Source organism: Amphiura filiformis, chromosome 16, assembly GCF_039555335.1.
Source record: "Amphiura filiformis chromosome 16, Afil_fr2py, whole genome shotgun sequence".
NCBI lineage: Eukaryota > Metazoa > Echinodermata > Ophiuroidea > Amphilepidida > Amphiuridae > Amphiura > Amphiura filiformis.
Window position 1 is genome coordinate 27,099,597 of NC_092643.1, and position 70,460 is coordinate 27,170,056.

Sequence of the window (70,460 nt, forward strand, 5' to 3'; positions counted from 1 at the left end):
TAGCTTTCTCATAATTCATTGTTAAGTTATTTTACCCATTTATTTTATACTATATACTGGGCACATAAAGTATCCGTGCACTTAAAACAAAAGCGATTTCTTAAAGACTCTAAACCTAAATTACCAAATTATCAAATAAAGTAATCAATAAACGGAGAATTTTGTTTTGTGTATTTTTATACCACATTCGTCGCGATGCGACTTTATCCACCAAGTTATACGAATTTAAGATGAATATAAAAGAGCATTGGATAAATTCGCGCTGGATTCCTGCCGGCTATTGTAACGGGTTCATTACAGGCCCCTGTGCTCATAAATAGCGTGTTCTTGAGAGAGAGAGAGAGAGAGAGAGAGAGAGAGAGAGAAAATCCCGATGTTAATTATGCCACGGTGTGAAATGCTCTCTTTGTTTCATTCAAAATAGGTAATTATTTGGAGAAATATAGTCGCATCGTGCCGAATATTGTATCAAAATATACGCAGCACATTATAGTTCTCAAACTGTTGACCTTTTTTTTTGTTTGGATTAGGTTAAGTGTCTTGAAGATATATTACTTTTAAGTGTACGGATAATTTTTGTGCACAGTACATTTTTAATTTATTTTTGAATTATTTCTGTTATTATATCCTTACTGAAATTGACATATACGATTATAAATTATTGCATGGCTCTTGTTTGTAAATCTACCTTTGTATCAAATAGCCATGTTTTATAACTCTTTGCTTTGTTGTGTGTCGGTGTTAATTTGGCAATAAACTTGAACTGAACTTAATATGAACTTCTCTTGTCCTGTGAATGCAGCCTTTTGTCACACTTTCACGATATCCGACGGGTACCCGAACAAACGCTACGAAGCGTGCCTCTTCACACCTTACGAAATGCTTACTAACGTTGCGTTGCGTTGCGTTGCGTTCCGTTAGAGTTACTTAGGCTACTATTATTTCCTCTTACTTAATAAAAAGAAACGAAACTAGTTAGATTTAAAATTCTACCAAGGATCGACCGGGGTTCGAACCAGCAACCTATCGATACATAGTCGAGGCACTATGCTACAAGTGGTTGTGCTAGAAAGCCGTCTATTTATGGAATAAAGCGCGCACACGGTATACTATTACTATTACTATTACTAGTATATTACCAATGAATAACCCTAACCCTAACCCTAATCCTAATCCAAACCCTAATCCTAGTCCTAATGCTCCTAATGGTACGCCGGCCAAAACAGGCACCTGCTAAACGTTTGCAAGCGGCTCATGATGCAGTCATGTCTACAGTAGCATTCACCACGACCTTTGCACTTAAACCCCATTAAAAGCTATTAAACCAAGATAACACTCATTGAAAACAGCTATGTTAAACCAGATCTTCTCTGGTTAAATCCACACAACACATGTTTCTGATTTACCTGTGCAATGAGCAATGAGCTGGTATTATAGTTTCAGTTGGGTGAACGATTATAAAGCGAACGCTAGGTTACAATTCTGTGTGGGCTTGTGTTTACGAAATGAGACAATGGTCTGCTTATTGTTAACCAGCGTTCTTGAAAATGAGAAGCATAGTGGTTTGCAGACTTAATACGGTTTGGAAATAATTTCTTCATATTTTTGGGTGTTATCTATCGTTTACATAACACAAAAGTGCGAATATTTCCAAACACCTAAATTAGCTAAAAATTAAGGACATGTTACAAAACTATATTTTCTAGAATTTCAGAGAATACTTTAAATATTGGCCTGTTATTTTTCACACAGTGACGTTAACTAGGCAATGTCCTATTACCTATAGCATACACTAAAACACCAGCGTTCTTGAAAATGAGAAGCATAGTGGTTTGCAGACTTAATACGGTTTGGAAATAATTTCTTCATATTTTTTGGTGTTATCTATCGTTTACATAACACAAAAGTGCGAATATTTCCAAACACCTAAATTAGCTAAACATTTAGGACATGTTACAAAACTATATTTTCTAGAATTTCAGAGAATACTTTAAATATTGGCCGGTTATTTTTCACACAGTGACGTTAACTAGGCAATGTCCTATTACCTATAACATACACTAAAACACCAAAGTGCGAATATTTCCAAACACCTAAATTAGCTAAAAATTTAGGACATGTTACAAAACTATATTTTCTAGAATTTCACAGAATACTTTAAATATTGGACCACTTGACATGTGACGTCATTGCCCGGCAGTATGCGCACGCATTATAGTACTTTCCATTGTTCTTTGCCCTGCAGTGTGCGTGCGCATCGTAGTCTGCTCAGGACATGTGTATTTTAATTTTTAATCTCCCACCACATTTCATATAGTACAAGAAAGCCATTGAACAGTGAAGCAGTTCGTTCGGACATATCGACAGACCAATCCCTCGCCTTTGTTGATAAACAATGATGTAAAGTGGTCTATATAATGAGCGTTTATATTACTAGTATATCGTTATGGATTCGGCAAATTCATGTTACGCATTGCAGAACATACTGCGATGCACCACTAGCTAACCCTATATACATATGCCGCCCTGTTTGATTAATTATTACGCTGTTATCACCAGATTGCTATCAAAATTGATATGCTGCCCTCTACTATGTACAGTATACGCGTATTGATCCATTGTTCTCTAATTAAAAAATATTCGTAACGTGAATTTACCAAAAGCCGAATCCGGATTCGGCTGTCTGCCGAATTCATGACGATATTATAAGGGGGGGCTTCAATGTAAGGCATTAAAATGTATCAAGCAAGAACTGTCTTTAAAAAGACAACGCAGTTAATAAATTATTAGGAGGATGGAAGTCATAAGTATAGAGCCGATGATTACAAATAGCTATACAGGGTGTCCCAGAAAATATTACCGGTCGAATGAATTTGGACGTAAGTCGAGAATTAGACATTAAAAGCCAACAATCTAAAAATGAGCGTGTAGCCCATCTTATCTTTTACAGGAATCGGTTGACTGATTGCGAAGAAATGAGCGATTACATAACGCATGCGTCAATTCACTTCATTCCAAGTTGAAAGAAAGATCATAAACACAATGCGCACTAGTTCTTTTTAAACAATCTGTTTCTTGCATGCAAAACATATAATGAAGTTTTGTTCAAATTTGAAAACCTGCACGATATTGAAAATGAAAGTTTGCATGTAAGATGATGCTCGGTACTTGTAAATATCTATTTTTCGGCAAATTCATGTTACGCATTGCAGAACATACTGCGATGCACCACTAGCTAACCCTATATACATATGCCGCCCTGTTTGATTAATTATTACGCTGTTATCACCAGATTGCTATCAAAATTGATATGCTGCCCTCTACTATGTACAGTATACGCGTATTGATCCATTGTTCTCTAATTAAAAATATTCGTAACGTGAATTTACCAAAAGTTGAATCCGGATTCGGCTGTCTGCCGAATTCATGACGATATTATAAGGGGGGGGGGGGCTTCAATGTAAGGCATTAAAATGTATCAAGCAAGAACTGTCTTTAAAAAGACAACGCAGTTAATAAATTATTAGGAGGATGGAAGTCATAAGTATAGAGCCGATGATTACAAATAGCTATACAGGGTGTCCCAGAAAATATTACCGGTCGAATGAATTTGGACGTAAGTCGAGAATTAGACATTAAAAGCCAACAATCTAAAAATGAGCGTGTAGCCCATCTTATCTTTTACAGGAATCGGTTGACTGATTGCGAAGAAATGAGCGATTACATAACGCATGCGTCAATTCACTTCATTCCAAGTTGAAAGAAAGATCATAAACACAATGCGCACTAGTTCTTTTTAAACAATCTGTTTCTTGCATGCAAAACATTTAATTAAGTTTTGTTCAAATTTGAAAACCTGCACGATATTGAAAATGAAAGTTTGCATGTAAGATGATGCTCGGTACTTGTAAATATCTATTTTTCGCTAATGTTGATATAAATGTTGCATACAGAATTATTGCATAAAGAATTCCAGTTGTCTTACAAATTTCTCACACACATTAATGTTTTTGGAATATTTCCAAAATTGTAATGCAAAGTTAAAATCTTTTAAAGCTTTAACATTACAAAATTCACACGTAAAGCTGTAAGCTCTTGATCATTGTCATTCTTGGCTCAAAATGTTCTTTGGAAAGTTAAAATTTAACATATTTGCACAACCTAAAGAATTAAAGTTGGGAAGCTTCAAATTCCAGAAATCAAAGTTTTCTCGGACAAATTGTTATTCATCTTCAGTGAAGCATGAATAACCTAACACCGTCGGATTATAAAATAGATAATATGGACTAAATTTAATGAGATACATAGACTTTAGGAAGCGGGTGAGCGAGTATGTGAAAAGCACCTGTTGATCAAACTTGGAATGAAATGCATTGATGCGCGCATTATATAATCGTTAATTTCTTCGCAACCAATTTTATTCACTCGGTAATTTTTTATGGGACACCCTGTATAGTACTTGGGGTACTTGGATTCATCAAAACATAATAATGTGAAAAATTGAGCGATTTTAATGAATTACATATCAATTTGTACTAAAATTAATTAAAACACACGATGAATGGAAAAGACATTGGTCTACAAACATTTAAGAATATTAAGATTATTATCAAAGTATGATCAAAGTGCTACCAATAAGGTATCAAAGACTCAAAGAAACTATATATAAATACAGCTAACGTTGGAAACGGAGTTGGCAAGCAAATCACACATGACGGCTTTAATTAATGATAAAGGCAGGACAAGCAACGTAAGCTGTAAAGGACACTTAATCAGAAAACATATTAACAGAAGAATCCACAAGGAGAACAAGATGGCACCGCAAACATTTTGACGACATCTAAACAGACCATGCAAGCAACCCAGTTTCATAGGATTTAAATGACAATAATGACCAAGTACCGATAATTGTGGACATCAGTGATAACAAGATCTCAAAAGCAGAACAACAATAAATTAGAAAGATGAAAAATCTGGTGGCAAAGATGAAATTACAGCAGAATTATTAAAGACACAACTGTACACGAAGGATTACATTGACTTCAGTCCCAAGCAAAGAATTTGGAACTTCGGAAGAGTGCTTATTGATAGAATTAGAGTTGGAGTAAACAACAAGTTGAGAGATGAACAGCTGGATTTAGAAGTGGAAGAAGTACCGTACAGTAGAGCAGATTTTTGTTTTGCGGAATACTATTGAGCAAGTCGTAGAGTGGCAGTCAACCTTATACATTACGTTTGTGGACTTTGAAAAAGCGTTTGACTCCGTACCCGGACTCCGTACACCGAGAAAGCCTGTCGAGAATTATGGCTAGCTATGGAATCCCATCAAAGATAACAAGAATGGGCCAGACCTTGTATGAAGATAGCGAGTGGGCAGTATAAGATGAAGGGGAGGAGTCAGAATGGTTCAAGGTGATAACCGGTGTAAAACAAGGAGATATAATGTCTGGCCTTATTTTCTTGATTGTGGTAGACTGGATAATGAAACATGCAACAGATGGAAATTTATGACAAAATTAGAGGATTTGAACTTTGCAGTTAATATAGCCCTTGTATCATCTACCATCCAACTCATGCAGGATAAGGCAACAAAACTAAGTGAATTTGCAGCAAGAACTGGTCTAAAAATTAATACCAAGAAAACTGAAGTGCTTAGAATAAACAGCAAATTCAACACCAGGATATTCTTAGCAGGAAAGCAGTTAAACGAGAAAGTATACATACCTAGGTGCCAATGTCAGCAACCAACGAGAAGGGGGGGTGAAGACACGAAGAACAGGATTTGCAAGGGAACCAAACTGAAACTGTTTCAATATATCTCTGGATGTCTGGTAATGTCAGTATTATTATACGGCTGTGAAACTTGGAAAATCAATGATAGTGATAACAGGACACTAGTTGGACACTATCCAATTCAAATGTCTCAGGAAAATATTGAAGATTAGATGGCCATATGTCATATGAAACAATCGAAAACCAAAAAGAACAGGATAAGTGAAGAAATAAAAAGAAGGAGGTGGAAATGGATTGACCATGTACTATGGATGGAGGACAAAAGCTATTGCATAACATCACTTTCCTGGGCTCCAGAAGGCAGAAGTAAAGTTGGTCACCCTAAGACAACTTGGAGGTGGACAGTGGAAAAAGATTGGAAGAAACTAGGGTGGAGGAGGAGGTCATGGACCGAATCCAAGCCAATAGCAAGAGACAGGGAAAGCTGGAAGAGGCGACTTGCGGCCTTATGGGCCACAGGGCCCGAAGAGGATAGGTCAGGTACGGTAACCAATAAGGTAAGCCATGAGGGAGTATAATAAGGCCAGCTGCTTTGATGAGGTTTTCTAGGGTTTTTGTTTACAATCACTACCAGTCTACTGTCCACTACTGGGTCAAAGTTTTGTTTTCCCCAAATATCCAAATCGCTCGCAGCTAGGCCCAGTGGTGAAAACATCCTTGTAACGTATTATATTGTGGTTTAGTATCGTACTGCAAATATTAAACCAGCAAATAGTTTATATGGTTATCAGCACTTTCTTGGGCTAGGTATACCCATAGTTCTTCTTGCAGACGTTGGTATACATAAATTGTGTTTTTGTCTAATTACACCTCTGGGTACAATGGCCATTATTAAATCAATGCAATTTGCTTCAAAGTGCATACACAGTAAATAGCGAAATATTGTACCACCAGCTAGTAGTAGTAAAGACAGGGGTCCCTAGATATGAGTTTGAAAAAATGTGTGACTTAAAGCAATATTATAACATTTTCAAACAAAATAGATTAGCATTTCTTTGCCATAAAATGTTAGCTTTTACTGTCAGATATATCCCTTTTATTTTTGAGCCGAACAACTACTTCAAAGCAAAGAAAATTGAATTTACTACCAGCGCACATGTCGCCAATACGTACCACTCCTTCGGTCATGTTGTGGTACGACCCTTTGTTGTGTATATCACCGTCGCGCACGCCGCGTAGTACTGTGTGTTATGAACATCGTGTATGCGTTCGACTAACAATTCCATCGTAATAATAAAGGGCTGAATACGCCTTTTATTCAAAATCTCCGATTTTAACAAAACTACAGCACCTAGAGTCTTGATTTTTGCAGGCTATATTGGTTTAATAAAGTACAATTTAATCGTGTAAAAAAATGAATTAAAAAAATTCAGCGAGGGCGTCCTCCTCAGCAAATGTTATAATATGGCTTTAAATACGCATGAGTGATAACTAAATATTTGACATGTATTGTTTTAGTGTTTTGGTTGCGTACTGACCTTATCGCAAACTTTAATAGCAACTTAGGGAGTGTTCATGAATACTTTGGTGGGTGGAGGGGGGTGTTGACAAAAGTTGGAACCTCGCCCATATCAAAAAACGAGACATTTCCGGATAACTTCCCGATAGTCACCGGGTAGACACCGGCAAATTTCACATGCAAATTAGATAGGTACCGGTAGTGGTAGTGGATTCCTTTCAGGTAATAGGTACCGGATGACTACCCGATGACTTTTTTGGGAAACTAGCGGGTAACTACCCGATGACTTTTTTGGGGCACTAGCGGATAACTACCCGATAACTTTTCGGGGACCCAGCGGATAACTTTTGGTGACGATATACCTGGTGACCTCTTTGGAGACTTCCTGTTGACCTTTTGGGGAATGCAGAACTACAAATTCATGAGTATATGCACAAATTTATATTTAGCTTATTATTTGAATTGTATTTTTTGGAGAAATACAACTCTGCAGTCATGGCAGTTGAGCTAGTGCTATCTTGCTATAAGAAACTTGAAAGTGTGCAGTTGTAATAGTATAATATTGTACAAAAATATTCTTCTGATTTGGTTCACACCTTTATAAGGTGCATACCTTTCAATTAATGTACAATCAAATTGATATGATGTACATGTAGTACACCATATACAGTACTTAAATGTGATCACATCACTGACACAGCCTATAATTTTTATATCAAATATTATAATTTATTTACAACAAATAGCTTAACATAAAGCTTATAATCAGTTAATTGACACATTTAGCTGATGATTAGTAATTTAATTGCCATTAATTAATTACTGTCAAAATCATGTATGATTTACTAGAAAAGATATACTAAAACATTCAAATGTGTCATATATTAGGTACATGTATAAAGACTGCATCAATATACAAATCATTTCATACAAATTTTCCTACCTGCATTGTTATATGAAATCAAGCATTCAATGCTTTATCATTCCTACAGCATGTTCCAGAATAATTAGTAAACATCTTGTAATGTCTTACATGTAAATCCATACATTTTGGACCACAAATAACTGGAATATTCTACACAAAATATTCCAACTGCCATTAACAGCTAGCTACTCCATTTTGAAATCATTCAGCGACCTTTGACCATACATCCACCCACAATGCATTCTTAAGATGCTTTAGACTATTTTCAAGGTCAAATTAAAAGCGGATAACTACCGGGTAACTCCTGCAAAGAATTAAAGTTTCTGGGAACCTTCTGGGTAACTCATTTGAAATATTTGAGTTTTTGGGAGACTTCCGGATGTCTACCCGAAAACTTTTGGATAACTTAATTAGGTATCCGCAAGGTATCCGCTAGCGGGTACTTTCGGATAACTCTGGAAAAGGTACCCGAAAGGTTTCTGATGACCACCGAATGGTCATCGGGTGGTCACCGGGAAACTTTTCTTTTGCTATGGGCGGACATCATAATTTTCTGATCCGCCCTAAAAGGGGTGGATTTTTGTATCCCCTTTTTATGGTCTAAAATCTTTTTGATCCCCCTTCATGTCCTAAAAAGAAACCAAAAATATATGTTATTAACTCATTAGCTAAAAATGACCGTTTGGAGATATTACTCATTAGAGTCATCGTGTTACACCCAAATTGTAAAGTGCGCAAATTATGTTTATTTGAAGCTTGAGAGTACACAACTGAATACTAAACATTCATCTGTTCATGCGCGCGGCGCGAGCAAAAATTTTGGAATGCCTTGTACTACTCCGGAATTTACCCTCGGTTTTGTTTTTATCCCCCTATTAAGGACTGAATTTTCTTTGATATAAAAACCCCTTTTGACCCCCAATATTTTCCAACCCCCACCAGTATTTATGAACACTCCCTTATCATTCGGCCATGCGTACGAATTGTTAGAAAGTAATTGTAATGTAAATAGTTAAAGTTGTTCATTTAGGGAACCATAAAAACTACATCTTGACTTGGCTGTCTCATTTATTTATAATCGTGTACGGAGAATCTCCAACATGTCAAGCGATGAGACCCTACAACGAGTAGGCCTATATCGTATTTGGTCCCTACCACGCACAATGGGAACAGCTCTTGTGAAATGCCTGAGTTACATCGATGACATCCAAATCGTCTATGGGCCACCAACAAGCAGAGTAAACACAGGGAGCCCTAGAAATGAGTTTGAAACAAACTTAATATGCATGAGTGACTGATCTAATTATAACTAAAGTATTGTTATAGTGTTTGCTTTTCGGGTTCGTCCTGACCTTGGAACAAACTTGAGCAAATTATTTTCCGGTCGAAAACTGTAGTACACGCACCCGATGAGTAGGAATTGTTGCAAATTATTTTAATGTAAAACTGAAAGTTATTCGGGAACTTTCTTTTCGAAAATTGAACCATAAAAACTGCATCTTGACTTGGCTGACTCAACTTTATAACCGTGAGCTGCTGTACAAAGGAGGCCTCCAAAATGTCAAGCAATGAAACCTTACGACGAGTATATATTTGGTCCCTACCACGCACAATGGGAACAGCTCTTGTGAAATGCCTGAGTTACGTCGATGACATCCAAATCGTCTATGAGCCATGTGTTAGTGCATATCATTATGGTCCTGAAGCCGACATAGCGCAAAAAGCTATGATCAACAAGTTCACGGAAAATGCTAGCGCCAACCATATGTACTCGGAGAACGCTTTCGATGATAGTACATGCACATATGGATGGGTGAAACAACAACTAGAAGCAGAGTATCCCGGAAAAATATTCTTTTGGCTAAAGACCCAGTGCAATGTTTAAACACCAAATATGACATGCTCCCATCTGGATTTCGATATGCATTTTTAATTCGGCATCCGTACAGAGTCTGGCGATCATGGAAAACTGTGGTCACGCGAATCATGAACATTGATACCAATGCCGCATCTTTGGCAGACCTGCAGAAAGCCACCAATCAACCCGATTGGTTTGAAATGCAATACGATCTCCTCAAATATGTCAAAGAAAACCTGGATCCGAATGTCGTTGTGATAGACGCTGAAGACCTTCAAAGCAACCCTTCGTCGATCTTGCGTAAGTTCTGCCAAGGTGTTGGAATACCGTACAATGACAGTCTGCTGAAATGGCCTGGTGATCGCGACATCATGAAAGCATGGAAAATGTCTCGTATAAGTCTGCAAGGTAATTACCTTGAAAATGAAGGTGGTTTCTACGAAGTCGCATTGAAGAGCACAGAATTTTTGCCGCCGAAACCTCTACCAAAGCGCAGTGAATTGCCGAAAGACATTCAAGACGTTGCTGATCAATCTATGCAGTTTTATAAACAAATGCGAGAAATGTGTCCGAAGCCGTAAATTTGAAATTATGAAAGATGCAGTTCACGTCTTTGTTGAAATAAACCGCAGATTAAGACAGACACAAATGTTATAAGCAAATAAACTGAACACTATTTCGCGCAAGGAATTATTATACAGCTATTATTATTAACCATCGACTAAAATATTATGAAAGATGTCATCATGGTCATCTGAAATATGAATATTACTCATGGACGCTAAATTGTCAGCACCGGGCGGAGTTGTTGACATCAGTCAATTGTAAACTTTCCTGAAAATCACAATCTGTTAAATGTACAATAATATAAATTGTTAATTACGTATAATTAAGTTTTTTTTTCAAGTGAGGCTGGAAAGTCTAAAAAGAATTTTGTTTATTTAGTAATGTTAGCATAAAATTTCGTTTTTAAAAGAGCCAATTTCGCTGTTTGATTGCGTCCATAATGGAAATCAAACCGCAGATTAAGACATAAATGTTATAAGCAAATAAACTGAACACTATTTCGCGCAAGGAATTATTATATAGCTATTATTATTTACCATCGAATAAAATAGGATCTAAAATATGAATATTACTCATGGACGCTATATATTGTGGGCACCGGGCTGAGTTGTTGACATCGGTAAATTGTAAATTTGCCTGATAATCATAATCCGTTAATGTAAAATGATATAAATCATTAAGTACGTATAATTAAGTTTTGTTTTGTTTTTAAGTGTGGCTGAAAAGTCTAGAAAGAATTTTGTTTCTTTAGTAATGTTACCATACAATTTCGTTATTAAAAGAGCCAATTTCGCTGTTTGATTGCGTCCATAATGGAAATCAAACACACACAAGGCCCATAGTATAGTATTTGCTCATTTCTTTGGCCCGATTTCGTCCAAATTCCACATGACAATGTATCAGCCAGTTTGTTTATGACAACAGTGTAGGCCAAAATGTATTGGAAATTAATGTTATACGCGACCGGCCTGCCACGAAATGAGCAGTAAGTCGCAAGTTGGTAGAGATGCCCTTGCTACTGCGTTGATGATCTTTGTTTCACACACACCTGTTCCAGCCAGTAGTATGTCTGTATGTCCTTTGTGAATGTGGGCACAATGGGCCAGTACGATGGACATACATACTAATGTCTTGTGCAGATGCGCGGCAAACAAAGAACATCAACTCATTCAGCCAGGATGCCTCAAAACTTGAACTTGCGACTTTACGCTCATTTTGTGGTAGCAGGTCACATATTATTATGTGTGACTCGCTGAAACCAACAAAACCAAACGTTCGTATAAATTGGTTTTTGAATGTGTCTTTGACCGTGTTCAATCTGCATGATCTGCTTGCGCCTATGAAACAATACCGGTAAGTCACAAAAGACACATTGTTTAAATAAACATTTTGATCAGGACCCAAGCGTGTCTCCATACGGAGCGACGGTTTAAACAAACAAACAAACAAACATAACCAAATGACCTAAATGTTTGGTCATGTGTCACCACATGTGACATGAGTGAATGGATACTAGTATCATGTCCCTCAATAATTATCGGATATCTACCGGGATTAAGTACATGCATATACGCTGGCGAAGTTACGTAATTAATCGGATTAATTACCATAGCAATAGGTGAAAACAATTTTGAACATATCGCGCTGCACTACAAGCAGGTTACACTCATCACCTGTGTATGTCTGCAATCATAGATTGAATACAATACTGGTCTTTTCAAAGATACTAATCTTACAGGTGCAAGTAATCAGCATGATATGGTTCAATGAAGAGGTACCGCGTGAACGTATCAGTGCAGCGCGGTATATTCAAAAATTGTTTTCACCTATTGCTATGGTAGTTAATCCGATTATTACGTAACTTCGCCAGCGTATAGAAATAGCTTTCTAAGTATTAGCATAAAATTATATATATATTGCACACTTTATTTTATTCTCATTATTAAGATTTGTATTTTGACGTAAAATTAGTCAAAGAGTTATTTCTTGGCAGTATGAGTATAAACATTGTGTTCATTACTAGTAACATGGTAACTTTGTTACTTCTTTTACTGAAAATATTAATTTTTTAATGATGGGTAGATTCCACCTCGATGTATTATATTCTAAGAAAAATAATAGAGTTACCAATCTACTCGAATTTTTGAGAGCATACCAGACCGAGTAAGCTATGGTAATTTACGTTTAGTGTCTTGAAGATATTAGTTTTAAGTGTACGGATAATTTTTGTGCAAAGTATATTTTGCATTTAATCAATGTAATAACTCATGTAAGTTATTACTTTATTATTTCAATAATATCTATTATCCATACTATTATTGGCAGTTGAGATTGGCATTGGATTACGCACTTCCTTTCTCTGGCCTTTATTTATAAATTTACCTTGGTATCAACAAGGCATGTTTTATTTTCCTGTTTACTTTTTATCTATTGTTTTTGCGCGTTAGTTTGGCAATAAATATGAACTGAACTTGAACTTCTCTTGTCCTGTGAATGGTGTGATATACCACATAATGAGCACGTTTATATAATTATATTATGGTTAGGGTCTTCCATGTAAGGCAGTACATAAAAAAATCGAGTACCACCAACTCTGAGACTAGTATACCTGAACAGTGGCGGTGCCAGAAATTTTGTCGGGGGTGGGGGCATGGGGAAGCGAAATTTAGGGGGGGATTGACCAATTTTTCGCAAACTTGCCGCAAAAATGGACAAATTACGTGATTTTGCCTCAAAAGTGTGTATGGGTACCGGGTGGGGGTGTGTGTGTGGGGGGGGGGGGGCAAACTGGGGGGGTATTTGGGGATACCTCCCTTGCCCCCGCCCGTAACGCCGCCACTGTACCTGAATACTAATCTTAGCACCAACAAGTAAAGTAAACACAGGGGTACTATAGAAATGAGTTTGAAACAAACTTAATATGCATGAGTGACTGATAAATAATTATAACTACATTTAAATTACTTTATGTGCTTATATGAATCCGTTCATATCATCAGTCACTAGGAGCCACAACACGCTCATCCATTCATATTCATATTCAATTTATTTCCATCAAAAATCACATACACAATAACACCAACAACTTTATATAAAAACAGGATGGAGGAGGTGCAACTAAAAGTAAAGGCCTGAGAAAACGTTGCACCACCTGACAATTAAATTAAACACTCAAAAACCAAACAGACATATACAAACTAGACATGACAAGGGCGGTGGCTGAGAACACACACAAACAAAGCAAAAAAATAAATATATGAGAAAAGAATCATTTACATTACAGACATTTGATCAATTAACTCATTCAAATCCAAACTCAAGGAACGCCAGTGGAATCAGACGGGTAGGCCATGTACTTCACAAGAAGACAAATGGCATCAGAGGCCACCAGCGTCAAAGAGCCCAAATTAGAAGAGGAAAAAACCCTACAAAATATTGAAGTGACAAAGTAATAAAAATAAACGAAATACTAATTAGATTTAATTAGATTACATTTAAACTGGTATTATTGATGAAATACTTTTTTTTGAAAGAATTTACACTGATAGCCGTTTTAACGAATTCAGGTAAATTATTCCAAATCTTTGGTCCTGTGGTGAGTACAGTTTTCATTTTGTTTTATATCTTGTATCATAAGTATGGACGCTTTCTAAATCAGTGAATACATGATCAAATGATTGTGGAAGTAAACCGTTCTTATACTTGTACATAAAAATGCCCACTTTGTCATACATCTCAAAAATGTTCAATGCGTTATACTTTTCAAACAATGGTTTTGTGTGACTCAAATAAGAACTGTTTGAGATTATTCTGAGAGCTCTCTTTTGAAGCTTGTGTATATTCATTACATGTTCTTTAGGAGCTTTTCCCCACAACACTATTCCATATATAAACCACAAAAATTTTTTTCAATTGAAATGACTTTGGTGGGCTATTTTGAAACAATGATGGTTGCACATGCAGGTACTTCTTTTGAAAGTCTTAAACAAGGTGTAGCGGTCGCTGATAGGATATGCAGCTTATAGAACACGGATAACCTCTGTTGATTTTTCAGTATAGACGAATCTAAATTCACGCATTCCTACACCTGACTAGCAGCCTTTAGTTGGGTAGCCGTCGGCTACAATGCACTCAAAAAGTGAAATTATTCGGCCTTGGCGGAAATTTTAAACTGCATTCCATCACCCGTTTTACACCTTTCGCGAAAACACAGGTAGACAAAAGAATAACACAATACAGTTCCTTCGACAAAACACACAGCATGGTCTATTCGTTGTTGAAGTGACATATTAATAATCGGATTAACTATACGCGGTATCTATGCATTGACGTACTTGCGAACAAAAGGACTATATGTATGAATAGATGATTACCTGCGGAATTATCTCCATTATATATATTATTAGCTATTATTCTATTAACCCTCCTCGTCCTTTCATCTTCTCTAGGTGTTAGGCGGATTTTATTTGCACAATTGGACGCTCAAAACATCAGGTTGGTGCTAGCGGCTACCCAAAGATGTCCGACCAAATCCTGACCATGACTTGGCTACTTGGATTCGTCTATACTTATACGCTACTATATGCCGAATAACGTATAATCTGGCTCACTATAAAAACGCTTTAGGTTAATAATTACTAGAGTGGTAAATGTTTTGGTGATTTTTTTGGGGGGAGGGGGGTCAGGTATTCTTTCTCAAAATGTCATTTGTCCTTAATTTGCATACCTAACTCGTAAATCTGCCATTGTAGTTTTTTCATAGTGTGTGAATATTCTTCTGTTCAAAATTACACTGTTTCTGTCTGACCCGTAAGCTCAGTCGGCAGAGCGTGCGCCTTGATTGATTCAGGGTACTGGTTCAATTCTTGATCACTGACCCTATTTTATGTAAAGAAGCGTCATTAAATGTTTATGTCCCCATTTGTGGAATGAATATTATGATTCGTTTTTATTGTTTGTTTGTTTTTAAATCATTTTTTCGATAAAATAGTCACTACGAAACAATTCCAAATGGCAACGAAAACCGCGGTGGGACCAAATTTGCTACACCTGGTACCTATCAATGCGCGGATAAGATAAATCCTTTGCAAAAATATACGTCCTCAATGTTTCAAATTGTGTAACTATACGCTGGCGAAGTTACGTAATTAATCGGATTAATTACCATAGCAATAGGTGAAAACAATTTTGAACATATCGCGCTGCACTACAAGCAGGTTACACTCATCACCTATGTATGTCTGCAATAATAGATTGAATACAATACTGGTCTTTTCAAAGATACTATTTTTACAGGTGCAAGTAATCAGCATGATATGGTTCAATGAAGAGGTACCGCATGAACGTATCAGTGAAGCGCGGTATATTCAAAAATTGTTTTCCCCTATTGCTATGGTAGTTAATCCGATTATTACGTAACTTCGCCAGCGTATACAAAGTGTATTATTTTCTTATTGATTTATTCATTATAATAGCTAGCTCGGCAAGTAGACCAGACAACAGAGCATATCCATCAGACCACGAAGTGGTTGCGTTACTCCGTGGTATCGGAGTCAAGCAATTTTTGTATATAAGCGATCATTATGATCTAGGTTCAGAACTTAAGGGCTGGGGTATGAACGTTTGGACAGTATTTATTGTGGGACATTAGAGCACATCAGACATATCGAATTGCATTCTGAATACGAAGAATGTCATTCTGATATCAAATAATTTTGATTTTTGAAATTCGCAATTTAATACACATTTTATAGCAAATCATTAAAATTTATATTTTTGATATTTAACAGTACTTGAAGTAAACTTTATAAATCTGATGATTTATACTTAAAGTGTATGTAGGTGGGATGAAAAGCCGACGATCAATTGAAAATTTTGACCTTTCGTATTGAAGATATGGATTTTTCCCCCAAAACACCCAAAAAATAGGTCTTTTGGGAAAAAATCCATATCTTCAATATGAAAGGTCAAAATTTTCAATTGACCGTCGGCTTTTCCTCCCTGCTACATACACTTTAAGAATATGTCATTAGATTTATATAATTTACTTCGAGTACTGTTATATATCAAAAATTTGAAAACTATCAAATTTTTATAATTTGTCATAAAATTTGTATTATATTGTGATTGTTATGTCAGTGCTTAGTTGTGACTTTCAAAAACTCAATGAGATATTCTATTATGTAATCATTTCTACCAGTTCGAATACCCCATTGTTTAAAACTACCGTCCAACTGGTCCATGGTTCAACTCTATTCAGTCGCTTTTGTAACACTTAGACAAAAGTGGCCCAAGCGGTTTTAAGACTAGGTTACATAATTGACCATATCTTCACTTGTATACCATCAATATTATTGGAACAAATCTTATCTGGTGGCTAAAGAAATTATCTTGATGGACATATAAATATCAAACCAAAAAATAAGCGGCATACTTATGTCATTCTATTTTCAAAATTGTACAAATTTTATTGTTACACCCTGTATAATGAAACATCCTCCGTGGAGCAGTTTCAGACAAAAGCTTGGGATTATTAGGGCAGAGGTACTTTATCTTTTGAATCCTTTCATAACCACTGAAACATAGTCAAAGACACTCGAGCGAATTGAAAGACTTGTTGCTCGCGACAAAAGAATTGGGTGCAAACATGTATAGAGAAGTCGGTACGAATTTGATATGTGAGGGTTTTATACTATTTAATAAAAACCGACGAACTTAAGGGGGTACTACACCCCTGACTAATTTTGTGCCTATTTTTGCATTTTTCTCAAAAATTATAGTGCATTGGGGACAAGTAAGATATGTATATTATAGCGGCAAGGACTACAACTACTGCACTGGAAATTTTATTTCAGCACAGACAACAGTTGTGGGGGTGTATATGTGGATGTGCGTGTATGCTGAACTCCACTTGTGCTCTGTCTTTCTAACATCTTTTGACAGATGGCAGGCATTTTTCATGGATAAAAAATCTACCATGCTTTCAAGCTAACATCAGGGACTTGTTTGATGCAGCTTTTTGATGAATTCCTTGTGGAATTTACCATATTTTTCAACATTTCATGTTGGATTTTGTGTGACTCAGTTTACCATCAGTGAATATTGTGTGTTCAACCATTCTACATTTTTTACCACCATGAGGAGTTTGAACTTTGCAGTTTGGACACTTGTCATCTTATTTTGTCTAGCTCAGTACTCACTTGATCACCCAACTATGGAATTATCACAAATCAAGTACTCTTACTCAAGGGATTGTCTCTTGAAAATCAATGAGGAAGTCAAACAGAACCGAAACTTGTATTATCTACCAAATGACTTGTTCAAATCCATATGCTCTATGGGGTTATCCCAGGTTAAACCAACTAGGAGAGGAAAGAAAGAAAAGAAGTTTCCACCATGCTTTTCTCAATCCAAAACTGGACTTTCCATGTTTGTTTTGAATTGCCAATCAGCCAAAACAAAATCTACTAAGGGAATCATTACAGACCTTATAGCAGAACACAAGATTGACATATTTGCACTCACTGAAACGTGGTTTCTCGATACTGAAAGTGATGATTTTTATGTCAATTCACTTACTCCCGCTGGCTATGATATCTTCAACGTCCCTCGTGGTGACGGAGATCCCCATGGCGGAATTGCCATCGTCTACAACAAGAACCTTGCCATTGTCTCAAAATCTAACAATAGAGATAGTAATATCAAGAGTTTTGAATCGTGTGAGATAGTTTTCTCTCTTGGAACAAAGTGCTTTACTTTGGTTGTTATATATAGGCCACCACCATCGTCGATAAACCAACTCAACATTGGCATGTTTTTTGCTGAGTTTTCGCAAGTCATGCAAGACTACACCATTGCAAAAGGAGAACTTGTTTTTGTTGGAGATCTAAATTTACACCTTGATATCGCTGATGACCCCAACACAATCAAATTTAATGATCTTACAAATTCTCTTGGTTTCAAGCAGTTTGTTGACCAACCTACTCATCGGGATGGGCATATACTAGATGTGTTAATCTCGCGCACAATGGACAATCTGGTGAACAATGTTCGTGTTCTTGACATGATATCCGATCACCATCTTTATGGTTGCAACCTCAATATTTTGAAGCCACCTCCTATATCTGAGACCATAACCTATAGAAACTATCGCTCGATTGACATGGATGCATATAAAGAGGATATCGCTGCTTCTGAACTTGAAACTGCTCCATTGGACAATACATATGATCTCGTTGACAAATACAACAATGTATTGTCTGAACTCCTTGACAAGCATGCACCAATTAAAACAAAGAAAGTTGTGCTTCGTCTAAGGCAGCCATGGTTCTCGGATTCCTTGCACCGTGCTAAGCGAAATCGTCGCAAAGCTGAACGCAAATGGATTGCATGTAGATCACCAGAAGATTTCCTGAAATTCAAGAAAGCCAGAAACAGTTACAATGCTGAGTTGTACCATTCCAAGTGCTCTTTTCTCAATGACAAAATCATTGATTGCGGGAATGATTTCAAATCTATGTTCCGCACTATAAATGACATTCTTCAGAAGAAGAAACCCACAAAGCTACCGGACCATGACTCTGTTACTGAATTAGCAGATCGCTTTGCTACATATTTCACAACCAAAATACAAGAAATAAGGGACAATCTCAATTGTGACAATGGTGAAACCTCTGTGACTGTGTCATCATCAATCTCTTGTTCATGAGAAACATTCATTATGATCAATGAGGATGATCTTCGTGAGATAATTTCCAAAGCACCCAGCCCGACCTGCATTCTCGATCCTCTGCCCTCGTGGATGGTGAAATCATTATTAGACACTCTTCTCACATCCATGGTTCGAATTGTCAATTGCTCGCTTAGTACTGGTATAATTCCAAATGCCCTTAAAGAGGCAGTTATTACGCCACTTCTAAAAAAGGCTTCACTGGATCATAACATCTGAAAGAACTATCGGCCTGTGAGCAACTTGCCCTTTTTGTCCAAAGTTCTTCAGCGTGTTGTTGCTAAGCAGCTTACAAACTACATGACCGAGAATGGCCTGCATGAATCACTCCAGTCTGCCTACAAGCAGTTTCATTCTACCGAGACTGCCTTAATTAAAGTCCATAATGACATCTTGTGGGCAATGGCGAGACAAGGAGTCACTATTCTTGTCCTACTTGACTTAAGTAGTGCGTTTGACACTATAGATCATGGAGTGTTACTGCATCGCTTAGAAGATATGTTGGGTGTGCATGGCATCCCCTTGGCATGGTTAAGATCATATTTGTCGGGACGTTCTCAACGCATTCTCAATAATGGCATATCCTCTTCTAGCCAAACTTTGATCTATGGCGTGCCACAAGGATCTGTTCTAGGTCCCCTTTTATTTGCCATCTATATGCTGCCTCTCGGGAAACTCATCCGTCAGTATGAACTCGATCTGCATTTTTATGCAGATGACACACAACTGTATGCATCGGTGTGTCCAACATCTGAGGAGGGTGTAACTCAAGCTGTGTCAAAGCTGGAAGACTGTGTTTCCAAAGTGCAAATTTGGATGTCCAAAAATTGTCTCAAACTCAATGCTGAAAAAAAGTTATGGTGATCGGTTTTAGAGCGCAGTTGGCAAAGTTCAACTTGCCTTCAGTGAATATCGCTGGTGTCAACGTCCCCGTTCAGAGAAACCCTGTTAGAAATCTAGGGGTCATGTTCGATCCTGGGTTGACAATGAACTCCCATGTTGCAAATGTTATCAAGACTGCCAATTACCATCTCATCAACATCAGTAGGGCTCGCAAAATGCTTACAACAGAAGCTGCTAAGTTAGCCGTGCATACCCTTGTTACCAGCAGACTGGACTATTGCAACAGCCTCTTGACAGGCATCAGCAAATCTCTTATCATCAGACTCCAAAATGTACAACGCACTTCAGCCAGGATCATCGCTAAGCGTAGAAAATTTGACTCAATCACTCATGAACTTGTTGCGCTTCACTGGCTCCCCATACAGCAACGCATCATTTTCAAAGTCCTCCTTTTAGTCTACAAAGCTCACCACAAATTGTCTCCTTGTTACATCTCTGATTTGCTTCAGCCACAACCGGTTCGTCGACAACTGCGGTCATCAACATCATCTCCTCAGTTTCTTGAACTCAGAACCCATAGTGTGTCATTCGCAGACAGATCTTTTTCTTGCTTCGGACCAAAAGAGTGGAACAAACTTCCCATCCATATTAAGAATGCTCAGACTGTTGGCATTTTCAAAAAGCTGCTAAAATGCCATCTGTTCCAACAAGCCTATCAGACTTGATTTCTTGTGTCTGCCTTTCAGCGCCTTTGAACAATTGTTTTTTTTTGTATATTGGCGCTTTATAAATTTTTGTTGTTGTTGTTGTTGTTGTTGTTGTGGAGTTACAGTCGAAAATGAGGAAAACCAATATTTGATCAATAAATCAATAACTACTTGCTTTGAGTTGCTGAATTTTCAGTACAGTAGTTGTAGTCCTTGCCCCTATAATATACATATCTTACTTGTCACCAATGTGCTATAATTTTTGAGACAAAATAGGCACAAAAGTGACCAGGGGTGTAGTACCCCCTTAACAATAATAATAATAATCAATATTGCTTTTATATAATTTTAAGGGAAGAACCCTTTATACCATAGTAGTTACTCTCCATATTAATTTTTTAAATACAAGAGAAACAAAGCAAAATGAAATGAAAAGATATAAAACCAACAGAGAAACAAAGAATCGTGAAAAAAAGACAAATAAAATATATAAATAAATAAAAAACGATAAAGATAAAATCAACAGAATAGAGAAAAAAAGTACTTAAACAAATAAAAATTAACAGATTTTAAACAAAAAGAGATACTATTATCCCCAAATCAGAAAAAACCATTGACAGACATTCTAAAGCAAATTTGTCACAAATTTTTGCATGGGAGACCATCTAAAGTTCCCTCTATCCTCGTTTGATGCTCTGCTAACTGGGCCACTACGTAATAGCTGAATGATTACCACATTATCATGAATATATAGTTGTTTGACCTTGGTCATAATTGAATATGTCGATAGGTTACACGCTTTAACTTAACTACACGCGCCCTTAATTTTTAGTGATGATACTGGGCTTTTACAGGGAGGGTGCTCTCTCATTTCTATAAACTTCATAGCGCCATTAGGCGAACGTTTACGGTAGTAGACGTGAATGTTCTTTACCTATTAAAACCAAAAGGTACTGTTTTTGGGTCACTGTGTTTGAAAAAATTACTTTAATTAACAAAAGTTGTAGTTTCGGAAATACTAAAAAATTGGCATTTCTTTTTGATTTTCAAGTATTAGTCAAGTTAGATAAAGTAGTGCTAAAAATGCGCTCGAATTTGATTGCAAAGGTGGTTTCTAGAAAAGGGATAAATTTATTTTGTTGCAAAAGGCCTAACATCCACAAAAGGCGCGATATAAAATAAATAATAAAATAAATAGGAAGCCTTGGAAATTATACCAAACCTATTCTTTTAGTTTCTATTCATCAACACTTTATTTAAAACCAAAATGAATCAAATTGAACAAGTAATAATTGCACAACTAAAAAAACCGTTTTTTTCTCAAAAAGTCAAAAGGTGGATGTAAAGGCTTATTATTGCAACTAAACTCTTCATATGTAGAATATAATTAACAAATGTAAATTATTACTGTACTGTTTTAATTATTTTCTATTATTCATACTGATTTTGATATTTAAATATTTGGAAATTCAAACATTCACTGATAGCCGGACTAGAGTCAAGTGACTCTCTAAGTGGAGTAAACTAGCGCTGACTCTCAAAAGGAAAAACAAAATGTCTCGAATCTCGATCTTTGCAACTTTTAAATTTAATTTTAATAATAATACATCTTTGTGCTTGATATTAAAACACTCGATCGAAACAAATTCAAGCATCAAATGCCTTTTACTCAGTGGTTGATGTAGCCACTGGCCGTGGCCAGTAGTTTTCTATCATGTCCATGTCGGGCCAGGAGATTTTACGTCTGGACATGTCATGGCCAGTTGACTTCCAGGGATTTTGGCATAATTATCAACACACAACGAAGTAGAAATCTAGAATCTGGACCAGTGGATTTGCCATTGGGCCAGTTGGAAAACTTATTGGTTATTGCTCCGCATACGCAGAAGTTACTATCGAGCTGGCTTTATTGCAGAGGAATAGCTCTCTCATTTAACGATGTTCACCAAATTCTGCACCCTTGGCTTTTTTTGCCTGGCAAAGATCAGAATTCACGTCGCGAAAATATCTCGATCTCTGCGATCAAAAACACAGAATTACAACTATGACTACCAGTAATTAAACACTCGTTCAGCGTTCATGCTTATAAAACTATAAAATATCTAGAGCAAATTTACCTTAGTAAAGCAGCTTTCCTCAACAGAAATCAACATTGCAGCATCAAAATGATGAACTTCTTTCCCCTTGAACCTGCCATCGTCAACCAGTAATGCGCCCCATTTCACATGAGTGTCATGCAGAAAAGAAACATGACACGGTCGCACCCTCACACCAAACATTGGAAATGTTTGCAGTCTCAAAGGAATTTCTTCTTCTATGCAAGTTAGAAGCAAATCATTATGATTTAAAAAATCAGGCGCTTGGCCCCACTTCAGAGGTATAAACATGTCCGCCATGATGGATTTCTCTGCTTCCGAATCGATAAATGGTAATTTACATAATTATGTAAATTACGCTACGTCATTATACTCATGCATATATTCATGAGGAGTTCACGCACAGGATGGAGGGACGGCCTTTAAACATCCTCTGGGAGTCAGGCGGACTCTACAATTGGAGTTTGGGTTACTCTTGAAGCAGAGTCCAGCCACCTACCCGACTCTATGTCTAAAATGATTCCATATTGGGAGTCAAATGACCAACGGTAACTCAACGGTAACTCTTCCGCGGAGTCAAGAAATTTATGACTCTTCAAGGCAGTCGGATGACTCACAATATGGAGTCATTTTAGACATAGAGTCGCATAGTGGCTAGACTCTGCTTTTAGAGTCACCCTGACTCCAGTTTGGTACGCACAAATATTGCTATCATTAAACACAGCCCATTTAGGATTTAGTAGACATCTGTTAGAATGCATGCCTGCAAGGCTGCAAAAGTCATTTATTACAATCCTTACGTAAACTATAGCCACTACACTCCCGGGGGCCACCCAGGTATATTTGATTGCTTCTGTCCTTCAACAACTACGCACGGCCATTGGTATACGTAAAGGATTGTGGGTCCAAAGCCGGGGTCCAAAGGCGTCGCAATACGAGGCCTAGGAGGATTCAGGCTAGTATGACAGCCCGGTATCGGGATGATAGCGTATAACACTAGCTGATCCCAACTCCGATGGATCAAGGTAACTTCAGCTTGTTTTGGTTTCCATGTAAGAAGGCCTGAAACACCTATACCACTAACTTGTTATAGACGGGCTTTAGAACTGGGCTTTAAACCAAACTTTTACGCGCATGAGCTAATTATTTGACCTGGATTGACTAATATCAGGGAAGTGCAAACCATGGAAGTTCCGGACCGGGGTTCAGGATCTATCCAACTTGGGCCTTGGCACAAACTTGACACAAACAACTAAAGGTTACTAACTTTGAGGAATGTTCTTTTCGAAAATTTTTATCATAAAACTTAATCTTATTGTCTAACCGTGTGCGTTGCTGTGCAAAGGAGGCCTCCAAAATGTCAAGCAATGAAACCCTACGACGGGTATACATTTGGTCCCTACCACGCACAATGGGAACAGCTCTTGTGAAATGCCTGAGTTACGTCGATGACATCCAAGTCGTCTATGAGCCATGTGTTAGTGCATATCATTATGGTCCTGACGCCGACATAGCGCAAAAAGCTATGATCGCCAAGTTCATGGACAATGCTAGCGCTAATCCAGTGGACTCGGAGAACGCTTTTTATGATAGTACATGCACATATGGATGGGTGAAACAACAACTAGAAACAGATTATCCCGGGAAAAAAATTCTACTGGCTAAAGACCAAGCGCAATGTTTAAACACCAAATATGACATGCTCCCATCTGGATTTCGATATGCATTTCTAATTCGGCATCCGTACAGAGTCTGGCGATCATGGAAACCTGTGATTACACGAATTTTGAACCTTGATATCAATGCTGTATCTTTGGCAGAAGTGCAGAAAGCCACCAACCAACCCGATTGGTTTGCAATGCAATGCAATCTCCTCAAATATGTCAAAGAAAACCTGGATCCGAACGTCTTTGTCATAGACGCTGACGACCTTCAAAGCAACCCTTCGTCGATCTTGAGTCAGTTCTGCCAAGGTGTTGGAATACAGTACAATGCCAGTCTGTTGAAATGGCCAAGTGATCGCGATATCATGAAAACATGGAAAATGTCTCGTATAAGTCTCCAAGGTAATTACCTTGAAAACGAAGGTGGTTTCTACGAAGTCGCATTGAAGAGCACACAGTTTTTGCCGCCGAAACCTCTGCCCAAGCGCAGTGAATTACCGAAAGACATTCAAGAAGTTGCTGATAAATCTATGCAGTTTTATAAACAAATGCGAGAAATGTGTCTCAAGCCATAAATTGGAAATTACACAATCAACAAAAACAACATCGCGTGAACTTTAATTTGTTTACTTTGCAGATTAAGACATTAATGATTCTATTCCAATAAACTGAGCACTATTTCGCGCAAGGAATTATTATAGCTATTATTATAATACCATCGACTAAAATATAATGACAATTAAAAATTATAACGCTATTATCAGCACCGGTCGGAGTTATTGATATCCGTTAAAGCCATAATGTACGCTTTCCTTCAAATTTTAAATTTATTATTCTATACTCAAAATGCTGAAATAATACTAGTAGTTTCTGTCCATTTTAAGCTGATATAACAAGGTAAAGTGAAAGAAAACCTACCAGTTATTTTGGCCGTTTGACACGTAGTTCTATAGGAAGACACAAAGTCTTAATTCATGAATTATGACTTTATGACTAACTTTGCTCTGTTGACATAAATTTGGATGATTACAGCTCGGGAAATGTGTAAACATTACAAATATGCCAAAACAAATTAACCAATTTCGAGATCGTACATTATGGCTTTTATATACAATGATATATATTACGTATAATTGAATTTTGGGTGAAAGTGTGACTGAAGAGTCAGTCTAAATGGAAGAGTTTCTTTAGTATAATCATGTAATCTTACATTTTTAAAAGAACCGATTCTTTAGTCTGCTTGCATCTATTTGGAAACGTAATACAAAAAACAAACAAAAACATATTGTATTCATTCGTTTCGCCCGAATACGCTGGCGAAGTTTCGTAATAAATCGGATTAACTACCAATTGAAAACAATTTAGAATATATCGCGCTGCGCTACAAGCAGGTTGAACTCATCACCTCAGTTAGCATCCTGGACAACCGATTCTTTTGTTATGCAAGGCTCACTCAGTCATTTAATGAGGCAATACAAACGATCGAATTTGGTGTTGAAATTAGCTAAATTTTTAGTTACACCTTTTCGATGTAAAATTAATTTTCTCGGCCAAATGAAAAGCAATCATTTTCATTTTTCAGTAAATGTCAGGAAAAATTGTAGTGCTTGATACTGTAATTTTTTCTTCAAATTCTAGTGTTAAACTTAGGCGTGAAATTTAGTCATTTAGTGTAAGATTTTCGATTTTGATAGGCTTAAACTCTGCCCGCGAGCCTTTTTTTGATCAACCTTTTAGCTTTTCAAAGTAAGATAGTTCGCTAATGAAGGATTTTTCCCAACTTTCTAACGCACATCACCGTGAGCGATATATCATAGTTTTGTCAGAATTTGCGTTTTCATTTCACCATTTTTACTGCCGGCTGACCATTTTTCAAAATCAACGCGTGAAATCTAAGGCTAATACTAGCATTGTGGATCGATATCCCTGGGTTTAATAGGAATACCGGCATGGCTACAGTGTTGCTAGAACTTCAATATAGCAAAGAAATTCCCAGGCCTATAGCGCTCCTACTGATCATGTTTAACCAGAACACTCAATTGGGGATTTGGGCTACCAAATCGCTGGTCGGGCAATTTGCTTTCAATGGAAAATTGACCTGGATAAACAACAAAGGAAATATCGACTATTTCTGCTGGTTGCTCTCGAGATAAAAGTACTGAATTTGACATTTTCGGAGCATGAAGGGAAAAAGAGTAAAACAAAAACGGAAATTCTGACAAAACTATAACATATAGACCCACACGATGTGCCTTACAGGGGTGGGAAATATCTTTCTTTAGCAAACTATATTAGTTTGAGACGCTAAAACATGAATTCCGTAAAAAGCTCGCGGGCGAATTCAAGGCCTATAAAAAAAAAAATCACACTAAAAGACACAATTTGATGCTTAATTTTAACACCAGGATTTTTAAAAAAAATGTATATCCAAGCACCAAGTTTTTAACTGACATTACTGAAGAAAAACAATTTATTGCTTTATATTTGACCGAGAAAATTAATTTCATAGCAAAAAGGTGTATCTCTGAATTGTGCTGATTTTAACATGTATCGATCGACTTTTAGCGCGACTAAGCATTTCTAAAGAATCGGTTGTCCAGGTGGCTGACTGACCTGTGTATTTCTGCAATCATAGATTGAATACAATACCGGTCTTTTCAAAGAAACTAATCTTACATTCTTACAATCTTATATTCAAAAATTGTTTGAATCTATTGCTATGGTAGTTAATCCGATTATTACATAACTTCGTCAGCTAATCACTGACGATGGATCAGTCAATTTAGGGTTTTATTACTACAGTATATCCCCAAAATATATTCTGATTTAATATGTAACTATGCGGGACTCGCTAAAACAAACAGAAACAAACGTTAGTGTAAAATTGCATTTTAAAGGTGTCTTTATTCTAACGTAATTTCTTTAAAAATGCATGGTCATGTTTCACTAAAATATGTTTGAATGGATGCGCCAAAATGTTTTGTCTTAACAGTGTACTTCGGTTATATTAATGCGCTTTTGTAAAAACGCACGTGACCCATGGCCACGACATAGCAAGACCAACAAGCGTGACCAAATCCTCATGCATTGACCACTATACAGAAAAGGATAGGAACTCTGTAGATAAATATCATAAAATTTAAGTATTAATTGAATTACAAAATTATATATTACACATTTTGCAATTCCGAATTTATAATAGGTTATCAAAAACAACATTTGAAAGTATTTGACGAAGGAAACGTTTACAATATAATCACAAAGTTGAACAAAATAGACAATTTTGCTGCACAGCAGTCTCATGTTGTTCCGCCTTTGCCTTCAAATGTATAGGAAGACCACTCGCTATGTAGAAGGTCACTCCGAGGCTTACTGTTTATAAGCTGTTGTGTCAGTGCAGAGGTGGTCACGTGCGTATTTATAAAAGCGTCTTTATAAATGTGACCGTACAGCACGAATGAGCCGTAAATGTCCCAATTGTATTCTGAGTTACAGTGTAAAATGGGCATGAAGGTCATATTCATAGGTATTTCAATTTGGTGCTACGTGTATCTCATTAAATGAGGTACACGTAGCACCAAATTGAGGTACCTATGAATACGACCTTCATGCCCATTTTACACTGTAACTCAGAATACAATTGAGGACATTTACGGCTCATTCGTGCTGTACGGTCACAAATATAACCGAAGTGTACTGCTTAATGTTTTATACATGACTCGATAATACAAGCGTTTTGCTTTTGAATTTGTACCAAGTATTTTGCCCCACTATGTACAGAATGTCCCCTACATTTTATGCTACCGGATATCTAAGTATTAGTATGATTAGCAATTATATTCATACACAGGCTTTTAATCTCATTGTTAGCATTTGTATTTTTGACGTTAACTTTTATAAGATCAATTTCTTCATAATGGATTGGTTCTCATCGATGTAGAATAGATAATATGTTCGAGTAGATTAATTACTTATACTATTGACTTAATATTGTTGTCTCTTAACCGTCGCCATACTGAGCCATTTTTGTAACACGTACTACGAAGGTTTTGATGATGCAACTCGTGCTACGTTGTTGTTTTTTTATAGATACGGAGGACCTCGTTTTTCGTTTTCCGCCAAGGAAAACTAAAAAGCCCACTGTGATCGGGTCTTCATTTTTACAAAACGGCATACCAAACAAACAGAGATAAACAGAAAAAGCGATTATTGCGCCATTTATTGCCAAGAAAAAAGAAAAAAAGACCAATAATGTTAGTGGTTTTCTTTTTCTAACACAAGTATGAAAAGTAAACAAAGAGAAATATGGAAAGCAATACATTTGTTTTTTTCTCGCCCCAATTGTAGATAACAGAAACAGTCCGTCAATGTTCACGTATTCGTTTTTCTAACACTAGTATAACAATAAACAAAGATAAACATTGTTTGATTTTTTACTTTTCTCCTAATTATTGGATCGAGAAAAACAAATGTATCTATTAAATGCTTTTCCATGTTTTCCTTTGTTTATTTTATGAAAAAACGAAATGTTGGCCTTTTTCATTTTACATACTTGAATATGGAGCAAGAAAAACTAAATCTTAAAGCAATACCTTTTTTCTTATTTGTATTTTAATACTTGTGTTACCTGCAACTGAAAACGATCATAGTGGGCTTTTTAGTTTTTCCTGGTTGAAATGAAAACGAATGAAACTGAAAATTTAATATTTCCGAGTTCCGACTGATTTTGCTTGATCGCATCATAAATGTGTTTTGGATGGTTTTTAAAAAAAAAAATTGTTAAGCTTCAAGAAATACAGATTATGTGCTCATGCAGTTAGTCCTATTTAATCCCAATATTGAAGATAGGAGGTAATCGAGGGGGTAAACGTCGGGACAAACGTCAGACGTTCATTATGAAATTTCAATATTGAAATTCAATTAACTCTTCCAAAATCATCCTGCCCTTGGCATGTAACCTCTGTGTATAGGTAATATGTTTAATTGTTGCCTAATAATCATGTGATCATTACTTGATCATTCCTGCACATAATCAACTTCGTTAGATGTTTTTATGTGTTTGACAATTTGTTTTCGAAATACTTTAAGCGGTTCATACTTTCTGAGCTACTGCTTTCACCACAATGTCGAAAAGACCGAAAAGTCAAGAAAACCTGCAACGAGTATATATTTGGGCTCTACCACGTACTTTGGGAACAGCTCTTGTGAAATGCTTGAGTTACGTCGATGGCATCCAAATCGTCTATGAGCCCTGTGTTAGCGCGTATCATTATGGTCCTGAAGCCGACACAGAACGGAAATCTTTTGTGGCACAATACATGGAAAATGCTATTGCAAATCAAATGGCACTGGAGAATGCTTTTGATGATGAGAAATGTACATACGACTGGATAAAGCATGAACTAGAAGCAGATTATCCTGGAAAGAAAAGTCTTCTTGTTAAAGACATCGTATATTGTTTGGACGAAAAGTACGATGTGCTTCCAGCTGGATTTCGTTACGCTTTCCTAATCCGTCATCCATATAGGGTGTTACCATCTTGGAAATCTATTGTTGGTCGACTTCTGCCAGAGGATATTGATATCAATTACATATCTATGAAGGATTTTCACAAATTCAACAACCAACCAGAAGCATATGAAATGCAGTATAATCTTTTTAACTATATTAAAGAAAACCTGGATCCGAATGTCGTTGTGATAGATGCTGATGACCTTCAAAGCAACCCTTCGTCGATCTTGCGTCAGTTCTGTCAAGGAGTTGGAATACCGTACGATGACAGTTTACTGAAATGGCCGGGTGACCAGGATATAGTAAAAGCATGGAAAGCATCTCGTATAAATCTGCAGGGTAATTTCCTGCAAAATGAAGGTGGCTTCTACGAGGCGGCTTTAAAGAGCACACATTTTTTCCCGGCAAGACCTCTACCCGATCGCAGTGAATTGCCGAAAGATATTCAAGATGCCGCTGATTATTCTATGCAGTTTTATGACAAAATGCGGGAAATGTGCCTGAAACCATAACTTGGAAATGGCTGTCTGTGAACACAAAAACGTTTTTAAAACGTTTTAAACAAGTTGTATTTTGGGTTTTGATTCAGGTAAAAACGTTTTAATAATATTAAATGTCGGGTTATATAAAGGTCATGAAAATGCTTTGAAACGTTTTGTATGAAAACACATTACAACAACACAATATTCTTAAAATGTTTTCAAAATGTTATTGTAAACTATTTTTTGAAAACATTTTTGTCAAATATTTTGTCAACATTTTAATAACATCATGTTAAAATATTTGCAGTTGGTTATCAACAAATGTTTTTTAATGTTACTCTTTATAATACCCTTTATATAACCAGACATTTAAACGTTTTCTGACAACCTTTTAGAACCTTTTGCGAATGATGTCGAAAACGTTTTGTGTTTGCTGGGGTATTGTGATTAATCGCATTATTTTATGGTAAATTAACTCATTCTATGTCGGCGAACCTGTAAAGAACAATAAGCAGTATGCGATGGAATTGTATAATTAATAATCAAGGAAATATAAGGATGTTATCAAAATTGACATAAATGTTTGGAAGACTTGACTCTTAAAAACGGTCACCTAATATAAAGATGACCAAATGGAGATTGATATTATTTACATATCCATGATGGATTTTCACAAATTCAACAACTAACCTGAAGCATATGAAATGCAGTATAATCTTTTCAACTCAACTCTTCAAAAAAAGTTTGGAAACTTTCCAAAACGGCTATATATCAGAAATATTTAAAATTTATATCCATATTGTTTCATATCAATACAAACATTGTTCTTTCCTGTCAAAAATGACACCAAATTTGTGACCATAACTTATTCCATGGTTGAGTAACTGTCTTTGAAATACAAGGAGGTCTCAAACAAAATCTGCCAAATCCGCCATTGTCTGCGCCATTTGCATGAGTAAGGAATAGCACACTAATTCATTAGTCTACGGTTTCGAATTCGCCAGCGAAGTGGTTACATAACTCCCTGGTTAGACGCACCTTTTGGAACTTGAAGCACATGTCATAGACTTTGTGTTGCGATCATTTCGATCATGGTGCAGAGCTCAAAAACGTGATCCAGTCGACATAGTGATAATCGGATTACACGTAACACTTCGCTGGCGAATTGCTGTCAGCTTCTGCAGCCGTTGTTTTTCGTGGACGGCCACCTCTGGGTCTGTCTTTGACATCTACTGTCCGACGAAACTTGGCTTTTAGCTTGGAGACATACTGCTAGAAACTCCAAAGGTTGCTGCAACTTGATTCTGAGGTATGCCAGCCTCAGGCTAAACCCGGGAAGCTAAACAATAGTTCGAGCCTTATCCAGATCTGATAATTGAACCATGGTTGATTAAATCTTTCTTGCAAATGACCACTATGAAGAAGTGACCAGCAAGAGAGATTGACTTGATCCATTTCGATCCACCTGTAGAACTGTTAATCCTATCCTAGCACTTTTCATTCAAAATGATATACTGCAAACAACCGTTTTCATTCATTCTTTTAATGTGAGTGCAAACAATGGTCATTTTGGCACATTTTCTTTGAGACCTCTCTGTGTTTCAAAGAAATTTGCTTAGCCATGGAATGAGTTATTGTCACAAATGAGGTGTCATCGTTGACATGAAAGAACAATGTTTTCACTGATATGAATCAATATTGAGATATATTTCACAACTTTCTGATATACAGCCGTTTTTTTAAAGTTTCCAAACTTTTTTGAGGAGTTTATGTTAATGATAACCTGAACTCAAACTTTATTATAATAGATGCTCACGACATTCAAAGCATCCCTTCGTCAATATTATGTAAGGTCAGCCAAGGAATTGGAATACCGCACAATGACAGTTTACTGAAATAGCCGAGTGACCAGGATATCGTAAAAACATGGAAAGCATCTGGTATAAATCTACAAGGTAATTTGCTGCAAAATGAAGGTGGCTTCTACGACGAGACTTTAAAGAGCACACAGTTTCTTCCGGCAAGACCTCTACCCGATCGCAGTGAATTGCCGAAAGATATTCAAGAATCGGCTGATTATTCTATGCAGTTTTACCACAAAAATGCGGGAAATGTGCCTGAAACCATAATTTGGAAATGACTTAAGTTATGCCCGAAGCCATGAATTTCAAGCGATTTTAGATACCGACGCTGAGGACTCTATGCTGTCTGTGAGCTGTATTGGATTGATCGCGTTCTGGTTCAAGTTTATGTCTGCGAACCGGTAGAGAACAATTAGGATGATTATGTGATAGAAATATAAAATCAATAATCAATAATTATAATAAAGGAAATTATACGGATATTATTAACATTTGCATGACCTGGCCCTTAAAAACTGTTACCTAATAAGATGGCAAATACATGTATTAATAAATGGTACGTATTCCTTTAACAGGTTTATAAATATTTGGTTGACGAAATACGACTAATTGATGAGCAGTGCAAACTAATTTATATTAGTTTTACCTAGTATTAAGCACGTAAATATTGTTCAGGCATTTTGAAATGTGCATTTATATTCTTTCATCAATTAGACTCTAAGCCATGGGGTCATGGTATACGATGCTAAATTCTCTTATAAATCCCGTTACTGTTTTGTAAATACATTTTGATATGTGCCAGAAATGAAATTAACATGGATCCAGTTTATTTAAGTGATAATGCCCAAAACAGGACACAAAATGAAATGGGGTTTAAATGGTAGTTTGTAATTATGTAATGATAATCAAACATGACATTCACAAGGGGTACTACATGGAGCCCTTTTTGGGATACCTGGTATATCATTGACACGATATATTATAAATAGTAATCATCTTCAATGTTTTAAAGATTTTCAACAGGCTTATAGACTAGTTATAGTATTTCTGGCGCATTGACTCTACGTCAACATTCAGATGGGTAAGTTTGTTCAAAATATGTTATTCCAATTTATACGTTATAATTACAAAGTTGCATAAAGTCGTTATATGAAGTTATATAATCCCCTGATTCCACTAACCGCCATCAAAACGTTATGGGATTTTCTTAATGCTCGCTCTGCGTACTGGCCATAATAGGCGTCAACATGGTCAAGGCGTCAAGTTTCGAGATATTTTCTCAAAATATCAAAAGTTGTCTAAAAGACCACTGGACCAATTATTTAATTAATGGCTTATTTGCACTCACTGTATTGAATTTTCATGCTGATTCCAAATATGGTTATGTAAAGGTATATTATGAAATTTCTAAACTTTATAAAATGTTTGAAACTAATTGTGTAGCGAGGGTTAAATTAAGACTTTGAACGATTGAAAAGCGACTATCTTGAACTTGAAATCTATTTACTGATCATTGTCAATCTTGGTTGAACAAATTCATCAGGATCGGTAGAATAAAGTCAATCAAAAGGTTCTTATTTCTGATCCAATAAATTGCACTTACTGTGTACGTTTCGATAACCACTCTGTTATCTTTATCAATCTGTTCAAAAGTATTTGTACCGAAAACTGACGAATATTTTCTTAGACTTTTCTTCTCATTAGTGTTATACATGTTATCGGGGAGAGCTTGGCGCGTGACTTGTCGTTGATGTATGGAGTCCTGGGTATGGAGTCCTGGGTTCATTTCACGGCGGTGTAGATTTGCTTGCATATTGACTTCGAAACAAAAAGTCTGAAATTAATAACAACATCTGTCTCTTCCCATGGTTCGTTTAATAATTCATAAAAGTAATCCCATGTTTTGAACTGTGGTGTGCCGCAAGGCTCTGTTAAGGGCCCATTTGATTTTTTTGTTTTCACTACACCTATTGGCACAATCACCCGCAGGCATGAAGTAAAGTATCACGTGTACGCAAATGACACACAAATTTATGTGTCATTTGACTCAAATGATTCGGGTTCATATACAAAACTGCTCTCTCAAAACTTAAACTAAACCCAGGTAAAAATGAATTTTTCATCGCCGGAACTTATCAATGTCTGTCACCAGTGACACTCAAAGTTGATAATAACATCATTGTTCCCTCAAATACAGTCCGCAATCAACAGCCTCCCACGTAACATCAGGGAGGCTTCATCACTTCACTCTTTCAAAAAAATGCTTAAGTGTCATTTGTATCCAGAATGTTGATATTTTTTGTTTATTTTTGTTTTCTCTTTTTTGTGTGCGTTCTGATCGTTCTGTAAGAAGCGCTTTTTTTACACTGCAACATAATTGGTTTACTCACTCGCTTACTTGCACTTGTGGCCATGTATATGTATAAGTCTTCATTATTGCATGCAAGTATGATATGATATGTAGAGTATACAGGCCTAGAAATAAGAAAAAAAATGCTTGTGAAATTTCAAGGGTCCTCACCAATTTTCAAGGGTCCGACCCCGGACCCTTGCCTTTGAAATTTCAAGAGCTACGGCGATCACGGTATGTAGATTGTAAAAAACTGAAAATCCAGGGTGAAAACCTGATGGGAAAACTAAAATAAAAGTGTACTCAAGGAGCTGGACGTATTATGTGGACCAGATTTACCAGTGGAACAACAAAACTAGGATTTCTTGCTCTTTGCTTCGTTCAATTTTTACGGGTTACGTGTATGGCAAGCCAAGGGGTCCAAAAGCGTGGAACTGCTACGCGTAGCTTCTTTCTCGTTACGAGCAGCTGTTTGACCAATCAAAATAGTCAAATTTAATCACGTGGTTGGGTCGTTAGCTGCGCGTAGTATAGTGCTAGGTATCCTCTTTCACAATTATTATCTTGTAATTAATTTACGGAATTAGCATAGATAACGAGCGGGTAAGGAGGCCAAATAACAGCACGTGTTAAGAGAACATGTTGCTAATGCCTGGCTAAAATGACACAAAGCATATTTATTTAGTGTTTCCAAGTTTACACCGTGTTAATAGCAAGTAACTTTATACTCGGGCTGTATTAGCGGTGCAGGGGATATGAAGGTCAAACAACAACTACTACTGATGTAAAGCGCTGTGTAAAGATATTGCAGGGAAAGCGATATCACATGCCACTGTGTAAATATGGAGAGAGTAAAATGGGTCATCATTTTTTTCGGAACGGGGGGGTTCCTAAATTTACACAAAGTCGGCGTCAATAAAATTGCGGCCCTCACTATTTCGGCATCAAAAATGTTATGACCCCCGACTCCCACCACCGATACACCTTACCCCCTAGACAGGCTAAAATTGTATTGAAATCAGTCTTTTGAATACAATAAACACACTATCTGTAGTCATCTTGTGACTCCCTACATTTTGTCATTATCAATTTATGACCCCTCCCACTTATTTTTCTTTCCAAAAAGTATGACCCCCTATATTTGGGATCCCCTTCCGAAGAAAATGATAGCCCCTAAATATAGAACAATCATCATTCTGTTCAGATATTACTTTAATAGCACCTATACCATTTTTTTGCTGATATAGGCCTGCTACAGATATTTTCATTTACAAAAATTAACAACGTAATATTTGTGAGAGAGGATGTTTACATCAGCTCCACGTGTTTAAAACCGCGAATCTGATTGGTCAAACAGCTGCACGTAACGAGAAAGAAGCTACGCGTAGCAGTTCCACGCTTTTGGACCCCTTGGCTTGCCATACACGTGGACCCATACCGTATGAAATTTGCGGGTCCGCGCGCCTATTTTCACGGGTATTTGACGCAAGGACGCGCCTTATTTCGAGCGCTGATAGTATATGTATTTATCTTATAAACTCACGATTGTGATTATATATAGCAATCTTGTTTATTCATTGCTTTACATTAAAGCCATATTATAACATTTGCTGTTGAGGACGCCCTCACTGATTTTTTAAAATTCATTTTTTTACACAATTATATTATACTTTATAAAACCAATATACCCTGCAAAAATCAAGACTCTAGGTGCTGTAGTTTTGTCAAAATCCGAGATTTTGAATAAAGCGCCGGAACCGGCGTCTTATTATTACGACGGAATTATTAGTCGAACGCATACACGATGTTCATAACACACAGTGCGGGACGGTGATCTACACAACAAAGGGTCGTACCATAACATGACCGAAGGAGCGGTACGTATTGGCGACATGTGCGCTGGTAGTAAATTCCAATTTTCTTTGCTTTGCCGTAGTTGTTCGGCTCAAAAATAAAAGGGGATATAGCTGACAGTAAAAACTAACATTTTATGTCAAAGAAATGCTAATCTATTTTGTATGATAATGTTATAATATTGCTTTAAGTACTATAGTATTCATATGTAGATTAACATTTTGTACTTTACACTTTTGTACTAGTATTTATTTGTCTTTTGATATTTTTAATATATATTGGGTGCACCTTTCCATGTCCATCCTTTCCAAGCATGTTCTATGTATGATATGGACTAATACATGTTTCGCATCTGCGAAGTGTTATTTTTGTGAACTTTACGAACATTATTTATATGGGCCCTTCAACAGATCTTCTGTCATCGAAGGAGTGCGCCTGAAACAAGAGGTGGAAAGTCGTACCTACTACTACTGGGCACAAACAACTAAAAGTTACTAAATTTCCAGGATTTTTCTCTTCGAATATTTTATCATAGAACTTAATCTTATTGTCTAACTGACCGTGTGCGTTGCTGTTCAAAGGAGGCCTCCAAAATGTCAAGCGAAGATACCCTGCAAAGAGTATATATTTGGTCCCTACCACGCACAATGGGAACAGCTCTTGTGAAATGCTTGAGTTACATCGATGGTATCCAAATCGTCTATGAGTCTGCTACGAGCGCGTATCATTATGGTCCTGATGCCGGCATAGCGCAAAAAGCTACGATCGCCAAGTTCATGGAAAAATGCTAGCGCCAATCAAGTGGACTCGGAGAACGCTTATGATGATAGTACATGCACATATGAATGGGTGAAACAACAACTAGAAGCAGATTATCCCGGAAAAAAGATTCTTTTGGCTAAAGACCACGCGTATTGCTTGAACGCCAAATATGAGATGCTTCCATCTGGATTTCGATATGCTTTTCTAATTCGGCATCCGTATAGAGTCTGGCCATCTTAGAAATCTATGGCTACAAGAGTTATGGACCTTGATATCAATGCCGTATCTTTAGTAGACATGCTGAAAGCCTTGCACCAGCCCGATCAATTTGAAATGCAATACAATCTCCTCAAATATGTCAAAGAAAACCTGGATCCGAACGTCGTTGTGATAGACGCTGACGACCTTCAAAGCAACCCTTCGTCGATCTTGCGTCAGTTCTGCCAAGGAGTTGGAATACCGTACAATGACAGTTTACTGAAATGGGCGGGTGATCGCGACATCATTAGAACATGGATAATTTCTCGTATAAGTCTGCAAGGTAATTACCTTGAAAACGAAGGTGGTTTCTACGAAGTCGCATTGAAGAGCACACAGTTTTTGCCGTCGAAACCTCTACCCAAGCGCAGTGAATTGCCGAAAGACATTCAAGAAGTTGCGGATCAATCTATGCAGTCATATGCAAAAATGAAAGAAATGTGTCTCAAGCCATAAATCGGAAATTATACAATAAACAAAAACAACATCGCGTGAACTTTGATTTGTTTAGTTTGCAGATTAAGACATTAATGATTCTATTCAAACAAACTGAGCACTATTTCGCGCAAGAAATTATTATAGCCATTATTGTAATACCATCGACTGAAATATTATGACATCTAAAATATTAATTTTGACGCTATATTATCAGCACCGGACGGAGTTATTGATATCTGTTATAGCCATAATGTTCGCATTCCTTCAAATTTACGATTTATTACTATACTCAAAATGGTAAAATAATACTAGTAATAATTATCGGGAAGGGTTTCTGTCCATTTTGAGCCGAAATAACAGGGTAAAGGCAAAGAAAATCAAGCTTATCTTGTCCGCACAGTCATAATTCAGGAATTATGACTGTATGTCGAAATTTGCTCTGTTTACCTAAAAATGCAACAAATTTGGCTGATTCCATTTAGGTGCAAGTTGGGACATGTGTAAACATGACAAATATGCCAAAAAAATCAGGTTTGAAAGAATATATTTGGCGAGCCGAAAGGCGAGGGGGGGAAAGTAATTTTTAGCCAGCCGAGGGGGGGGAGGGAGGGCGAGCGATTTTGGCACACATTCATGGGGCGCGTTTTAAATAAAACGCTCTAAAAAGGCTTCGGAAAACAGTACGGAAACGCTTTAAGGGATCTAAAATGAGCGTTTATTGCGTTTCGACAGTATTTTTTGTGGGACGTGAGAGCACCTCGGACCTATCGAATTGCATTCTGAATACGAAGCATGTCTTTCTGATATCAAATAATTTTCATTTTTGAAAATCACAATATAATACAAATTTTATGACAAATTATAAAAATTTGATATTTGTCAAATTTTTGATATATAACAGTCCTCAAAGTAAATTATATAAATCTAATGATATATTTTAAAGTGTATGTAGCAGGGAGGAAAAGCCGACGGTCAATTGAAAATTTTGACCTTTCATATTGAAGATATGGAATTTTTCCCAAAAAGGCCTAATTTTTGTTGGTGTTTTGGGAAAAAATCCATATCTTCAATACGAAAGGTCAACATTTTCAATTGATCGTCGGCTTTTCATCCCACCTACATACACTTTAAATATAAATCATCAGATTTATAAAGTTTACTTCAAGTACTGTTAAATATCAAATATATCAATTTTTAATGATTTGCCATAAAATGTGTATTAAATTGCGAATTTCAAAACATCAAAATTATTTGATATCAGGAGGACATTCTTCATATTCAGAATAGAATAAATACTGTCCAAACGTTCATACCCCCAGCCCTTAATATGCAATATTTTTTGCGGGCCGAGGGGGGGCAAGCGATATTTTGCCGGCCGAGAGGATGGGGGGGGGAGGGGGGCAAGCGTTTTTGGCGGGTCGTCCTGAAGTTTTACCCCCCGGCTCATAATTATTGCACAGCCCCTTAAAGTTTCAATATTGAAATTATATTAACTCTTTTCCAAATCATCCTGCCCTTGGCATGTGACCTCAATATATAGGCAATATGTTTAATAATTGTTGCATAATGATCATGTGATATTTACTTGCACATTCCTGCACACAATCAACTTCTTTAGCTGTTTTTATGTGTTGAATTTGTTTTCGAAAGCAATTCATACTTACTAAACAAAGTCGTTGCTTTCCGAGCTACTGCTTTCATCAAAATGTCGAATAGACCGAAAAGTCAAGAAAACCTGCAACGAGTATATATTTGGTCTCTACCGCGTACTTTGGGAACAGCTCTTATGAAATGCTTGAGTTACATCGATGACATCCAAATCGTCTACGAGCCCTGTGTTAGCGCGTATCATTATGGTCCCGAAGCCGACACAAAACGAAAATCGTTGGTGGCCAACTACATGGAAAATGCTATTGCAAATGAAATGGAATTGGATAATGCTTTTGATGATGAGAAATGTACATACGACTGGATAAAGCAGGAACTAGAAGCAGATTATCCCGGAAAGAAGAGTCTTCTTGTTAAAGACATCGTATATTGTTTGGACGAAAAGTACGATGTGCTTCCAGTTGGATTTCGTTACGCTTTCCTAATCCGTCATCCATATAGGGTGTTACCATCTTGGAAATCTATTGTTGGTCGACTTCTGCCAGAGGATATTGATATCAATTACATATCTATGAAGGATTTTCACAAATTCAACAACCAACCAGAAGCATATGAAATGCAGTATAATCTTTTTAAGTATGTTAAAGAAAACCTGGATCCGAACGTCGTTGTGATAGATGCTGATGACCTTCAAAGCAACCCTTCGTCGATCTTGCGTCAGTTCTGTCAAGGAGTTGGAATACCGTACAATGACAGTTTACTGAAATGGCCGGGTGACCAGGACATAGTAAAAACATGGAAAGCATCTCGTATAAATCTGCAGGGTAATTTCCTGCAACATGAAGGTGGCTTCTACGACGCGGCTTTAAAGAGCACACAGTTTCTTCCGATAAGACCTCTACCCGATCGCAATGAATTGCCGAAAGATATTCAAGAAGCGGCTGATTATTCTATGCAGTTTTACGACAAAATGCGGGAAATGTGTCTGAAACCATGAATTTGAAACGATTTTAGATACCGACGCTGAGGACTCTATGCTGTCTGTGAGCCGGTATGATTGATCACGTTCTGGTTCAAGTTTATGTCTGCGAACCGGTAGAGAACAATAATTATTAGGATTATGAAATCAATAATAAATAATTATAATCAAGGAAATTATACGGATATTATTAACATTTGAAGACCTGAGCGAAAGAAGTCCACTTTTGACGAAATTGAGTTACAGGTGGTTTGAAGTAATTGGATGAAGACAAAAATTTTGACAATTTTTTTTGACATTTGGCCCCTCCCCATAGGGGTCACGTTAGGGGTCAAGAGGGGTGAAAAATGAAAAATTGTCCAATGTCGTCAAGAGACATGTCAAATTACTAGTCTCATCACAACGATTGCGAAAATTATATAATTTATCATACATTTTGAGGGTCACTTCCGGTTAAAGGTCAACTGAGGTCAAATTTTAAAACAACCTTCAAATTTAACAAACAAGGTGTCAAATTGCTCGTCTTTGCACATAGATTACCAATATCGTTAAGTATTTCCAACATTTGCATTCAGTTTTGAGTTATAAGCTTTTGTTTCAATCCGAGCGCAAGAAGAGCGTAAGTCCAAAAATGATAAATCGATCAATATCGATCAATATTACAGATATTTACTTGGTTGATATACAAAATGATTCTTCTTGCCAATACCCATGTATCTGAGAAGTATCAATATTATTGCTTTTTTGGTTTCCAAATTATCTTGTTTTAAAAAGTTTAAACAATCATATCTCAAATGCCAAATATGGACTTACGGTCTTCTTGGACCGAGGCTTTCAATTGCTTATTTTGCATGACCTGACTCTTAAAAACTGTTGCCCAATAAGATGGCAAATACTTGTATTAATAAATGGTACGTATTTATTTAACAGGTTTAAAGTAGATAAATATTTGGTTGACCAGAAACGACTAATTGATGAGACAGTGCAAAGTAATTTATATTAGTTTTAGCTATTTTAATAAAAAGCACGTCAACATACAGATGGGTATTAACTTTGTTCAAAATATGTTATTCTAATTTATGCGTTATATAAAGTTGAATAAAGTCGTTATATAAAGTCAATCACACGATTGCACTAACCGTCATCAATAATATTATTGAAAACTTTGTGTCATTTTCTTAATGCTTGCTCTGCGTGCTGGCCATAACAGGCGTCAAGGCGTCTAGTTTTGAGATATTTTCTCAAAATATCAAAAGTTGCCTAAAAGACCACTGGACCAATACTGGGCTTATTTGTACTCACTGTATTGAATTTTCATGCGGATTCCAAATATGGTTATGTAAAGGTACAAATCGGAAATTTCTAAATTTTATAAAATGTTTGGAACTTGTCATATTGTGTAGCGAGGGTTACATTAAGACTTCGAACGATTGATGACTACCTTGAACTTATCTATTTCTGTTCAAAAGTATTTGTACCGAAAACTACACTCATAGAAATTGTTCGTTGGCATTACTCAGTAAGTTGATGAAAGTCGTTGCGTCAACTTTCCGAGTAATGCCAACGCGTACAATTTTGAGTAACGCTGACTCGATATCATTATGTTGGTCGCACTCATTTGCACTTACTTTATTGAGTTGTTACAACTCAGAAAATGAAACTAGCCTAGGTTAGCATAATTTTCTAGAGGTGTGCTATACAAAATTTTGCACTAATTACAAAAATAAATATTTAAATACTGCTAATTGTGCAGAAAGTGATCCAATTACGTGAATTAAGTAACAAAGTACCAAATTGGAATAACTCAAAACAATAAGTACCAGTAATTTAATATGAACTCAACTTACATGTTGAGTTACAATAACTCAACTAATTGGTTCTTTGAACCTTGTTTATTTTTCTAAGTTCCCTGAACTTGAATTCAGAAGTTGGCATTACTTAAAAAGTTGACGCAACGACTTACATCAACTTTTTAAGTAATGCCAACAAAGTTGATTAGTTGACGGAACTTTTGAGCTTTTTCAGCATTTTTAAGTTCGGATAACTAAAATGAATTTAGTTTTGGCAACTTTTACACTATTTTTGAGTTGTCCAAACTTACTCCTTTTGAATTGCGCCAACAAGGCGAACAAGTCATTTCTATGAGTGTGACGAACATTTATCTTGCACTTTTCTTTTCATTACTGTTATACATGTTCTCGGGGAGAGCGTGGCACGTGACTTGGTACTTGTCGTTGATGCATGGAGTCCTGGGTTCAATTTCCCGGCAGTGTAGATTTGCTTGCATATTGACTTCGAAACAAAAAGTGTGTAATTAATTGGCAACATCTGTCTCATCCCATGCTTCGTTTAATAAACCATCGGTCGCATGTAAATAGTGCTATATTTATAATAATATACGTGTTTCTCGCAATCTTTGTCGAAAAGAGTAGGTTGTTATCTCCTGACTGTTACCATCTTGTGTATTTATGCAGTTTTGTAAATAAACCAAAAATACAAGTCTGATTAAAAGCGTCGCGAAGATATTTGTAATAATTTTAGTTTCTTTAATTTGAATAATTTGGAGGAAAACTGATGTGAATATGTTAATAAATCAGTACCTGTATTACTACAAATACAAGAGATCATTCTGTTGATTTCAAACGCTAACAAGAAGAATACCCAATTTGTCCTTTAATATGCTCTTAAAGTTCGAAATCTACCATAGCGTTTTGATTTTTTTTAAATTATAAAAACATTTATGACAACTTTCTGGAAGGGTTTCTGATCATTTAAAGTAGAAATAATGAGGTAAAATGAAAGAAAGCATTTTTGACCGCTTAATGGTGTTCTATTGGAGATAATTAAAGTTGCTCTAGACAAAGAACCGCTGATTCCAATTAGGTGTATGTCTGGGTAGGGTGTAAGGACGGTGTAAAAATTACAAATATGCCAAAAAAAATAGGTTTGAAATTCGTAAATTATTCATAATATCTCATTTTTTAATATGTACGCATAAAGAAAAACATTGCAAACGTGTTGCTTAGAAATATTTCCAATATATGGATTTTTTAGGTCTTTTTGGAAAAAAAATCTATATCTTCAATATGAAAGGTCAAAATTTTCAATTGATCGTCGGCTTTTCCTCCCAGCTACATACACTTTAAGAATATATCATTAGATTTATAAAATTTACTTCGAGGACTGTTATATATCAAAAATGTGAAAAATATCAAATTTTAATAATTTGTCATAAAATTTGTATTATATTGTGAATTTCAAAAGAATGAAAATTATTTGATATCAGAAAGACACTCTTCGTATTCAGAATGCAATTCGATATGTTTGATGTGCTCTTATGTCCCACAAAAAATACTGTCGAAACGCTCAAAACGCTCATTCCAGATCCCTTAAGTGCGCAAATTTTGTTGATTTGAAGCTCGAGAGTACATAATTGAATACTTCACATTTATGCGCGGGAAGCGCGCAAAATTTTGAAATGTGCATTGTCTTACATTGCCTTTTCGTACATTTTACCCTTTACTTTCACCTTTCACTTTCACCTTTCACCGCTAATAACTTGATTAAGGATTGAATTTTTGATCCCCCTTTTCCGGAACCAAATATTTTTAATCCCCCTATATTTTCCAATCCCCACCAAAATATTTATGAACACTCCTTAAAGACAACTTGATGTTATTGTTTACACTTTGGTTTCTCTCAGAACCAGGAGACATAATGGCATTGAGGATTATGATCGCGACAGGGTCTAAAGATCAACCGACGATGTAGATGGTTTCCGATTTGTGAGGGATTTGTTTTTGAAATTTTGTCTTCTTAAAAGGGCATTTCGTGATCCACAGCCTCATCCCCCACTTTTCTCAAAAAAGTTGAGATTTTTATATCACTGGAATACTCTGGCTACATAATGTTTATGTACAAAATATTTCTTGCGGATTAATTCGTTTAGCAAAGATATCGCGAAATTTGAATTTCGTTCTGGTGCACCAGAACGAAATTACAACGTATTGTCTATGGAGCAGTGTAATACACATAATCATGCATAACTCGCAAACGCAAAATCGGAATCAACTGAAATTTTGGGAATATCCTTTTTTCGTGGATATGTACTGAAAAATGTCATAAAAAGAGGACGCTAGGATCACGAAATACTTCTTTAATGTCGAGCTAAATTTGCAATATTCTCCATATTTGGTAAACAGTTTGTGATGTTCCCTGAGCAATAATTTAAATGTGATTATTTTCGTTTTTTATGTAAATAAAGTCAGTCAGGTCTATGAATTTAAGATTATAATCTGATCTACTGGACTTACTTGCTTTTTATGAGTAGCAATATTTCATATCCTATCTCGGATGCATTATCCGGCCAACTGATATTCTGGTGGCAAAAGTTCGTTGATCTGTGAAGCGGATGTTGTTGTGTCAGAGATCACAGTTGAGCTAGGGATCTTCTTAAAGCCATATTGTAACATTTCCATAAAAATAGACTGCTTTCTTTCCCATAATGTTAGCTTTTACTATCAGATATGTCCACTTTTAATTGTGAAGAAAATTGGAATTTACTACAAGCGCCAATGCGTGGTACTCCATCGGCAGTGCACTATCCTTTGATCATGATGATGTATGTGTATAACCGTCCTGCACTCCATGTACGTACTGTGTTATGAACATCGAGTACGCGTTCGACGAATATTTCCATCGTAATAATTTCCATCGTTACAACAGCTCACTTTTTAACGTTACAACAGCTCACTTTTTAACGTAATAATTAAACAAAAGTTCCTGCGCACTTACGCGTACTGGCTCCATCTTGAAGTAAAGATCTTAAAAATCATTTGGGGATAAAAGTTATGTTTTCTCTTTAAGCATACAAAAGCAGACATTTACCTGGTTTAAAGAGCAAATATAACCTTTTTTCCCCAAATAATTTTGGAGGTGGTCATCATCACTCCCTAGCAACATTTAAGTCAAATAAAACCATTAAACGTGGTCGATAATTACGTCAAATCATAAAAAGCTGTCATAAAATACTTTTAAATTGGTGTATTTTTGTAAGAAATAATAATATTTGATACCGCCATCGTTTGCTACGTATTGATTTACATTAATAGCAGCAGCTGTCATAGAGTTGTCATCCGATTCGTGTAGCTACTTACATGTATGAAATCTAAAGCTAAACACAATCGCGGCTCAACTTGCTTAAGCTGAATTTACGGGTCACAAAATGTATGATAACACCCGAATGCTTTATAGTACCATAAGGGATGTACTCTAAAAGCAAGAAGCAATTAAATCAGTTTAATAATTAATGGATGATACATTATTGATAAATATAGCCAGTGTCAGGTCGGTAGTGGTCAAAAGGTAGCTCACCAGTGTCACTCAACATTTAAATGCACACGCTCACCGAAGTCGTCACGAGTTACGTCCGTCTAGATTTTTGCAACATCTTTACCATGAATCATAGTGCAAATTTAACCAACATGACTTCAAAAGATCAAGAAGACTATATTTCCACTGAATCTCTCACAACATCAGAAGTCATCTACATCGTTGGTTTATCTTTGAACTCTGTTGCGATCATAACCCTCAATACAATATGTCTCCTGGTTCTTCGACGCACAAAAGAGATACATCATAACACCAAGCTGTACATGATGTCTTTAACTCTTGCTGACTTTTGCCTTGGTTGTCTCACTATACCAATTATTATATACAAAGCCATGATTAAGCCATTTCAGCATTTGTTTTGCCTGCTTCATGTTGCTTTCGTAATGACGACACTAGGGGCTGGATTGTTATCATTGATGGCAGTGACTGTGGAACGGTATCTTCATATTTCACGACCATTACATTACGAGGTATTAATGACAAAGACTAAAGTTCTTGTCAGCATTTGTTTTTGCTGGATGTGGCCTGCTCTATTGATGCTCGTTTTGGAAATATTAAGTTACGACAAATTGGTATACAACAGACGGTATGGGTGGTGTTGGTTGGACGCTCGCGATCAGTCAACAGGTTTCGTCCTTGTCATGGATGTTTCGTTATCACTTGTACCGTTTATTATAATTGTCAGTCTATATATCAGAATGTTATCCATAGCAAGATCACATACCAATCGAATGCAGGAAAGGGCTTCTTCGTCTGGGCAAATATATCGTTCATCTTCTCGTGCGCTTGGATTGCCTCATTTTAAAGCACTGAAAACATTCTTGATAGTGACACTTGCTTTTTGTGTAACATACACACCAATGTCAGTTCTATACGTCTATGAAAATCTATCGTATTCTAGAGTACATGAAATGATCTTATATGGGTGTATAATGATAATGTTCGTTAATCATTGGCTCAACAGTGTAGTGTATTATTTTAAAACACCTTGGTTCAAACTTGAAGCTAGACGAATTATTCATCATTAAGACTAACACATTAGTTTATGTATAGGGTTATTATGGAATGCACTCCCACCTCACATTCCTGGAATTGTGAAAAGGAACAGCTTCAAAAAGGAGGTTAATAGCTAGCTATCTAGGCGCCAATCCGTCAGCTTTATCGCAACGATAACAGCTGTTAATGCCTTGAAATGTCTTGACATAAAAAATAAAATAAATAAATAAAACTGAGCTACGGTTGTTTGATGGCATGTAGAGTTGTATTCCTGTATTTATTTTTAATCAAAGTTGAACACTGATGGCGCTATTTATCTTAAATCTCGTTTGAATCTGTGGTGACGATAATTTATATATTTGCATAATTGAATATTGATCCTTGTGCCAAAAGCCTTGATAATCGTTCATCAAGTGAACGGCGTATTGTCCCTGCGTCAATTGAACGCCGTGGAACGATGTATTGCATGTGCGTTGATACGTCACTCCTTGTTGCCCCGTCTCCTGATGTTTAGTTTAGGTTGGTCAACATGATGGCGAATATATTGTCATCATGTCTTGCACGTGAATTATATTGTAATATTATATTATGGTAAGATATTAATGTAAGATATACATTTATCATAGTTTGATCCGTTTGCCTGATGATGTAAATTCACAATAAATCGTCATGAAAGTTCATCTGTGTTGGTATAAATCATAATTTTGATTTAAACTTTTGATTCAAACACAAAGAATTAATTCCTACCTCGGAATTCTCAGATGGTACTCCATCATTCATCAGCGAATAAGTGACTGTATCAGGAGTCTACGAGTCTGTTATCATGTTAAAAGTCAAAAAGATTACGACCTGATACAGTCACTCACTCGCTGATGAAAGATGGAGTACCATCTGAAAACTCCGAGGTGGGAATTAACTCTTTATGTTTGGATCAAAAGTTTAAATCAAAATCACAATATAAAATCTCTGAAATCTCTGCATTTGGTTCATTTCGCGTTAGTCATTCCCTTTCCCGTTCATTATCCCTCATCCCTTGGAACTCCAAATCCGGTACCTCGCTCTACTTTTTCCTTTGGCTAATTCCCAATTAGCGACATAATACTTGTATAATGGCATTCAAACATCATAACTAGACATAGCTGTGGTCTAAGATCACGAACACAGCTTGTCCGAGTCCGAGCCGAGCCAAGTCCATTTGTATCCGAGTCCGAGCCAAGTCCGAGTCCTTTTGTGTCCGAGTCCGGACTCGAGTCCAAGTCCGGGGGTGCCGAGTCCGAGCCAAGTCCGAGTCCAACAAAAATAAGACCTGAGTCCGGACTCGAGTCCGGCTCGAGTCCGAACTCGGTCAGAGTCCATGACCGGAGGTGGGGGGGTCATTCAACTTGAATGTGACATGTATCTGCCTACTGGCATTGCTTAGTAGGAATTTGTATAAAAATGGGTCATTGGGTATAACAAAATGAAAAGGCTAGGGTAATTGGGTATACAATTTTGAAAGAAGAGGGTCATTTTGTATAAAAGTTTGAAAAAATGGGTCATTATTCCAAATAATGGAGCAAAATTTTATATTTTGTTTCTAATTTGAAAATTTACAATACAAATTTGCTGAAAAAAAGACAATTTCAAAGTTTCCGCATAATTTTAAGGCATTTTGATGATAAAGTTGCAGAAAGAGAAGGTCATTGGTCAAAGGTCACTCACTACACCAAACGACACACTGCTCTCCCTATACACACCCACCCTACCAAACCCCACCCCACACAGTTGACATTTCAAAGACTCAACCCAGGTCAACCAACCAACCAACCGTACACATGGTACACACAATACTTCAAAGACCCATACCCATGAGCAGCTACATGTAACTCCTGAAGGTAAAAACTACATGTATCAGACCATCAGACAGCAGTCATGCGGGGGTATTTGTGTACGTGTGTGTGGCACACTACATGTAAACTCACCCCTAGAGAAATGTCACTTGGCTGTGTGAAGCATAAAGATGTGTAAATGAATTGCAATGTATTCAAATACATTTTAGAGGAGAGCTCCTATATTATTGTAAACATTTTTATCCATTTTGACACCCAAAGTTGGCAACCTCCCTATTTCTGGCAAATTTTGTGCCCTTGAAGTTGCATGTAATTTTGAAAGTCTCCCTATTTTTTGTTTGAATCCCCTCTATTTTCTGGATGTTAATGTTGGCATCTAGATCTCTGCATCATCATCGTCATCTTTATCATCATCATCATCATAATAATCATACTAACAGAAATTCACCTTTAATTCTAAACATCTTTTCAAAATTGTCCCACACAAATGTGCTGTGAGTAGTGAGCACACACAAACTACAGACACCGTAGCCCTGTCATGGACCTACCAATTTACTGAGTGGGAGCTGAGATGTAGGGTCTAGTGCATGTGCATGTTTCTCTCTTAAATTTTAATGGATTGGAAAGTTCCATGAAAAAATCTTAGATATTTTTTATAGTCCAAATATTCAAATTATGCATTTAATTAATTATCAATTATTTCATTACTAAATTAATGATAACAATAATAATTATGATTCTGCTAAGTGACAGATAAATCTAAATAATTTGCTGGATATGTAGGATATATGACAGATCACAGATTTGACAGCCCCAATTAATTTGGAAAATGTTCAAATAAGTAAAGTCAACAAATTTGAGATCTATTTTGACATTTTTAGATTTATCATTTCACATTTTACATGGATTTAATTGGACTGGACTCGGACCGGACTCGGCTTCGAGTCCGAGTCCTTTTGTGTCCGAGTCCGAGCCAAGCCGAGTCTTTTCGTGTCCGAGTCCGAGCCAAGTCCGAGTCCAACAAAAAGTGGACTCGAGTCCGGACTCGAGTCCGAGTCCGGACTCGAACGATCCATGAGTGCCCCTTAATGACCGAAATCTCTGAGCACCCCATAGACACTGGCTAATAGCAATGTATGTGTGCGCGAGACATCACTCTGCTATATGATTTGTGCCAGAAGGGGCATTTTGAAGGAATTTCGTTTCGGACAAGAAGTGATCCCTTAATGACCTTTGACCCCAAATCTGTAAACTTCCAATAGACACTGACTAAAGTCGATGCATATTTGTATCAGGCAGAAGTGGCATTTTGAAGGTATTTCGTCACGGCCCGGGAGCAGGCGCGTAGCAAGCGGGGGGACAGGGTGGACGAAGTCCATGGGCCCGAAGGTTCAGGGGCCCCGAGCACAAAAGCGAAAATTAAATAAGGGCTGATAATGGAGAGCAGGGCCGGATTTTCATACCATTGGGCCAGATGGGCCCAGGTCCAGGGCAATTTTGGGCCCCAAAATTGCCCTATGCATCTTTCTTTTAACCACAATATAACAGCATGTTTTTGGTCAAAATAGGGCAAAATTGTAAAAGTTTCTGCGCTTCGCGCGCATTCAAATACCAAAATGTATGTTGACCTGGGGCCAAAGTAGTCTGACATTGAATTGAACAAAATATGTTAGTCCCCCTTTGTGACACCAAAACTTGGCCACTGACTTGAAGGCACATGCCTTCCTCGGCACGTGAGTTCGGGGCCTCCAAATTTTGGCCTGGCCCACGGCCCATAAGGTAAGCTAAATTCCGCCCTGGTTAAAAGGGCCCGTACTGTTCTTTGTCCATGGGCCCCTGATGCTCTTGCTACGCCCCTGCCCGAGAGTGACCCTTAATGACCATTGACCCTAAATAAAAAAAAATACCACAACAATTCATGTGTGAATATACCGTCACGCTGCTATGTTTCCCAGGCTAATAACAATTTTGATGGTATTTCGTTTTAGACCGGAAGTGACCCCTCAATGACTTTTGACCCCAGATCAAAAATACTACATATACACTGGGTAACAACAATTCAGGTATGAACGTACAATCACTGTGCTATGTTTTTTTTCTTGGCTAATAAATTTGTATGAAGGTATTTGGTTTAACACTGGAAGTGACCCCTTAATGACCCCAAATCTGTTTACAATGTATAAACACTGGGTAATAATAATGCTTGTGTGCAAGTGACGTCACTCTGCTACGTTATTTGCAGCAGAATAACCATTTGGAAGGTATTTCACCGGAAGTGACCCCTTAATGACCTTTGACCCCAAATCTGTGTACATTTTAAAACGTTGGTTAATAACAATGCATATGTACAGGTCACTGTCCTACGTAATTTGTTGGAGAGGATGCGTCAACATTTTTAAACTACTTTTTATCATGAGATAAAAGGAATAGGTCATCTTATTGGACTAGATTAAATTAAAAATATATGTATATAAATAGCGCCCTCAATTTTTACATAAATGTATAGTTTATAGAAGAATAACCAGAAAAAAGGCAGAGAAACATAAACTACTTTTTATCATGAGATTAATGGAATAGCTCATCTTATTGGACTAAACTAAATTAAAAATATATGTATATAAATAGCGCCCTCAATTTTTACATAAATGTATAGTTTATAGAAGAAGAATTACCAGAAAAAAAGGCAGAAAAACATGAAAAATTTGATAAGGAAAAGAAAATCTGAGTTAAAAATAGCTGCAAAATATGTGTTAGAATGGTAGAGGTCTAGAAGTAAAAATTATGTAATATTTTGTTAGACAAAATAATTATGATCACATCAAACAACCATGGAACTGAACTGAACTGAAGGCAGAAATAACTGTCCATTTGTTACCGAAATGAGTGACATGTAATTATGGACATAGATGGTTCTGATTCTAAGCCCTCGATATAATGATCTCGCACCTTTGGGGTAATACTAGATATCAAAGCTTCGGGCACATCGATCAGATTTAATCGCCAATTCACCAATTCCGGTAAATTTCCCGGAGATTTATCAATGAGAAATTTGTACAAAGTCTCGGGAAAAAGTTCAGAAAAAAGTTTGGGCCCAAATGGAATACCTTCAGAATTGATTCGGGAATTTCATTTGCTTCCATTTTGAGCTCAGTGTGCCGTTGATCCACTTTTAAATGGTCTTTAAAAATAAGATCAGTATTCTTAATGACTCAAGGCCCACCTTTTACACAAATTCACACGAATAGACAACAACAACACAAGTTCTTGTACCTTGAACATACCATGAAATTATAATATTATCCAACGTTTTTGTGGTCTCCTCTACTTATGAAGAGGGTGTATAGCACAATACTGTAAATCAACAATCCGTAACAGAAAGAAAAAATGCTAATAGTAATATTAATCCTGATTTAAAATGACAAGCGCTAGGGAAATGTGTCTGATTTGATGGGTTTAATCGTCACTTTCATAATGATTGCCTAGCAACGGCCAAATCATTAAAAGTAGTCGATTGTAACGTCAGTGAAATGGTATCATAACAACCTGTCACAAAATACTGTTTAATGGGTCTGAACTGAAGGAATCTTATAGCGACCTTTTTTAGGTTAATCCTGCAGAAGAGAAAAACATAACCTATACCAACTATTTTGTATATGAGAATGTCATGCGTCAGTACATGCCATAAACAGTAAAAACTCGATAGTTAGCATATATGCTTACTATCGAGCGCTTTTAAAACATGCAAACATGAAGAGTCCCATCCACAAAAGTGTAAAGGGTTTGGAGCTAATCATCGATACACATAGCTATATACGAACAAATTACAACCTGCAAATGTGTGTCTCAACCCCATTAGCTCAGTTGGTAAAGCGCCGGACTTTGATACAGTTTCATGTTTTCAAAAGCGCTCGATAGTAAGCACCTGCTAACTATCGAGTATTTACGGTATGTCATTTGTTTACGAACCTTTATATATGGTAAGATTTAAGGGCAAATTAATGAAGAGTCTGTATTTTGCACATTTTTCATTAAAGAGAAATGTCAGAAACAATCGTTATTTGACATTTTTTATACATACATGGCCAATAATTTCCGAATAATAATTTGGTCCCCCCCCCCATTATATTCATATTGGACCCGTATTTCATTCAGGTCACCTTCCAGTGTATTTTCGTTAATACCAAAGTTTGCATGCAAATACAACCCAAAAGCTGTAATTTGTGATTTGTTGGATGACAAACATAGGTTTATGGGCTCTTACCAGATATAAAAGTCTGTAAGCAAATAACATATTACAAAGTGCCCTATGGCATTTCTCACACAAGTTAGGTGGTGTACGTCATGTTTTACTATTTAATAGGAGTTAACCTAATAAAGGTTCCTAACACACCCCTTAAGTACCATCCATCGTTTGCTTCGTTTTGATTTTTTCCCAATAGCAGCGACTTTCCATTAATGTGGTTCGTGTTGCTACTTAAAAATCAATATCTAAACCTTATGATAACCATGGTGATAAATTTAGCCTCCCAATATTTAATTGTAACACGGTTCGCAAACTGCATGTAACTCTATACTTTATCATGTGTACACATAGATCCTACATTATGAATTATAATAGAGTCGTTTGAATATTAATATTGGTATAAATAAACTGCCAGTAAAAGTGAAGAATAAGTCATTAAAATTGTCAAAATTGGGCAAAAAACGAGGAAAACAGCAGTATTGATAAAATTGAAACCCCATTCAGGGCTCGGATAGTGACGTTTGCACAATATTTTTGTGGGACCTGAGAGCACATCATATCAGACACACCAAATTACACTCTGAATAATGTCCTTCTGATATCAAGTAATTTTTTTTTTTTTTTAAATTCGCGAAATTTTATGGCAAATAATTAAAAAATGATATTTCTGACACTTAACAGTCCTGCAACAATGCAGCTGTGAAGAAAAGCTGTCCATCATATGAAAATGTGGACCGTTCGTATTGAAGATATACGTGGAATTTCATAAACGACCCACACATTCTTTTTAGGTCTTTTGGGAACCTTTATGTATATCTTCAATACCAGCTTTGATAAGTAGCCTACGTGGTTCACTGGTGAGACTTTTCGCAGACGCAAATAAGTTTTCGATTAGTTTTGACAAGCAAATTTCAACTGTGTGTAGTTTATCCTCTTAATATTCAAGTTTTTGTTTTTATCAATCCAAATGATTAATTTATCGTATCTAAAACATTGTTCGCCTTGGTTTTGACCGACATATCTAGAAGTAAGAAACAACACACATGTATCAGTTTGTAAGCGCTTTTTAGTCATAGTTAGTTCATTGAATTTACAACCGTAAAACAGGCGAAAATAGTACCTTTTTGCACAAGATTTGCAATTTAAAGAGAATTGACCATTGCTCATTGAAATGAAGCTAGTATAGGGACAATATAAGTGTGCTCTTTCATTTAATAACATAAAATCTGAAAAATATTGTAAGGATCACTTGAGGTTTTGACTTTTAAACCTACTTGTTTAAAAATATCTTGGCATATAGGTATTTTTCAACAGATTTACCACATTCGCCTTGCTATAACAAATCACAAATGCCTATTTTCCAATAATCACCAGCTAGAAGCTCACACAGCTCTTATGATGCTATGCACTCAACCGTGTAGTGTAATCAAAGACTGTGTAGAGACAATCCACTGCTTGCTTGGAAGCTCTTGGACGAAATTGTGTGCTCAGGTGTATCAAGGTGGAAACTGTGCAAAGATGTTTTATAAGAGAATCGTTTTTGTAGCCAAACCTTTCCATTATATGCCCCTGTAAACATGGTAAACGGTAAATTAACCATGTTTTTTGGAAAGTGGCGGCGGAGACCAGGAAATAAATTGGAAAACCATAATGTATAATGATATTCATGAATTTTAAGGTACTAGAACTGTTTAGTTTTTGACAAATGAAACAATGATATCACACCAAAAAGTACTTTCACAAATTTTTATTTTTTATATACAAATCACCATTTAATGAGGTACACTTTTATAATGGACATATAATATGACAATTACATCCCTCTCACCTTAGCCAATGGTAAAACATAATGACTAACTCTTGCGCATGTGGCTTCAAGATTTAAATTTCATTTTTATTGTCTACCATGTTTGTCTAAGATTAGACGTCACATTAGTATTATTTCTATACAACAAATATACTGATAATGTATGGTTTTCATCAAAAAACACGGTGCAATTTAAACGTTTGTTAAAATGTTAAGTTATTAAAACCATAATGTGCGCTCTTATAATATAAAAGTGGTTAATTTTTTCCAAATCTAAATTGTTTTGGCATATTTGTAATGTTTACACATGTCTCAACTTATACGGAATCAGCCAAGTTTGACGTGTTTGTTAAGGCAACAGAGAAAATGTGATATAATTTCATATTCAGACATTAAATTCCCCATGGATCTGGCCAAAATAACCTGTGAGATTTGTTATTTTTACCTCGTTATTTCGGCTCAAAAAGGACAGAAATACTTCCTGGCAGTAGCTACAGTGTAAACAATAACAAAATTAAAATTTGATGGAAAGCATAGATTATGGCTTTAATTTATTCATTCATTTCTAAACATGCTAAAAGGAAAAGAAAACTATCAATATTCTCCTTTCAGCACACATTACAGATGAGTAAAAACAAACTTTAAGTAATTCTACCATGCTACTCCCACAAATACTATTTTGTTTATACTTCCATACATGCAGCACTAAATATATTAACGTTTTGCACCAATGTGTTCAAATGTAATAAATGCATCATTTTAAAAATATATCCACTTAAAACGTTCATTTTGTGACATTGGGTTATTTATGAATTTTTGTTTTGTTTATGAACCCAAGAAAGACTCTTTTGAAGCTTATTTCCATTGGGGTCCATTTGAACACCGGGTGGTTTGGGACAGTCAGGGGTTAACACCCTTATCTTTTTTAACCTGGCTGTAGGATACATGTACAAGTATGACTCTTTGTACACGGGACCGACGCCACGGCTTAACGTCCCCTCGAAGGACGCAGTACTTTCCTGATTCATTTACCCAATTCTAAATGAACCATGGGGAGAGCGGAAATCTGAATTTAATCTACAGAGGTTGCCAGTTAATTTCAGACATTTTTCCCCAAGTCAATATCCCGGCAAATCTCCAAAGCCTGGAATTGAACCCGGAACCTCATCACTAAAGGCAAGTACCCTAACCACTAACCATTAAGCCACACTCTCCCTGATAGAATTTTGTAATATTTCAGAACGTTCATTCTTTAGCATATACACGTTTTACACATAATTATGACATTCTGCACAAGTTTCGCATAATTATTTTATACGATATTACACCTTGTTTACAAAGTATTACAAGCTGTATCAAAATGATTGGTGCCCGTCAGTTTTTTGGTGTTTATTGACAAGCCTCTTCTTTAAAATGCAATATTGGAGCAACTCTATAGTTACATCTGCGCAAAATATAGTGGATCATCAGAACAACAATAAGCTACAATAGTGTGGAGAAAGAAGTCTGCTAGACTTTGAAACGTCCCCCGTAAGTACTACTTTATTGGATTAGAAATAGGAAATTGTACTATCATGTTTTAACAACAGTCCTGATGAAAATGTCCAGTAATATCGGATCCTTTTGAAATGCCCATAATTTATGGCTTTAACGTATGTAACATTCATCTATAAACAAGGTAGCTCCTATGTTGCATTTGGATGTGACAGTCTTGTCCATAATCACTAGAAACGTACGGGTACAAATCATTTTGATACGACCTGTATTCTGCAAATATAACTTCGCCCAACGTTTGGTCAATATGAACAGTATAAATCGTTGGACAATGTTCAATTTGCCCAACATTATGTAAACTTGATGCAATTGTTGGGGTACAGTGTTCTCTCCAATAAGGTATGCAGCCCATACACGTTCAATTTATTGATCAATATCAAAGCCCCTTGATACAAGAGTGGATACAAAATATACCATTGTACACACACAATGGTAGATTTTGTATCCACTCCTGCATCTAGTGTCCGCAATATTGATCAATAACATTGATCGTGTATGGGCCGCATTAGACTGTTGCTATTTGAACCAATTTTGCGAATATTTTTTGCTCAAAGTTTTTGCAGTGTACAGAGGTGTTTTTATACATTTCAGTGAATACTCTATAATACATGTTTGAATTGCGACCATAAACGTACATGTTGTATGTTACAGTTACTATATCAGGAACATGTATCCATTTATAACGTTACCATCTTTAAATATTTCATCAATAGAAGCACAATTAACGTGCCAACCGTTGACAAAAGTTTGAAACTAAAAACGAAGCGTAAGACTTCAATGGGCAATTCAAGTACCAAACATATTTTATTTCTTTTTTTTAATATGTCATGTTATATTAAACAGGGCAAAATGTAAACACCGATTGCTCCTAGCGAGAAACTCTTATCCTTTTTTAATACAGATATACATGTATAGTGTGCCTTAACTACGTGTATCGTTGTATACCACTAATAGGCCTGGGCGATGCATGAAAATACGAGGAACTATTTGTGTGTGGGCCATCTGAAAACGCTGCTTTAAAATCACTGGAATTAACCAAGTTATATAGCAAGAAAAGCACATTTTGTGTTTTGATGCTTTGAAATAGTATAATTTCTCTCATGATATTTTTGTTGACATATGAACAAAATTCATCCGCATGGCATATGTTTTTAGTGTAATATTCGCCCTACCTAATTGTAACTTTTAGAATCGACGGCGCACTGCCATTTTTCAGTGCGTTGAAACAAGAAATGTCAACCTAAGTATGTTTTTGATCATTTGCCATCTAAATTATTTACTTTCATCTCGCATTGTTGGCGTTTAACTGAGAGAGTTTTGAATATTTTGTCAGAATTTTTCCATTGAAAACTGTGTAAAAGCAATTTGTGGTATTAAACCATATCTGCATTAAAGCCATGTTGTAACATTTTAATAAATAATAGATTAGTATTTCTTTTCCATGAACTGTTAGCCTTTACCATTAGATATGCCCCCATTTAATTTTGAGCCGAACAACTGAGACAAAGCAAAGAAAATTAGAATTTACTACCAGCGCTGATGTCGCCAATATGTGTCACTCCGTCGGTCCTGTTACAGTACAATTTCCCGCGCGCCATGTGCGTACTGTTTAATGAACATCACGTATATGTTCGACTTTTATTTCCATCATAATAATTAAGCGACGGTTCCTGCGTTTTATTCAAAATCACGGATTCAGACAAAACTATATCACATGGAGTCTTAATTTTTGCAGGGTATGTTAGTTTAATAAAGTACATTACAATCGTGTAAAAAAACACAATTTTGAAAAACATTGAGGGCGTCCTCCTCATCTAATGTTACAATATGGCTTTAAGAAAAATCAAAGGTAAGAAAATGCTTACTTGATTGATTCCTACTCTTCCGAATCCACTCTTGATCTCTTCCACTGTTTAAAGTCCTCTCCCAAAGATGCAACATTGTATTCGATATATCAATATATTACAAACCAACACATGAGGGAAGCAAGCGGCCTTACGAAGTGACATTTGTTTCAATAAACTTACATAACATTAGCTTTATTGAATTATCAAGGTATATTATAAAACACTGTTTGTTACAGATAATATATATACATTTTATACAATTACGATCAAAATAAGTAGTTTTTATTACAAAAACAAAATAAAATTACTTTATAGTTCTTTGTTGACCAGCAACAAGATAGAACAGTGTTAAAAAAGAAAAATATATACACCTTTGAATGAGAACACTAGAAACACTATATCAATAAATGAGAATACTAGAAACACTATATCAATAAATTTAACTAGATTTGTATTACATGTATATCAATAATAAATGCTGGAAATTATATTATATTGACCTCCGTAAAATAATTGCGAAACATGTGTACAGATTAGTGATCCCGATATTAAAAAGACAATATGGCCTTAAACTAATAGCATATTAAGAAATTAATGTTGTCTATCAAAATTTAGAGAAAAACAAAGAATATTGTGTTATAAAATAGAGGATTTAATTATTCACTGGACCATTTGTTTCATGAAATTACTAACTCCTGAGAGGGGACGCTGATCTGAATAGGTTTATTCAAATAAATTATTCACATTGGGCCAATATAAGTGAACTCAATCCAAATAAATTAATTTTTGTACCAAAGTTTCATATAATGTAAATCATGTACCAAGGTGGTATATGAAGACATTTCTGGAAATATGTAAATTTATACTCTGAGCATGTTTGTAATAGATTAATTGAGTAGGGCAAAGTATACTGATCAATATGCCTTCTGTTGGAAGCAAATCGGACATACAGTTTCATAATACATCAATTTGTATTTTCTTTGTATCTTACTGTTTTTATCAATAATCAATATACTTAATAAGCTCAAAATAACTGATAATTTTACTTAATTAACTTGATTAATTATTGATAAAAAACAATAAGATACAAAGAAAGTATAAATTGATATATTTTGAAAACAAAAGACATATTGATCAGTGTACTTTGTTCTAGACAATTAATCTGTTTAAAACATGTACCAATATGCCTCAAATACTAAAATTGCATGAAAAAGAACTATACAAATACGCACTGGAACTTAACGTTGTATATGCATTTTATTTATTCAGCACACCATCTTGTATGTAGCGTACACACGACTTGGTTTACAATTAAATCCATTAAACATCTCGCATCCCAGCAAACACAAACACGTTTTTAAAACGTTTTAAATAAGTTATATTTTGGGTTTTGGTTTAGGTAAAAACGTTTTAATAACATTAAAATGTCGGGTTATATAAAGGTCATGAAATCGTTTTAAAACGTTTTGTATGAAAACACACTACAGCAATATTTTTAAAATGTTTTTGAAATGTCATTAAAAACTATTTTGGAAACATTTTTGGCCAAATATTTTGTCAACACTTACATAACATTATGTTAAAATATTTGCACCCAGCAAACACATAAATGTTCTTAAAATGTTTTTTTACAGAACGTTTTAATAACATTTAAATGTCGGGTTATATAAAGAATACATTTTAAAAACGTTATTGTAAATATTTTGGGCAAACATTTTTTGCAAAATATTTTTTCAACCCCAAAATAACATTCTGTTTAGAATGATTTGTACCAAGTTTTCAAAAACGTTTTTGGAATGTTATTAAAACGTTTTTATACCCTTTATATAACCCGACATTTAAATGTTTTCTGTAAAACATTTGTGTTTGCTGTGCAGTAAATTACCAACAAATGTTATTTAATGTTATGAAAACGTTTTATACCATTAATGTACCCTTTATATAACCCGACATTTAAACGTTTCCTGACAACCTTTTATAACCTTTTGCGAATGATGTCGAAAACGTTTTGTGTTTGCTGGGATGTGATATTACATTATTATCATAATTAATGGTAATCAAAGTTTTGGAAAGACGATCACTAATATCACTGTTGATATTCAAGTTTTGGAAAGTTTACATTATTATCGCCATTGTTAGAATGAAAGTTCATCTCTGTTGGTAGTAAACATAGTTTAGTTTAAACCTTTGATCACAACATAACAATTTCCCTACCCGTGAACCAGCCATCACTGAACAGAGACGGGGCTGATACAAGCTACCTAGAGTGTACGATCCTACTTTGGGGTCAAGTGTCCGAAAGGTTGCTGACCTCTAATTTGGGTTGCTAGTCTGCTGATGAAAGTCGAAGTGTCGACTGAAAATTCCAGGTATTATTATTATTATTATTATTATTATTATTATTATTATTATTATTATTATTATTATTATTATTATTATTATTATTATTATTGTAATTATTATTATAATTATTCTGTTGTCAAAAGAATGCATTATACCAAAGTTACATTACAGAAATAGTATTGCATTTGTAATTAAGTTTATACGTATGTGCAATCAATCTTTGTTATTCCATGTTTTGTAAAGTTGTCGTTTATATCACCATGACATTGTAAATCAATGATTTATATTGGATTTGTTGTTGTTGTTATTATTATTATCATAGTTAATGTCATAATTATTTTCTTCTTATTATTATATTATTATTGTTGTTGTTGTTGATGGTGTTGTGTTGTCGATGTTGGTGTTTGCATAAGGACAATGTATTGTTCTGGTTGTAAATGGTATTGGTGGTAATAGTCTGCTGTTGATGTTGCTAATGTCGAACCGATATGTCTTTCCTAGGGGCAGATCCCGGGGGGCAGATTGACATTTTTCTTAGAGGGCGTGCTATAATAGCTGTGTATCGACCTCTGTGTACTGTGCGAACGCGTTACCATTGGGTACAACCAATACGCTGGCGAAGTGACGTAGTCAATCGGATTAACTACAATAGCAATAGATGAATACAATTTTGACTATATCGCCCCGCACTACAACGTTCATGCGGTACCGATGCATTGAACCATAGATGTCAAAGAAATGCTAATCACTGCAAATGTAAGATTAGTCTCATCTATTGCAATGTTAGTTAATCCCATTATGACGTCACTTCGCCAGTGTATGATGTATATCGTGACTAATGCCACCTGGCAGATGTGATATCTTATATCCATAGTAAATATAATAAATATAAGATCTTATTATATAAAACAGGACTTATTGGCACATGTTCCAACTTATTACAAATATTGGGCTAGATTAAATTAAAAATATATGTAAATAGCGCCCTCAATTTGCACACAAATATACAATTTATTATAAAAAAAAGTACCACAAAAAGGCAGGAAAAGATGGAAAATTTGATAAAGAAAAGAAAATCTAAGTTAAAAATTTAAAAGGTAAAAAATATGTGTATTAGCTTGATAGCTGTTGGTATTATAAAGGTCTAGAATATAAAATTATGTAAATATTAATGATCACATCAGGTCTTGGTCTTCGTAATGTTCATTTTCTATCTGAATGTCTTCAACCAGAAACAACATCAGGAATTAAACAAGCTTTCGTATAAAGTAGTTTAATCAGTCTTAGGTCTTCAGTTTGTCAAGTCATGAAAACGAAATGGAACGAAAGAAAGAGAAAAGAAAGAACGAAAAGAAGGAAAGACATGAAAAAAAAGAAAGAAAGAAAGAAAGAAAGAAAGAAAGAAAGAAAGAAAGAAAGAAAGAAAGAAAGAAAGAAGTTAATGAGTTTATGATCAGTCAATTAGTCGAATAGTCAGTCATATCAATCTATAGTAAATTATTTTAACAAAGTTTATCAGAAAATGTTAATCGTCGTCTCATCGAAAGATATGCAGTTTGGTCAAATGAACACGTCACCATTGGTATTCCAAGTTTGTAATCAATTGTAATCATCAATTACCTGGTGTTTTTTTTTGTATTATTATTTTGTTTGATTTCTTCTTTATACTGGGATACTAAATCAGTTGAAAACACAATTAACCATCTCTTCTACTTTGAGGCCCATGTTGGCTTATTATCAATTGAATATATGAATACAAAACCCACCCAAGTCCATACGTTGGCCAAATTGAGTTAAGCATGGGAAATTGTTGCTATACATAGGTCTGTCATATGTATGAAAGAACAACTCAAATTCATCATCTGTGTCTATTGAGCATGTGAGAAATAGCATGTATGAAAGAACCACCCAATTCCGTGATTTGAGTCTTGTAACACATTGATTGAAATCCAGTATGTATAAAAGTCCACTTTTAACACATTCATTGCTGGAGAGTGACTTTTGAAAAAAAAAAAGGTTTAATAGAGGAACGTGTGTGGTTTATATTACATGGCAGAATGCTTATCAACATTATACATACATGTGTGCTTTATTTTGTATTATCCTACTAGTGGTAATCTCATTCCAACGTTGTTGTCTTTGTATATGATTAAAAAAACCACCCAAGTCCAAAATTTAAAATGAACCCTACAAAGTCCCTGAAATGCTAATCGTCATACTTTATACAGTTTAATCCACTCATTTGCACGTACAACTTACCATATTGAGCAGGTAAATCTAACTTAAGGAATTAAAATGATACACAGGTTTTTCTCTCAAAATCACTTCCCATGGACTTGGGTGGGTTTTGTATTTCAATTGCATTATTATTGTTTCCATACCTCTGTATACCAAAGTTCGTGCTGTGTATTTTTTTAATCACAAAGTAAGTTAATTCTATACCCTTTGCTGTCAGTCTTTTTTCTTGTTGTGTGCCCATTCCGCTTCATTTCTGCATTTTTTACCACTTATTTCGTCATCACTGTTGCTATCACTTCAATTTAGCAGGTCGGCCATCTTGCCCTGTTTGCGAGGTCACTATAATTTGTTATACAAATACCACCCAAGTCCTGAACTTGGGTGCGTCTATTTCACATGCTCAATAGACGCACGTAGAGGGTGGATTTGTGTTGTTCTTTTATACATATGTATAAGTAACAATTTGCCATGCTTAACTCAATTTGGCCAAAGTATGGACTTGGATGGGTTTTGTATTCAGGTATTCAATTAAATTTATAAATGTGTAAAATCAATCTTTGCTATTCAATGTTTTGGAAAGTTGTCGTTATTGGCACCATGACATTAATGATTTGTATTTTGTTGTTATTGTTATTATTATCATTATTGTTATTATTATTTTCTGTTGTGTTGTCGATGTTGGTGTTGTGCATAAGGACAATGTATTGTTTTGATTGTAAGTGGTATTGGTGGTGATAGTGCTGCTGCTGTTGCTAATGTCGAACCGAAATGTCTTTCCTGGGGGACAGATTCACGTATATTTATCTCTGTCAGTCCATGACAAGAACTAAATCATTCAACAAGTCCGTCACTGTTTGTGATTGGTCCATTGCCAATCGGCTTTCTCGTCTTTTTATGCCTTGGCTGGGTGGGCGACCGACGATATGCGGCCTAGTTGTGATCGATCATTAGTCAACTGCGTATATTGTGCAAAAGAATTATATATTGGCTTCTTCGTGACTTTTAAAATACTATGTTGTCCAATGCTTTCATGTTTGTGCTCACTTAAGGAGTTGTTAGTTTTGTTTGTGTTTTGTGGGTACATTCATCTATGCTCCTGTGGTGTTATTATACCAGTGCCTTTATATTATTTTACTGGTACCGGGGTCTGTATGCATGTTAGGGATGCGTTTATAGACTACTACCTCATTTATTCGTCCAAATTCTAGTAATGTGACTGTATGAGCTTTCAAACAGAAATAACCGAGCGAGTAGTCTGCGATGGTGTGACATTTGAGACCAAGATGGTAATTTCCAGCGTGCCGCAGGGATCGGTCACATGACCACTATCACTATATATTCGGATCTATATAAATGACCTCCCAGACAACCTTGCAAACAAGGCAAGATTGGTCTCAGACGACTGTATTATTTACACAACAACACAAACGCAGCAATACCTGCAAACACTTCAAAATGATTTGGAACAAACAACAACCATCATATATGGAGTCCAGTCTACTTTTTGCAAGCAAATATTACAAGAAATAGAAAAAAACCCACCAAAATAATTACAGATCTGGGATGACATTCTCTAGAACGGAGACATTATCAGCAAGCCTTACTATCAGTATGTACAAAATATCAAATGAAATGGTGAGGATTAATAAAAACAAGAGATAGAAAAAAACAAGAATGGCAGCTTTCAACCAATGTACTCAATACTCAACATATATGAGTACAGATTTTTCCCAAGTACAATAATGGAACTCAATAAGGGAGAAAACATTCAATTCAAACACAATTGAAAGCTTCAAGAGTCAACTCATTCAATTGAACAATTAGAGATATGCACCTAAAGCCGCAACCCAGACCTAAAATGTTGATGAAGTACAGGCAGACGCTGCTGCGTCAGCAAAACATAGTAAAAATAAATCAGCCAGTATACATGTATTTCAGCGTTTACTGAAGTAATGACAAAATTTAAATTCTTTAATTATTATTATTATATTTCTTTTAATATTTCTTATAATCATTATTATGATACGTCTCTGTTCCCCTGTTATATCTATGATTTACGTGATTGGCGTTGGTTGCTGTTGTTAATGATAATGTATTATTATTATACCATGTATTTATCGGTGCCGGTGTTTGTATGCAGTTTTATATGACTCCATTGGACTCCTGCAAATGAGTTATATTATTATTTTGCCTGTTGTATTGACTTAGTCTTATGTCTTATGTCCTATGTGCAATGTTATCCAATTATTTTCAACGTGTTCGTGTTTTGGTGATCACTTTTCTGGGCGTATGTACGTTATTTCAGCATTGTTAGAGAGGTTGCGATTTCTAAACGCCGTTATCGTACGCCCGTCTATCTATTCAAAGTCGCGTATTGACCTTTTCCCCCCTCTATCCCACAATGCACTATTCCAGGGGGTATGACGTAGTTCATCAACCTCATAGATCGTGTGCATCCGATGGTCTTTGCCAGGCCTTTGCAATTATTTTGTCTTAATATGGGCATACTGATTCCATATATGCGGATTATCGTAAAGGCCATCGATGTTACTTATTATGCAATTATTGAATACACGAGTGATGCAGTTACGGAGCGATGCAGAACATCTGTGTAAGAAATTTAGTTTACATTTTATTTTCATCTCCGAAAAAAAGTGAAACGGACGCCAACAAAATATCACTGCGTGTCCCGTCATTAGTTTTTCAACATTAGGTCTATAAAATGTATACATAGTTAGGTGTCAATAACAGGAAACTTTTTTTTGGCGACGCCACCATGTCCATAAGGCATAGAAATGTTGTTTTTTGCCCCCGAAAGGTATTAGGGATCGTTCGCCATTATCGTGATTATCGGGGATTCCTTTTTTGTGATGAAGGCACCAGCCGAAATGTCCGTATTCCAGAATGTAATGAACGTAACTCTGTACTCCCCGGGGAGATGATGTATTTTGCGACACTCATATCCCCGGGAAAAGTGCATGATGGGAAAGAGGGAAAAAGGTCTATTTAGCCATCTTTGAAGATTTTGCACGTTCGAAATGAACGTGGAGACAACGTTGAAAATACACACAATTTGTCAATTTAACAATAAATATATTAAAGACAATCCAGGATAATGAACATACGAAGAAAAGTCTATTTATATCAAGGGCTTAAAACCAGAACCAGTCCACAATTATATATTACTCATTTCGGCCACAAATGGACGGTTAATTCTGCCCTCCATAAAAAATGCAAGTGACTTTGTGGCATATGCCCGGGGTATATGCATGGTTAGACGCAAGTGGCCATGCATACACCCCAAAGTCAGTTATATTTATTATGGAGGGTAGAATTAACTGTCCATTTCTTGCCGAAGACTATCAAAATGTACGCATGTTTTGAACGCCGTATAAACGCACGGTCTGTGCAGGAACATCGCAACCCCTCTCTAATAAGCCAGTGTCTGTATATTAATGTAGCGGTGCCGGTGCCTGTATGGAGTTTATAGGGCTGCGTTTTCATTTCTCCGTCAAAATTTACTTCAAGTAATGTGATCTATGAAGAAAATAGTAACATTCTTTAATCTTTAATAACTATTGTGAAACGTGTGGGTTCCCTATTGTATATGTGTGCTGCTCGCGTGGTGTTTGTTGGTTGTTGTTGGTGGTAGTAATCTATTGGTGCAGGGAATGTGCGAATATGCGTTACCTAAACATTATTATACCAGTGCATGTATATTAATGTAGCGGCGCCGGTGTCTTTATGCAACTTTATTATGGCTGCATTAGACTATACAGCCTCAATGTTTCGTCACAACTTCACAACTACTAATGACTTTTATAAACAACTGACACATACATATTCGCTAGTGACAGACGAATGCTGCTGCGACTGCTTTAACTGTACCGACCAAAAACATCAGATTGTATTTCAACTTTTACTCAAGTAACATTCTTTAAAATTTATTGTGATACCTGTCTGTTATGTACATTAAATAATTACATGTGTTATATGCGATTCCCTCACGCCGGTGTGTGTTTCAATGTGAGTATATATAATTGGGGTGTCTTTGTGCAGTGTTTTCGTTTCAGGACATCTTCAGAGGCTACCAATTCAGTGTTTTGTGTGCCTTGCGTTTTGTGCTAACCGTATGATGACTTTGCTATAGTGTATGTTATGGTTTTTCTGAATTATGAGGAAAGATATTTTGTTGGAGTGTCCAGGAGTGTCGTAGGTGCGTATCCGGGGGGGGGGTTGTGTAAGTTGTTTCGAATGCCCAGGTGGATATCGGTTCGCGAATATATATGCGGGTTTCTCGTGTTTTTGTGTAAATAATAATTTTTTATTTTATTTATTTATAACATTCGGCCGAAGCCAGGCTAATCCCAATAGTGCTCAGAGGCTACTAAATTTAAGGGACGCCATCCGGATATGATGGGACAGGGATATGGGAAGAGGTCCGATTTTAGATGCAGGAGGAAAACCGGAGCACCCGGAGAAAAACCTGCGAGGACGAGCATGGATCGGCAACCAAACTCACATGTGGCGCCGCGGGGAATTGAACCCCGGCCACAGTGGTGAGAAGCGAGTGAGAAGACCACTACACTAACCCGCCCTCCCTAATGTGTGAAGTAACTGGTGGTTTGTGTCTGCGGATGGGGGGGTGTATGTTGTGGGTGTGGTGTGGGGTGTTTGTGTATATTATTGTGTGTGGGTGCTTGAATGCCTGTTTATATGTGTGGGGTATGTTTATGCGTAGATGTAATGAGTCAAAGAATGTTTTGAGAAATGTTTGATGGGAATTCATACTATCAAATCCATTTTTTGGTTACATACCTTGTTACAGTTTCATGCTGCTACGCATCACTTCATCAGACTGGCAACTTGCTTCTTTTTCTTTCCTGAAGTTGTTACCGTTGGCGGCGCCAGAAGCTGGTCGAAAATATCCAGTAAGAAATTATAGTTCCGTTCATCTCTATTTATGGTGTTTTGCACTCGTCGTCTGGTCCAAATTGCCTCTCTAATCTGTCTTGTGCTCCCGTTGGTCTTCTTTGATCTAATACGAGGGCAAAACACCATGAACAGAGATGGAGGGCACCATTTCTTATTTTATATTTTCGACCAGCTTCTGGTGCCACTAACGGCAGCAACTTCAGGAAAGAAGAAGAAGCAAAGTTGCCAATCTGATGAGGTGATGCGTAGCAGCATGAAACTGTAACAAGGTATGTCGCCAAAAATGGATTTGATAGTATGAATTTCCATCAAACTGTTATCATTGACAATCCAGATGAACCTAATACAACGTGCTTTGATAAATGATTTGTTGAAAATTTCAAATGTAAATTTTTTACTATTTTATATTATGAGGCTTTCAGATATTGCATCCAACACAATGTATGGATTGGGTAGGCCCCCGGGGGTAAATCTTCTACAATCTTTCGAATGTGTCTTCTTTTTACATGTACATTAAAATACTGACGTACTTGTTGTTACACCATACATTGAAAAAGCTATTTCTACTTGTGTAACCAGGCAGTACAATATAATACAATAGAAAAGTATTTACAAAACCAGCACATTTTCACCATTAAATTGATATTAAAGCCTTAATGTACGATCGTTTTTAATTTTTAGATTTTTCTTTTTTTCTTCCAAAATGATAATATGCAATCATTATGAAAGTTCCCAATACATTTGGACGCGAAAAACATTGGGAGTTTGCAAAGAAACAACATCATAAACTTCACTTCTATCACTCGAAATATCTCGCACTATTTGGATTAGGACAGCGAGTGCGGCCTCAGAGTTAGTCTCCTACGCGACCAGCCTCCACATATGGAGGGAGCGTAACCAAACTAGTTTTGTAGGAGACTACGTTTTGCGATCGTGGCCGACATAAAATCATAATCTAAAAAATTATGATTTTATGTCGGACCAACAGAAAATCATCCCGTTTTACTACAAATAGGGCGAATTTGACAGTTTGCTCATAGATTTAAGTTAGAACATGTGTAAGTATTACAAATATGTTTAAAAATCGGTTAAAAAAAAAAAAAAAAAAAAAAAAAAAGGTAAATTCTGAAAAAAGATCATACATTAAGGCTTTAACTATTATATCCAAAAACGTAAGTACGCTATGGACAATTCCAGAGAGTTATCGTCTTTAATTCAATTGACAATACTCATTGTAATAGTCTAATTGGAAAAATAAACAAACCAGGTAAACTTGACGACTAATTCGTATTAAGCACATTAGATCTGTCTCCTGCCAGATTTGTAATATTTTCAATAATTAAATCACTATTATAAACCAAATCGGCATTGGAAATTTGCAATGCATTGCTGGACATTTTTTGCAGTTTTGGGACACTTTGCCTGACCTATTGGGAAAATTCAAGAATATTGTTTTTTGTGCGTACAAAATATAATCTAAAATGTTTTACAAGAATAAAAACAGTAATAAAAAAAAGTAATTTTCCTGATTTGTCAGAGGTCAAAGTGTCCCAAAACTGCTCCCAAAAAAACCGGAAGTTACAATGCCGATTGGGTTTATTAAATGGCAAAAATGGTCTGTTCAGGTAGAATGACAAGGTACATGACAAGTGACAAGACAATAAACCTGAATATTTTCCTTACCCATAAAACTAATTGACTCTTTCGGTAAATCCCATAAGCCCTTGCGAGTACACATGAGAACTCGTCATTTGACGTCACGCCGATCACGCACATCGTTTATTGAACATCGTTACTGCGCATTGCTGGTCGGCGTGACGTCAAATGACGAGTTCTCAGGTGTACTCGCAAAGGCTTGTGTGATTGACCAAAAAGGTCAATTCCGTATATGGTCACGTGATAAAGAATTAGGGATCCAAGCTGTTGCTACGGCAAACTACAACACATAATTATTATCGTGACATAATACTCTCCCTGGATCTACCATGGACTATTCATACACCGTGTAACCCCTTCGGAAGACATTATCTTTTAAAAGGCCCATTCAGTGATTTGCCCATCCGGACGATCGTAAAAATTATCAAAATTCAGCTTTTGGGACCTTTGTCATTGTCATAGATGTGCTAACATAGCCTGCTAGTGGTTCAGCCGAAAGCCGTATATTTAAGACAAAATAAGGCATTTTGCACGAATCTGTAATTTATGTACTAGTACTGACAGTATATAAATTAGCTACATATATTTGAATGGGGCTTCAACTTTGTCAATATTGCCGTTTTCTTCGTTTCTTGCCAAATTGTTCATATTTCAAAAATACCAAATGACAATTTGAATGGTTTTAAGGTGGTACTAAATTTGTGACTATTTTTGCATTTTTCTAACTAATAAAACACTGGTAACAAAAGTTATGTATATTATAGGGGCAAGGAATCCAGTTACTACACTGGAATTTCAGTGACTCAAGACAAATAGTTATTGATTTATTGATCAAATATTGGTTTCCCTCATTTTTGACTGTAACTCCACAACTGTT

General features: G+C 36.1%; 6 protein-coding genes across 6 annotated transcripts; all 6 read left to right on the plus strand.

The window, feature by feature from the left end:
• Positions 1 to 17,737: 17,737 nt before the first annotated feature.
• Positions 17,738 to 19,309, plus strand: LOC140172533 (uncharacterized). The gene has a single exon (XM_072195678.1). It carries the CDS (start codon positions 17,738 to 17,740, stop codon positions 19,307 to 19,309), a length of 1,572 nt encoding a protein of 523 aa, XP_072051779.1.
• Positions 19,310 to 24,387: 5,078 nt separating this feature from the next.
• LOC140172534 (uncharacterized) lies at positions 24,388 to 25,215 on the plus strand. The gene has a single exon (XM_072195680.1). It carries the CDS (start codon positions 24,388 to 24,390, stop codon positions 25,213 to 25,215), a length of 828 nt encoding a protein of 275 aa, XP_072051781.1.
• A 4,548-nt stretch (positions 25,216 to 29,763) lies between these two features.
• LOC140172535 (uncharacterized) lies at positions 29,764 to 30,663 on the plus strand. The gene has a single exon (XM_072195681.1). It carries the CDS (start codon positions 29,764 to 29,766, stop codon positions 30,661 to 30,663), a length of 900 nt encoding a protein of 299 aa, XP_072051782.1.
• Positions 30,664 to 37,286: 6,623 nt separating this feature from the next.
• On the plus strand, positions 37,287 to 38,211 carry LOC140172536 (uncharacterized). Its single transcript, XM_072195682.1, has 2 exons — positions 37,287 to 37,485; positions 37,706 to 38,211. Exons 1-2 carry the CDS (start codon positions 37,293 to 37,295, stop codon positions 38,173 to 38,175), a joined length of 663 nt encoding a protein of 220 aa, XP_072051783.1. The 5' UTR covers positions 37,287 to 37,292; the 3' UTR covers positions 38,176 to 38,211.
• A 1,586-nt stretch (positions 38,212 to 39,797) lies between these two features.
• On the plus strand, positions 39,798 to 41,838 carry LOC140136540 (uncharacterized). Its single transcript, XM_072158242.1, has one exon. The coding sequence runs from the start codon at positions 39,863 to 39,865 to the stop codon at positions 40,760 to 40,762; it is 900 nt and encodes a 299-aa protein (XP_072014343.1). The 5' UTR covers positions 39,798 to 39,862; the 3' UTR covers positions 40,763 to 41,838.
• A 3,804-nt stretch (positions 41,839 to 45,642) lies between these two features.
• Positions 45,643 to 47,227, plus strand: LOC140136541 (adenosine receptor A3-like). Its single transcript, XM_072158243.1, has one exon. It carries the CDS (start codon positions 46,138 to 46,140, stop codon positions 47,161 to 47,163), a length of 1,026 nt encoding a protein of 341 aa, XP_072014344.1. The 5' UTR covers positions 45,643 to 46,137; the 3' UTR covers positions 47,164 to 47,227.
• The last annotated feature ends 23,233 nt before the right edge of the window (positions 47,228 to 70,460 follow it).

Excerpts from the sequence above, each read along its gene's own strand:
- LOC140136541 (XM_072158243.1), top strand. The coding sequence starts at position 46,138 with ATGCACACGCTCACCGAAGTCGTCACGAGTTACGTCCGTCTAGATTTT.
- LOC140136540 (XM_072158242.1), top strand. The coding sequence starts at position 39,863 with ATGTCGAATAGACCGAAAAGTCAAGAAAACCTGCAACGAGTATATATT.
- LOC140172536 (XM_072195682.1), top strand. The coding sequence starts at position 37,293 with ATGTCAAGCGAAGATACCCTGCAAAGAGTATATATTTGGTCCCTACCA. Across the intron at positions 37,486-37,705 it reads CGCCAAGTTCATGGAAAAAT|CTATGGCTACAAGAGTTATG; the intron begins GCTAGCGCCAAT and ends CATCTTAGAAAT.
- LOC140172534 (XM_072195680.1), top strand. The coding sequence starts at position 24,388 with ATGGGAACAGCTCTTGTGAAATGCCTGAGTTACGTCGATGACATCCAA.
- LOC140172535 (XM_072195681.1), top strand. The coding sequence starts at position 29,764 with ATGTCGAAAAGACCGAAAAGTCAAGAAAACCTGCAACGAGTATATATT.
- LOC140172533 (XM_072195678.1), top strand. The coding sequence starts at position 17,738 with ATGAGGAGTTTGAACTTTGCAGTTTGGACACTTGTCATCTTATTTTGT.